The 66371-nt window shown below is 39.4% G+C and overlaps 1 protein-coding gene across 4 annotated transcripts; it reads left to right on the top strand.

Moving 5' to 3' along the window:
- Window positions 1-19057: 19057 nt before the first annotated feature.
- LOC131930297 (adhesion G protein-coupled receptor A3) lies at window positions 19058-56833 on the top strand. 4 transcript variants are annotated; one of them, XM_059286715.1, is made up of 28 exons: window positions 19058-19375; window positions 20613-20684; window positions 21336-21407; window positions 22705-22782; window positions 23246-23323; window positions 23528-23700; window positions 29965-30087; window positions 32576-32688; window positions 33282-33474; window positions 33686-33807; window positions 33983-34041; window positions 34467-34642; window positions 34925-35054; window positions 35588-35757; window positions 36013-36229; window positions 39978-40140; window positions 41214-41378; window positions 43188-43346; window positions 44464-44628; window positions 48951-49078; window positions 49450-49573; window positions 51309-51453; window positions 53711-53786; window positions 54548-54700; window positions 55097-55229; window positions 55340-55460; window positions 55855-55944; window positions 56202-56833. In XM_059286715.1, the coding sequence occupies exons 1-28, from the start codon at window positions 19119-19121 to the stop codon at window positions 56381-56383; spliced, it is 3837 nt and encodes a 1278-aa protein (XP_059142698.1). In that variant the 5' UTR covers window positions 19058-19118; the 3' UTR covers window positions 56384-56833. The 4 variants fall into 4 exon arrangements, with proteins under 4 accessions (XP_059142698.1, XP_059142697.1, XP_059142699.1 ...); XM_059286714.1 differs by having other exon boundaries at window positions 56199-56832; XM_059286716.1 differs by having other exon boundaries at window positions 41220-41378; window positions 56199-56832.
- Window positions 56834-66371: the final 9538 nt, after the last annotated feature.

The raw sequence follows: 66371 nt of genomic DNA on the forward strand, positions 1-66371 counted from the left end.
GGAATGTTATTGAACGAGACCTCCTACTTAAACAGTCTGACAGGATAGTAGACAATGCCAAGCCAACTTTTTTACTTTCTCGTATATACGAAGTATAGAGAAAGTCTTGTAATCGTGCAAAAAAAAAAATCGAGATTTTTACAAATCTCGACGTTTTACACCTCACTGATACGGAAAAACATAATTTTGCAATCTTGTCCGTATGTCTGTGTGTCTGTGTGTGTGTGTGTCTGTCTGTCTGTCTGTCCGTGTGTAAACACGATAACTTGAGTACCGTTACAGCTAGGTTGATGAAATTTCATATATAAGTATTTTATCAAAATCGTAGATCCGTATCAACTTTTGAGCGATTTCCGATAACCGGAAGTAGTACTTTTCCTACTTTGAATTTTTCAAAAGCCTATAACTTGAGTACTATTTCAGATAGATAAATGAAATTTCACATGTAAGTAAAAGATCTAATTCTCTACCTTCTGTTAAATTTTGAGTAATTTCCGTTGACTGGAAGTAGTAATTTACGCTACTTCCGATTTCTCAAAAAACTAATGTAAATTTTTAAAGTACTAATAATATTGCGCACTATTATACGCGTTTTTATTTGGCGTTCACTTGGTGTGCAATTAATCTGTCTACGAGATTTTATTCTATTTTTAAAACTTTAAGTATTTAAAATGGATTAAAAATCATTTCTATAGCCCGAGTTCCCTTCCCCTGTTATTTTATATAAGAATATTCGAGAAAGTTTAGGGGAGATCACTCCCGGTTTATTTTATGAAAAACTTTGAGGGAATCTACTCTATGTTTATGTTTTAATATCTTTACCCGAAATACCAAAATGCAAAGAGGCGTTATTAAGAGATAAAAATTTCCACTGCTTATGAACACTCAGAGCCAGATTTAAATCTGAAGAAAATAACTTCCAAAAATGCGAGTTTGCCTATTTGGCTTCTAAACTGTTATTGATATTTTAAAAAGTTATTAGTAAGTAAACAGTACATTCAGTAAATAGAATAATAAACCGGAAGTGATCGCCCCTAAACTTTCTCGAATCTATATATATATAATTCTCTTCTGTGAGCCGTTAGAAAACAAGCTGCAAGCGCGCCTTTGCAGCCCCCTCTCTTCCTCTCTATCACCATCACTACCACCCCCACCCCACCCACACATGATCTGGTGAGCTGTGGTTCACTCTAAATGTTTACAAATCGTAGAGCCGGATTTGTTGACGGCTATTAGGGGCAGATAATTTAGTTTGAAACGATTTTAAACTTACAGGAGGTAACTAAGAGGAGGCTGCTTTCACCGGGGGGGGGTGTAGGGTAGGGTTGGGCAGGGGCGTAGCGTGGGGGGGGCGGGGGGGGCGGACCGCACCGGGTGACACCATTTAGGGGGGGTGACACCAAGGCAAAAAATAGCAAAATATATAGAGAAAAACTCGAGGGGGGGGTGCAAATCGAAAGTTTGAGGGGGGGTGCAAATCGAAAACTTGAGGGGGGGGGGGGTGCAAATCGAAAGTTTGAGGGGGGGGTGCAAATCGAAAATTTGAAAGTTTGTCCCTGGGAAGGGTCTCTATGCCTCTGGGGGGGTGACACCATTAAGTGCCGCACCGGGTGACACCCGACCTCGCTACGCCACTGGGGTTGGGGGGGGGTTAGTGTTTTAAAGCAAATATTTTCAGTGGCAGCTTTGGTACTGTCGAATTCACAAATTATGAATTACTGAAAAGTAGAAAATAAAACAACTAAATAGCGGCGTATGATACGCAGCGGGTCGGCTCGTATTCTTATATAACACTTCAGAGGATTGTGACCTACTTAGGTCGAGTCATTTTTATTTTGACATTGTATAATTCCTTATATGGAATGATGGTGTAACACCTGGGGTTTTTCCATTGACTATTAAGGTGTTTGAGACATAGAAAATTTCCATTAAAATCTGATTGAATGATTCTGATCAGATGATTATCCCAACCAATGGCGACATGAGTTGAGGATAACCTCCCCTGTCACAGAAGTCTTTAATTGCCCCGCACACTCGCAACACGTGGCAGTTTATCTTGACCTGGCAGTCTACGAGGCCGTTTTACCTTAGTCAGGCAGCCGTCCATATTGTCCGGCTATAGACTCTGACCATTTGAACGTGAGAGTACTTAAGACCTGTGTGTGCTTTGCTTTCTTAAGTGATTTAATCTTCTAGTTAATATTACTTGTCGCTAAGTAAGTCTAGAAGCTACAGCAGTGTTGTGTGGCCTGTAGCTGTTCTTAGGACAGTGTAGAAATCTGTGATAGCGTTTTTTCCTACATTGTGTAAGTTGGGTTTTTGATATTATATACATTAAATATTTTATCTAGTTCATCTTTGTGTTTTGCCACATCTGAGTTCGCTGATTAAATGGTCGTATGTAGATTGGATGAGTGTTAATTACAATAGTATCACTAGCTCCCCTAGACATTAATTTCGAGCCCTAGTGGTCGTTGTGTTAAGTGTTCATCCACTTAGGCCGTAAGGCATTTGCATATGACCCCGAAAAAAGAATCCGGGGACGTTCTCCTTCTATTTGGCTGATAGAAAGGTTAACGTTACAAAGTGGGGTCTCGCCGAGATTTAATCTGTCGTTCCAGTTGTTGGTTATATCAGTTGAATACTAAGGTTAGTTGGATTTAGTTGTTTTTATATCCAGTAGCGCAGTGTTCTTACAACGCGCGCTCAGGCTAGAGTATCTAGGTCAAATAAGCAGACGTGTCACGTCCTACATTTAGAGGTCGAGTACACGGCCCAACACGGTGTGTTAATTTAAAGAATCTAGGCTTGTTGTGATTTTCAAGTAGTGTTATGGAGTCTTTTTTGGCTAATCCCACTGTTGAAGATGTAGAAAAGTTGAGTAGAAAAGTTTTGGTTAGTGTTGTTAAGGAATTGAAATTGGATTATTCTGTTACGCAGAAATCAGAGGTGTTGAGAGATAAAATTGTTGTGCATTTCATTAATGAAGGAGTATTTGACGAAAGTTTGTTAGCTAGTGTGTTGCTCCGCGAGGAGAAATCTATAGAAGAGAGGGAGCTTTTATTAAAAGAAAAGGAGTTAGAGGCTAAAATTGCTTTAGATAAGAGGAGGTTGGAATTAGAGTTTGGTCAAGTTAGTGATGTCACTTCTCCGGTAGATCCAAAAAAGTTGTCGGTAGGGCAAGTGATTGCCAAATTTGGGAAATTAGTTCCTAAATTTGATGAAACAGATTTGGTCGTTTTCTTTAACTCGTTTGAGAGTTTAGCGAAGACATGTGAATGGCCCGAAACTTCCATTACTGCTTTATTGAGCTCTGTCCTTACTGGGAAAGCTGCAAAAACATACCAGGCACTCTCTCACGACGTTCAAAATAACTATAGTTTGGTCAAGACTGCCATTTTAAAGGCCTACGCACTGACGCCCGAGGCCTATCGGACAAAATTCCGAACACTCCGCAAGTTACCCACACAATCACATGTGGAATTTCTCTTTGAAAAGGAGAAAATATTCTCAAGGTGGCTACACTCTGAGGAAGTTTCTGAGTTTGAGAAACTCAGGTCACTTATCCTAAGGGAAGAATTCCTATCGTCCCTGCCTGAAGAGATACGACTACACATACTGGATAACAAGATAACTGACATCCAGAAGGCTGCTGAGTCGGCTGACACATATATGTTGGTGCATAAGAAACCACCCGTGTCAGGAAACCGCCTCAACCCCGTGCTTCCCCTTTTTGGCAGCAATCATTCTGTTGGCCAACACGTGAAGGCATTACAGTCCAGAGAGAAACCAAGATCAACTCTCAATCGTCGAGCAGTATGCCAGTTCTGCAAAAGGCCTGGTCATCTTGTCAAGGACTGTTACAAACGTCGTCAATATAACAGAGAGGTGGTGCGTACTTCCGCGCACTATGCTCTATCCCCTCAAGCAGCCAGTTCAACTATGAACTCTAGAATTCTAAAGGACTCTAATCCTAAGTGTCCGCAAGAAGGTAGTCAAGTCTCCACACATTATGTGCAGTCACATTTTGACTGTTCTCGCCACCATCCAGTTTCTTCCGAGTATACCGATCTCGAGGGATCGAGAAAAGTTGACTTTTCATCTTTTATTGCTGAAGCCATCATTAGCAAACCAGGTGATCCGTTGTCTCAGAAGAATATCACCGTTCTAAGAGACACCGGAGCGCCACAATCACTCCTTTTGAAAAGTTCAATGGACATTTCACCAGAGACGAACACCGGAAGGATTTCCATTATCCAGGGAGTGGGGACAAAATCTACTGTCGTCCCTCTACACAAGTTTGCCTTGAAACATCATCTCGTCGAAGGTGAGGTCATTTTAGGTGTGATAGATAGTATTCCTGTCCCAGGAGTACACCTACTTCTAGGGAATGACCTTGCGGGAAGCAAAGTATACCCCTGTACGGTTTCAGACCCTTTGTCAACAGTTCCAGATGATGATAATGAACTGTATCCTGCATGTGCGGTGACAAGAAGCCAGACCAAACAATTGGCTGACACAACGTCTGAACCACATCTACCATCATCGTCAAGAAATTCGACTCCCAAACTGGAGTCTATGCTTCCAGAAAACACAAGCCTGGGCTTACCCCTGAGAATATCTCAGGAAGACATCATTAAAGCTCAACAAGTCGACGCGGAACTCCAAGCAACGGTCGAAAAATCTCTATCATCTGACGATGGAGAATATTTCTCCGAGAACGGCCTCTTCTTTCGTCGCGCTATACCGGTGAATGCCTCACCAGCCGAACCATGGTTGGGTAAAAACCAGCTGTGGATCCCTCCACCTTATCGGCACGAAATACTTAAGCTGGCACATGACCATCCAATGTCAGCGCACCCAGGTGTCACTAAAACGACGGCGAAGATCAAAGAACTGTTCTTTTGGCCCAAAATGAGAAAAGATGTGTCGCGCTACTGTAGAAGTTGCACGAACTGTCAGTTGGCCGGAAAGCCAAACCAGACAATTCCTAAGGCCCCTTTGAGTCCGATTCCTGTATTAGAAGAACCTTTTTCTAAAATCGTCATGGACTGTGTAGGTCCCTTGCCTAAAACCAAGGCGGGCAACGAGTACCTACTTACCTTTATGTGTTCAAGTACCCGTTTTCCCGAGGCGATTCCCTTACGGAACATTAAGGCAAAGACTGTAGTCAGAGCCATGACCCGGTTCTTCACTACCTTTGGATTACCTAGGATCGTGCAAACAGATCAAGGCAGCAACTTCACCAGTCACCATTTTCAGGAAGCGCTAGCCAAGCTAGGCGTTACCCACATCACCAGCTCAGCCTACCACCCTCAATCTCAAGGCGTACTTGAGAGGTTCCACCAAACCCTCAAAACCATGCTAAGGACATTCGCTAACAGTAACACCCAATGGGATGAGTCTGTTCCTTGGATTATTTTCGCCGCGAGGGACTGTGTCCAGGACTCTTTAGGCTACTCGCCTTTTCAACTTGTGTTTGGACATTCTGTCCGTGGCCCCCTGAAGCTGATACACGAACGTTGGACAGGTACCAGTGATCATCCTGTGGAAAACTTCGACGATTTTCACGTTCGACTGAAAGCCGTGTGCGAAATGGCTCACAAGAACTTAAGGAAGGCCCAAGTGAGAATGAAAGGACTGTATGATAAGAGTTCTTGTAAACGAACATTCAATCCAGGCGACAAAGTTCTTGTGCTAGTGCCTAATCTGAACAATGCGTTATCCTTGAGATATTGTGGACCCTTTACTGTGCATTCAAAATTAAGTGATTTGAACTATGTTGTCAATACGCCCGACAGAAGAAAGAAACAGACAGTGTATCATGTTAACTCACTGAAAAAATATTATGATAATTGTAACAATTTTCAATCCACAGCTAAAACTACTTTACCTGTATGTTCAAATGTTTCTGATGATGTGATACATGATAAATTGAAACTCCCAAAATTGGTAAATTCTTCCTTTTTAGATAATTTGAATGTCCACCTTATGCATTTGTCCACAGAGGAAAGCCATAGATTGTCTCAGTTATTTGAGACATTTCCCTCTATCTTTGGGGATGTCCCCAAAGAAGCGAAGGTTCCACCTCATGATGTAGACGTTGGTGACGCAAAACCCATTAAACAACACCCCTATAGAGTTAACCCGGAAAAAGCTGCTTTGATAAAAGATGAAATTGATTATATGCTCAAGAATGATATCATTGAGCCCAGTTTCAGCAACTGGAGTTCCCCATGTCTCCTAGTCCCGAAAGACGGTGGATCTTTCAGGTTTGTGACCGACTTTAGGAAGGTGAATGCGCTCACCAAAGCTGATTCCTATCCCTTACCTCGGATAGAAGACGTTATTGATAAAGTTGGTCAAGCTAAGATAATTTCCAAAATTGATTTACTTTCAGGATACTGGCAAATCCCCTTATCTGACCGTGCAAAAGAAATATCTGCTTTTGTAACCCCTAATGGTTTTTATAGATACAAACGCATGCCCTTTGGTATGCGAAATGCTGGTCAAACTTTCCAGAGGGTCATTAACTCTGTCATTGCTGACATAGACCAATGTGAGGCCTACATAGATGATATAGTTGTATTTTCTAATACTTTTGAAGAACATATTGGTCAATTGACTAACCTTTTTAGAAAATTGTCTGAAGTTAATTTTACTGTAAACTTACATAAAAGTGATTTCTGTAAAGCTTCAATTACCTATTTGGGTTATCAAGTGGGAACGAACCAAGTTCGGCCCATTGAAGCTAAAGTAGATGCTATTGTAAGGTTACCACCTCCCAAAAATTGTAAAGAGATCAAAAAGTTCCTTGGGATGGCTGGTTACTATAGACGGTTCTGTCAAAACTTTTCAGCTATTGCTGAACCTCTTACTGCATTATTGAAAAAGGGTGTTGAGTTTGAATGGTCAGATAAATGTCAAGAAGCTTTTTTAACTATTAAGTCATTTCTATCAAATGCTCCTGTTATGGCTGCGCCAGATTTCAGCAAGCCCTTTAAACTTGCCATTGATGCTAGCAACTTAGCCATTGGCTCAGTCCTATTTCAAGAAGACAACATGGGAATTGACCATCCCATTGCCTTTTTTTCCAGGAAGTTAAATGAAAACCAAAAGAATTATTCTACTATTGAAAAAGAAGCTTTAGCTTTGGTTTTATCATTACAACATTTTGAAGTCTATGTCTCTTCTTCAACCAATCCAGTCAGAGTGTTTTCTGACCATGATCCCCTGAAATTTACCTCTAAGTTAGGACAGACAAATCAAAGAATATTGAGATGGTGCTTATATTTCCAAAATTTTAATCTGGAAATTTCACACATTAAGGGTAGTGATAATGTTGTGGCTGATTGTTTGTCAAGGATGTAAAATCTGGTTACACACATTGATCATGTGACATGCTTTGTGGTTCATTAGGACCATGGACAGGTTTTGTTTGAGTGTCACTCATATGAAAATGAGTGGTGTGAGTTAGAATTTTTCAAAATTCCAATCCTGTTGAATATTTTGTTTATTTTCAGGTGAACCTTAATTAAAGGTGGTTTTTGATTAAATGTAATCTTTTATAATAATATGTCTCACATGACTCAATTGATATTGTAGCTAGTCATTGAAATAAAGGTCTTACCCTGGCGGGTTTACCACTTTTAATATTCTCATGGAAAAATTGTAATTCCCCTTTCTTGAGGAATTTTGATGTATAATTACTTTTTGAAGGGTTTCTCCCCTTTCACCAATTGTAAAAGTTGGAGTTACTTCCCTTTTATGTTCAGGGATATTTTCATCTGGTATTATGATTTTGATTGCCTACATTTGTAAAACATTTTTGTTATTTCATTGCCAGATTGGTTCCTTATGTATGTTCTTGTGGAACCTATCTGTCACTTCCAAAAAGGGAGGGGATGTGACCTACTTAGGTCGAGTCATTTTTATTTTGACATTGTATAATTCCTTATATGGAATGATGGTGTAACACCTGGGGTTTTTCCATTGACTATTAAGGTGTTTGAGACATAGAAAATTTCCATTAAAATCTGATTGAATGATTCTGATCAGATGATTATCCCAACCAATGGCGACATGAGTTGAGGATAACCTCCCCTGTCACAGAAGTCTTTAATTGCCCCGCACACTCGCAACACGTGGCAGTTTATCTTGACCTGGCAGTCTACGAGGCCGTTTTACCTTAGTCAGGCAGCCGTCCATATTGTCCGGCTATAGACTCTGACCATTTGAACGTGAGAGTACTTAAGACCTGTGTGTGCTTTGCTTTCTTAAGTGATTTAATCTTCTAGTTAATATTACTTGTCGCTAAGTAAGTCTAGAAGCTACAGCAGTGTTGTGTGGCCTGTAGCTGTTCTTAGGACAGTGTAGAAATCTGTGATAGTGTTTTTTCCTACATTGTGTAAGTTGGGTTTTTGATATTATATACATTAAATATTTTATCTAGTTCATCTTTGTGTTTTGCCACATCTGAGTTCGCTGATTAAATGGTCGTATGTAGATTGGATGAGTGTTAATTACAATAGTATCACTAGCTCCCCTAGACATTAATTTCGAGCCCTAGTGGTCGTTGTGTTAAGTGTTCATCCACTTAGGCCGTAAGGCATTTGCATATGACCCCGAAAAAAGAATCCGGGGACGTTCTCCTTCTATTTGGCTGATAGAAAGGTTAACGTTACAGGATAGCAAAATTAGCAACTCGGTATAAAGACAATATTGTTAATCCATTTTTAATTACTTAAACTTTTTATAATAGAATAGAATCTCGTAGGAAAAAGAATTGCTCAACATGTGAACGCCAAACAAAATGTGTATAACTATAATAGTGCGGGATAATATTAATAGGCCTACTTTATAAATTCTCATGCGGTTTTTTTTTTGAGAAATCGAAAATAGCGTAAACAACTACTTCTATTTAACGGAAATTACTAAAAAGTTGACAGAAGGCAGCGATTTAGATCTTTTACTTACTTGTGTAATTTCATTTATCTATCTAAAATAGTACTCAAGTTATAGGCTTTTGAAAAATTAAAAGTAGAAAAAGTTCCACTTCCGGTTATCAGAAATCGCTGAAAAGTTGATACAAATCTACCGATGTGATATAATACAGGGTGGTGTAAAACGTGGAGATTTGCAAAAATCTCGATTATTATATTTTTGCATGATCTTGAGCAAATATGTCGGAGGCCTATTTGCCGGGGGCTTAAATGTCACGAGTGAATATGACGGGGCCTTTGTGTCACTGGCGTTTTGACGATGCACACTCAATTCTGTTGGATAGACGGAGTGACGAAAGGAAGAAAGTAAGAACAAAAAGAACGAACAGAATAAACGAACGAATGAATAATTGAATGAATGAATAATTGAATAAATGTATGAGTTTAATGTAAAAAGTTCAAATCTGTTTGTATTTGGCCAACCGCGGATTCCAAAGGAATATAAGAAAATAATTGACCACATCCTCATAGTGTTATACGTCTAAAGTGCTCATCGTCTAAATTCATGATTTAGAAAATTAATATTTCAAACTTATAGTGATAATTTACGGCACGTCCATTTTTTTAAAATGTATCACCATTCACAAAAATTCTAATTGTGTCTGAAAATTATTTAGATTTAGTCTTAAGCACTCATTACGTCCCTTGGTTAATTAGGAAAACACAAATACTTCCCTTTAAAAAAAACATAACATCGGGCGGGTGGGGGGGGGGGGGGGGGAATTTACTTTTAATTACATTGTTTTGGTGTTAGGAAAAAAATGATTACATAATTAGCGTGGATTGATCAAGTCCAATGTGGTAGGTATTTTAAATACTGACTTTTATTTATTTTTTACACGGAATGTACTGTTTATTATTTTTTTAAATCAATAATAGTAAAGAAGCCAGCTCCTAAATGTCCTCTGTGTTTACTTCTTTCCGTTTGCGGATAAGCTTGGGTATTATAATTGTTCCCTAAATTGAAACTGGCGCCCTGGGCTATCCTGTGAGCGCTATGGTGCATAACATCGCTTTAAACAGTGCGATATACTATGGATAAGAAAGGTTACTATAGTCTTTAAGTAAATCAAATCCGGGCGTCCTCCGGCGTCCCGACAGGGTGCTATTTGGCGTCCCGTGCCTTCCCGTGTTTTCTATGGCGCCTACGTTTGTTTAAGAGAGTGCAAAAGTCTATGAATAAGTTGAGCTACTATAGTCGTTTACCAAGCTGAAGCAGGCGGTTCCGCCAGCGCCCCGGGCTAGACTTTTAGCGCTTTGACTTTGCGTTTATACTTGCGTTTGTTTTCTTTGTGTTTGGGTTGGGTTTGCGGTTGCGATTGGGCTTGTGTTTGCGTTTGGATTTGGTTTTGTTTTCGTTTGCTTTTTGTTTGCGTTTGTTTTCTCTGTTTGGTTTGTGGTTGGGTTTCTGTTTGCGTTTGTGTTTGTGTTTTCGTTTGTGTTTGTGTTATGTTGGCGGGTTTTTTTTTTTTTTTTTTTTTTTTGTTTTAGTTGGTTGCGGTTAGAGTGGGCAATGCCGGGTATATGCTGATTGCTTAATACACATGACATTGTCCTTTACAGATAGGTTTTTCACAGAGGCCAGTGCTGAGCCTGGCCGGGGCGGTTAGTGAATAATATAATCGATAAATGAATGGACGATAGAATTAACGAATGAATACATGAACTAAAGACTAAAGAATGAATGAATGGGTGAAGAAATGAACAGATGAAGGAAGAAAATGACGGATTCAAGCGATCGCGATTTTTATGTTAACGAACATGCCTGAAGTGTATACATACGCACTTTCTGGGCTTTTATTCTGGGCTTTTATTCTGTTTTGTAAATATTTATACTTTGTCATCGCTGATAGCCACATCTTTCTGCTGCTTGCTACATCCTGCTGCTTGCTACATCCTGCTGCTTGCTACATCCTGCTGCTTGCTACATCCTGCTGCTTGCTACATCCTGCTGCTTGCTACATCCTGCTGCTTGCTACATCATGCTGCTTGCTACATCCTGCTGCTTGCTACATCCTGCTGCTTGCTACATCCTGCTGCTTGCTACATCCTGCTGCTTGCTACACCCTGCCTGCTGCTTGCTACATCCTGTTGCTTGCTACATCCTGTTGCTTGCTACATCCTGCTGCTTGCTACATCCTGCTGCTTGCTACATCCTGCTGCTTGCTACATCCTGCTGCTTGCTACATCCTGCTGCTTGCTACATCCTGTTGCTTGCTACATCCTGTTGCTTGCTACATCCTGTTGCTTGCTACATCCTGCTGCTTGCTACATCCTGCTGCTTGCTACAACCTATTATTAGCCACGCCCTATTGCTGACCCAAAATAAATCGATGTGAGCCAGAATAAACATAACAAAACTTTTCTCAATTGTTGAAGGCTAACTAAACTCTCTCACCCGTTATGTTGAATATGTTAAAGGCTAACTAAACTCTGTCATCCCTTATCAACCAAATCACAACCTAAACATTCATAAAAATCTATTTACTATTGAATAAATATGTGAAATTTATTGATTTAATTAAATGTTCCCGTTTCATAGAAAACTAGCACCATCTTAACACGAACCGTTTTTTTTTAAAGTTATTTTCGTCAAGCTTTGTTATTTTCCGTTGTGTAGCCTGACGCCCCTTGAAATGAACTCTTCCTTGACAGTCCTTCGAGTCAAAACGACGCTGTCAGCCTGTAGATAACATGTTGCACACGAACAGTCCACTGATGAACTTGGGTACACTACTTTATCACTCAACGATCAACTGGCTTTGATTACAGCAATGTAACAACACAGTCAAGCAGGAAACTGCATTTGATCTAGGACGAAATTTCCCAGAACGTGTGTGTGCTTGAATAGTCCATTCTAATGGGAGTAGAATGTACAGGTAGGTGTGCCAGTTTTGTTAAGATAGGATCAACTTGACGTTGTGAGTTATATTATTTCTTTGATTTGAATGACTTGCGTGATTTGAATGACTTGCGTGATTTGAATGACTTGCGTGATTTGAATGACTTGCGTGATTTGAATGACTTGAGTGAATTGTAAAGATTGTGTGTAGTGTGTACTGTTTATTGTTTGTCGTGTGTAGGTGAATGTGACGCCTGTCTGAGTTTGGTCAACTAAATATAAACTTGTTCCCAGTTGATCAATGTTCAAATCTCTGCTGGTCTGATTGGGACCTTTAACACGGAAAGGAAAAAAGTTGTTCGCTAGATCACCCATCTAGTTAAAATGTTGATCATTAGTTCGTTTTATAATTTCATTTAACTTGACGTAGGCTAAACGTATCTGTTAAGGGATTCAACGGATTACTAATGTATTTATCTGTTATTGGAATTTCTGTTGTTGTTTAACCGGAAGTATTTATGTCAGCCCTGTAGATAGAGATAAGTTCTCCATAGAGATAACCGTGTCATTATTACACTCGTTGTAGATTTGTTGTATTGACGGTATCCTTACTATCTTCTTTAAGTGCTGTTCACGGTCCGTAGGTTACATGACACATGTCACGCTGACTTAAGGGCTAGTTTTCGCGTTACACAGTGGCATTTATTAACAAGTTATGTACAACATAATAATAAGCCTCCACGCCTTGCTTTTCGGCTAAGCGTTTTATTATTTTATCTTTGCAGTTGTTTTTTTAAACAGGCCTACGATTTTAGCGTTATGCCGAACATGCCTACGTTTTTAGAATTATACCGAAAAGGTCAACACTGAGACCCGTGTCCTAAAGACTCGCTACAAGGTGGCATCAGATCCCTGACATTATGTTTTAACTCCACATAAAACATCTAGCTTCAAACATGCTAGACCCCCACATAGCTAGAACATCTAGCTCCAAACATGCTAGGCCCCCACATAGATAGAAAATCTAGCTTCAAAAATGCTAGGCCCCCACATAGCTAGAAAATCTAGCTTTAAACATGCTGGACCACTAAAAGGTAAAACATCAGCCCTCGAACATGCTAGACCCCACATAGATAGAGCCTCTATTATTTGCCCGAATGGACATTTGTCACTTTTTAGAATAAACCGAGAGTGATCTCCCCTAAACTTTCTCGAATATTCTTATATAACTTGGAATATAGACATGATTTTTAATTACTTAAACTTTTTAAAATAGAATAGAATCTCATAGAGAAAAAGAATTGCGCACCAAGCAAACGCCAAAACAAATGTGCATAATAGTGCGCAATATTATTAGTACTTTATAAATTTACATGCGTTTTTTGAGAAATCGGAAATAGTGTAAATTAGTACTTCCGGTCAATGGAAATTACTCAAAATTTGATAGAAAGTAGAGAATTAGATCTTTTACTTTCATGTGAAATTTCATTTATCTGTCTGAAATAGTACTTAAGTTATAGGCTTTTGAAAAATTCAAAGTAGAAAAAGTACATTTTCCGTTTATCGGAAATCGCTCAAAAGTTGATACGGATCTACAATTTTGATAAAATACTTATATATGAAATTTCATTAACCTAGCTTTAACGGTACTCAAGTTATCTTGTTTACACACACACACACAGACACACAGACATACAGACAAGATTGCAAAATTATGTTTTTCCGTATCAGTGAGGTGTAAAACGTCGAGATTTGTAAAAATCTAGATTTTTTTTTTTGCACTATTACAATACTTTCTCTATACTTCGTATATACGAGTAAGTAAAAAAGGTCCAGTCAGAAAAATGGCCCTCATACAAACGACTCGTGGCGTGTATCTTGTATCTTGTATCTTGTATCTGGTTTCTATAGCAGTGTGTATGGGGAGGCATTGAATGGACACCGCTAATTGTAAGATACAAAACAATCTCGATCAGGCATCTCTTCGGGGGGGGCAAAGCCCCCCCCCCCCCCGAAATTTTTTTACCGCCTCCCCCCCCCCCCCCGAACGAAATTAAATTATATATAAGTTATATAGAAAATAAATACTTTTAACAGTGTCCGCCCCCCCCCCCCGAAGAAAGTCTACCGCCCCCCCCCCCCCCCCGAAAATTTCAAGTGCCCCACCCCCCCCCCCCCCCCCCGAAGAAAAAAGTCTGGAAGAAACACTGGTCACTGATCATCCATTAGATTTTCACAACTAAAATCTAGATGGCGTTAGGTTCGAATTGTCCACGTTACGTTAAATAGACTTGTTTGTCGTCACTGTATTAATATCCAATGATTCAATTTAGAAACTGTGTCTAGCTAACTGCCGTAAGATCAAATATCTGTTACTAGCTAAGACATAAATCAAAGATCTGGGACTAGTTCGCATCTTGACACCGTTTTGACATGCGATGTTAATAGATGAGAACAGGTCCGCTATTATCGGATGCACGTTCGAATTTTTTTTATTTTCTTTTTAAAAAAACTTGAGCAAAAAAAAAATCGTGTGTGTAACTTGTAATTCCGTTTCATCTTATACAAATAATTTTACTCGATGTCAAATATTTGTGCACTCTTTGTATAATTATACGCACATCTATTGTTGGAACTTTCAATGTTTATAATTAATTAAGTAATTGGGCAAGAAAGGATATTTTAAATTTGACCTACATAGGTCGCCTACAGAGCACAGTGAATTAATATGAAAAATGTGTGTGCTTGGAGGACGGTCTTTACAAACCTTTCTCCCTGCGTAAATTCGGTGAAAATATCCGAGCCCACGTCTGTCACACTGACAGCTATAACTTTCATCAGAAAACTCTCGGCTGTCAGGTTTTCTATTAGAAATTCAAATTATGGGAAAACACAGGCCCATTTATACCACTGACTTAATAAACAGACACAAACAATGGTGGTTTAATTAAGGGGTGTTGGGAGGGGTTTTGGGAGGGTGTTGGGAGGGGTGTTGGGAGGAGGAGGGCCTTCTTTGTTTCTTAGTAAAGTGATCGTCCTTCCGTATCAATTGCTTCCCAGAAGAAAAAAATACATTTTTTTGTTTAGTTTGTTTTCAGTTGGAAATAAATTATCTAAATAGCATGGCTTGAGAAAATGCAATGTGGCAGGTAAAACACAGGTATTTGTGCTTTTGTTTGCGTTACGTTTGCGTTTGAGTTTGCATTTGTGATTCTGTTAACGTTTGTGTTTGCGTTTGTGTTTGCGTTACGTTTGCATTTTTATTTGCGTTTTTGATTGCGTTTGCGTTTGGGTTTGTGTTTCTGCTTGCGTTACTTTTGTGATTAAGTTTTTGGTTGTGTTTGTGTTTGCGTTTATGTTTGCGTTTAGGTATGTGTTTTGCATTTTTGTTTGCGTTTATTTTTGCGTTTGTGATAAGTTTGCGTTTGTGTTTTAGTTTTGATTGTGGTAAGCTGTAGTTAGACTTAGGTTTAGGGTTTTTGTGTTACTTTTCTCAAACGTCCATAAAACGTCGAGATTTGAGAAAATCACGCTCTCGATTTTTTCCACGATTACAATAGTTGCTCTATAGTTCGTATATGAGAAAGTAATAAACCGGGAGTGATCTCCCCTAAACTTTCTCGAATATTCTTATGTAAAATAACAGGGGATGGGAACTCGGGCTATAGACATGATTTTTAATCCATTTTAAATACTTAAAGTTTAAAAAATAGAATAAAATCTCGTAGACAAATTAATTGCACACCAAGAGAACGCCAAATAAAAAAAGTGCATAATAGTGCGCAATATTATTAGTACTTTTAAAATTTACATTAGTTTTTTGAGAAATCGGAAGTAGCGTAAATTACTACTTCCGGTCAACGGAAATTACTCAAAATTTAACAGAAGGTAGAGAATTAGATCTTTTACTTACATGTGAAATTTCATTTATCTATCTGAAATAGTACTCAAGTTATAGGCTTTTGAAAAATTCAAAGTAGGAAAAGTACCACTTCCGGTTATCGGAAATCGCTCAAAAGTTGATACGGATCTACGATTTGATAAAATACTTATATATGAAATTTCATCAACCTAGCTGTAACGGTACTCAAGTTATCGTGTTTACACACGGACACACACACAGACAGACAGACAGACAGACAGACACACAGACATACGGACAAGATTGCAAAATTATGTTTTTCCGTATCAGTGAGGTGTAAAACGTCGAGATTCGTAAAAATCTCGATTTTTTTTTTTGCACGATTACAAGACTTTCTCTATACTTCGTATATACGAGAAATTAAAAATGACTAGCTAGTGTTAGGCAATAAACGATATCGCTAAAACCTAAAATGTATAGAACAATGTAAAGACGTGCTGGTCCGGCTTTCTCCGCCGTGTGAAAACACTTTTCTAAAAGGTAAAAACAATATTTCGGACGAGTCTGATTTGAACAACAGATCGGATAATAACGACTAAAAGCAGAACCTAAACACCATTTACAAGCAGCAATGACATACTGTGGTTTATTTTAAGAGTGTAGAAAATGATGGTGTAGGGCCTAAGTTCGTTGACAGTGGTGGGCTAGAGGCCGAACGGGAGATCACCGAAGTATAAGAGTTCCCATATTTTCATTTATAAACAGTGATAAAAATAATAGTCCTGGGGATATTATTTTCTACAATCTAAATGATTTGTTTTTGCTAAGTTTACCAACAGAAAAATCTGACTTGTGTCCCATGAAAATGTACTATTCTTCTTAAGTCGGACACAAACACACAAGCTCCACAAATTACAGATGTCATCACTTCATGTCAAAGTTTATTTAAAGTGAGCGCTCCCTGATAAAATGTGTTCCGCTACCCGGAAATAAATGTTATTTGATTGATCTCACAAACCACAACAAGTGAGTAAATCACATCAGACTAGCCTATTTTTAGATCTGTATTTGTTACGTGGCCTGATCACACAAACAAATCCTAAACACAAACATAATACATAGGTTACATTCGTGACCTATCTATATACAGGGTCTACATAGGTTACATTCGTGACCTATCTATATACAGGGTCTACATAGGTTACATTCGTGACATATCTATATACAGGGTCTACATAGGTTACATTCGTGACCTATCTATATACAGGGTCTTCATAGGTTACATTCGTGACCTATCTATATACAGGGTCTACATAAGTTACATTCGTGACCTATCTACAGGGTCTACATAGGTTACATTCGTGACATATCTATATACAGGGTCTTCCAATGGATATAGGCTAGCAGCACTGTTACTCTGTATGAAGCGAATTTTCAACATTTGAACTTAATTTTCAAAAAAGGCTTGGTTATATATTACCGTTTTTCTTAAATAAATCACAAAAGATAGGTTATTACATAACTTTTGAAAGGCTATTGTAAATGCAATAAAGACCGATTCAATTTAACTTTCTTCCCTTCTTTTACTGTAGGGGTTTGTTTTAAATGATTATAGCTATTGATAATTTAATATCTACTTGGTCGTGTCATTGGTATCACAAGTACTTTGATCCGACATCGCAGGGTAGGCCTCCACTCTTTTGTCAATTTGAACTTCAACCTGATTTCTGCGTCATGTTTGTAATCGGCAAAGTTGACCAAACAAAACTTACGAATTAATGTCGCCGAGCGATTTGTCAGCTACTTACCGCCTATTACTTTCTTGCATACGAAGTATAGAGGAAGTATTGTAGTCGTGCAGAAAGATAATAGAGACACCTCCCTGAGTCGAAAAAACATAGTTTTGCAATTTGTCCGTATGTCTGTGTGTGTCTGTGGACACAATGCCGTGAGTACCGTTACAGCTAGGTTGATAAAATGTCATACATAAGTATTATATCAATTTTGTGGTTCTGTATAAACTTTTCAGCTCTTCTTCTTCTTCTTCGTTCTTAATTTTAAGAAAAATTAACTTTTCAGCGATTTCCGGTTACCGGAAGTGGAACTTATTCTACTTTCACTTTTTCAGACAAATGAAATTTCACATGTTAGTAAAAGATCTAATTCTCTACCAAATTTTGAGTAATTTCTGTTGACCTGAAGGGGTAATTTACACTATTTCTGATTTCTCAAAAAACGCATGTGAATTTCTAAAGTCCTAATTATAAAGTCCTCGATTATACACATATTGTTTGGCCTTCTATGGGTGCGCAATTATTTTTTTCTACGAGATTCTGTTCTATTTTAAAAAGTGTAAGTAATTAAAAATGGATTAACAATATTGTCTTTATCCCGAGTTGCCATCCCCCGTAGTGTTATATAAGAATATTCGAGAAAGTTTAGGGGAGATCACTCCCGGTTTATTAAAAATTTTGATCGATGCCACTATTTTTTTGTCGGAGTTTATAATCCAGAATAATTTCAAAGTGTTACCGCGATCGGTCAGGTTAGCGAAATGATGGTGGTACGGATCGCTAACCTTTACCCTACATAACATATTCGACCCCCCACCCCCCAAGATAAAAAGATTAAACTTAAACCTTACGACTGAAATATTTATCTTCTTATTTTATTTGAAGTTCACAGCTTCAATCTTGTGATGTTGGAATCGACTCAATACATTGCAACACAGCATCCAAGCATATTGTTTCATGTTCGCCACATGTCGTATGACACCCCCACCAAGTCACCTGACACCCCCACCAAGTCACCTGACACCCCCACCAAGTCACCTGACACCCCCACCAAGTCACCTGACACCCCCACCAAGTCACCTGACACCCCCACCAAGTCACCTGACACCCCCACCAAGTCACCTGACACCCCCACCAAGTCACCTGACACCCCCACCAAGTCACCTGACACCCCCACCAAGTCACCTGACACCCCCACCAAGTCACCTGACACCCCCACCAAGTCACCTGACACCCCCACCAAGTCACCTGACACCCCCACCAAGTCACCTGACACCCCCACCAAGTCACCTGACACCCCCACCAAGTCACCTGACACCCCCACCAAGTCACCTGACACCCCCACTAAGTCACCTGACACCCCCACCAAGTCACCTGACACCCCCACCAAGTCACCTGACACCCCCACCAAGTCACCTGACACCCCCACCAAGTCACCTGACACCCCCACCAAGTCACCTGACACCCCCACCAAGTCACCTGACACCCCCACCAAGTCACCTGACACCCCCACCAAGTCACCTGACACCCCCACCAAGTCATCTGACACCCCCACCAAGTCATCTGACACCCCCACCAAGTCACCTGACACCCCCACCAAGTCACCTGACACCCGCAACATGACGTGTACTGGACACACTGGCTCCGTCCGCCATCTTGCTCTGCTCATTATGCTGCTGGCCGCCTGCCGGCCGCTGGATGCCGTCTCGGACAACCGTAGCGTCAAAGCCTCCAGGAGCAGACTAGCCTGTGACCTGAGTTCCGGCACCCCGCGACCCCAGGAGTGTCATTGTTCAAACGATGAGGTCACGTGTAGCGGTCTGCCCACCCCTCTCCTGAGGGTACCGTCTAACCTCGGCAGCTGGGTACGAACCCTGTAAGTTTATTTTGTTATCTCTCACACACAAAAAGAGAAACATGGGAGAACAGCTATGGGTCTGTTTGACAGGGAAGAATGTATGATTATAATGTGTCTCATTTTTGTCTACATATTATCCATGCTGCCTATAATATTTATAATATTATTCTCCTTTGATCTCAAATTTACATAAGCATGGCAAGATAAACTGACGCTGTAAATTACATGTCTGAGGTAATTAAGAGAAAAAATGGATCTCTTACATATTTAAGCGACCAAAGCTTTTATTTTAGAAAGCAAGTTTGTTTTATTTTCTAATATTTAGCGTATTTGAAAGCTTGTTGTTTTTATTAATAAACTGTTTTTTAAATTTTAAAAAATATATGGCAAACGATACATTTATAGTTACATTTTAAAAAATTAAAGCCGTTTGGGAACTATCGATTACATTTATTTATATAAGCCGTTTGGGAACTATCGATTACATTTATTTATATAAGCCGTTCGGGAACTATCGATTACATTTATTTATATAAGCCGTTCGGGAACTATCGATTACATTTATTTATATAAGCCGTTCGGGAACTATCGATTAGATTTATTTATATATTTTGTGTTGAAAAGCCATTAGAATTATTTCAGTAATTCAAAAACGTTAAAAAAACACCCTCAACCCCTCCGTGTAGTCAAACGGAATGGCCAGGGAGAGTAAAACAACGAAAGTCAGAACAATTGTTTTCCATGATAAAATACACAATACTGGTCCATGATGTATAGCGAAGTAGCTCATTTATATTAGATAATATAACATTTATATTAGATAATATAACATTTATATTAGATAATATAACATCCCCTATCACCACAGTACCCTGTCTCCACTAACCCAAATTAAAAATAAAAGTGTTCGCTAAATTACTACTATATCACTAGTAATGATTTGTTTGAATATTATCTAGCCTTAGTAAAACCGGTTATTTTGCACTTATTCTAAACTGTTATAAAATATTCAATTTTGGTTGAAAAATAAAATTTGCTTTCTGGCAACAACCATTCGTAACCAGTGGAACCAGCTTTTCAAGCCTAATACGTTTTATTCGCTCCGGAACTGTGGGCGTTATTCGTCAACTCGCTGCTTTCATGGACATGTATTCCAAGTTTTATCACACTTCACATCTTTTCATCGGATACGTCCACAGAGCCTATCGAACCCTTCATTTCTCACACTGACTCAATCGATGCCACTGATTTTCAGAGACCTATCCAGCAACAAGCTCACATTTATTGATGCCAATAATTTTGTGGCCATGGAATCGCTCCAAAAATTGTAAGTAAAATAGAAATGGTTGATAACGTTTTCAGACATTCAATATCAACTATAACTTAGACATCTAAATGACAACTGTATCTTTCACAGATATGTAAATAACATCTTCCATAGTTATCTAAATGTAACTATATCTTACACAGACATTTAAATGACATCTAAATGACAACTATATCTTCCACATATAACTAAATGACTACTATATCTTCCACAGATATCTAAATGACAACTATATTTTCCATAGATATCTAAATGACAACTATATATTCCAAAGACATATAAATGACATCTAAATGACAACTGTATCTTTCACAGATATGTAAATAACATCTTCCATAGTTATCTAAATGTAACTATATCTTACACAGACATTTAAATGACATCTAAATGACAACTATATCTTCCACATATAACTAAATGACTACTATATCTTCCACAGATATCTAAATGACAACTATATTTTCCATAGATATCTAAATGACAACCATATCTTCCACAGACATATAAATGACATCTAAATAACAACTATATATTCCAAAGACATATAAATGAAATGTAAATGACAACTATATCTTCCAAAGACATAGAAATGACATTTAATGACAACTATATCTACTACAGATATTTAAATGACAACTATATCTTCCACAGATATCTAAATGACAATCACATTTTCCAGATTCACCCCGCAGCGTTCAGAAACCTTTACCGGCTGCAGGAGTTGTAAGTTTGAATCACACAGCTCTCCAGCTCAATCACACAAGTTCTCGAACTAAATCACACAATCTCTAAGACAACTCAATCACACAAGTTCTCTAACTAAATCACACAATCTCTAAGACAACTCAATCACACAAGTTCTCTAACTAAATCACACAATCTCTAAGACAACTCAATCAAACAGCAAACTAAAACAATCAATCATGCATCTCACTAACAGCTCACTCACACAACTTTCTGACAGCACACTCACACATCTCACTAACAGCTCACTCACACAACTTTCTGACAGCACACTCACACATCTCACTAACAGCTCACTCACACAACTTTCTGACAGCACACTCACACATCTCACTAACAGCTCACTCACACAACTTTCTGACAGCACACTCACACAACTCACTAACAGCACACTCACACATCTCACTAACAGCTCACTCACACAACTTTCTGACAGCTCACTCACACATCTCACTAACAGCTCACTCACACAACTTTCTGACAGCACAATGTATTTTACAAACTCTGTAAATCTTGGTGAGTGGCTGGGGTGGTAAGGTTAGGGTTAGAGTTAGGTTTGGTGTAGGTTTAGGTTTAGGATTAGGGTTGGCATTAGAGTTAGGGTTGAGTTTAGGTTTAGGGTTGGTATTAGAGTTAGGATTAGGGTTGGGGTTCGGTTAGTGTTGGAATTATAGTTAATGTTATATTTGGTGATAGGCTTAGGTTTAGCGTTAGTGGTTTCAGTTTTGACGCGTTTCCTAATCAGGATTTGATTCAAACTCTCCACATCCGTTAATTTGCGATGAAAATAATATCTTCCTCTAAAATGGAATACACATTCCAAGATATTTATTTTTAGAATGTGGGTGGAGCCAGTTACTGGCTTGTGTTTACAGATCTTTTGACTCCTGGCTCGCAGAATATGGTCAAATATTCATTATGTATCACTAAAGTTAACTTTATTCATACCAAGTACACTTATTGTTAACTAATGTTAACTTGATTTATACCAAGTACAATATATTGTTAACTAATGTTAACTTGATTTATACCAAGTACAATATATTGTTTACTAATGTTAACTTGATTTATACCAAGTACAATATATTGTTTACTAATGTTAACTTGATTCATACCAAGTACACTTATTGTTTACTAATATTAACTTGATTTATACCAAGTACACCTATTGTTTACTAATATTAACTTGATTTATACCAAGTACACTTATTGTTTACTAATATTAACTTGATTTATACCAAGTACACAATATTGTTTACTAATGGATCGTCTCCAGAAATTTAACTGGAAATCTGCTGATGCGTATGGGACTCAACAATTTTAACATTCAACATTTGTCATCCCTGAAGATTGTGTAAGTCGTGTAATAGAACAAGATTGTGTAAGTTGTGTAATTGTAATTGTTGTGTAATTGAGTAAGTTGTGTAATCGTGTAAGTTGTGTAATTTGTGTAATTGTGTAAGACGTGTAATTGTGTAAGTTGTTTAATAGTGTAAGTTGTGTAAGCAGTGTAATTGTTTAAGTTGTATAATTGTTTAATTGTGTAAGTTGTGTAAGCAGTGTAATTGTTTAAGTTGTATAATTGTGTAAGTTGTGTGATTGTGTAAGTTGTGTAATTATGTAAGTTGTGTAATTGTGTAAGTTGTATACGTTGTGCACTTAGTTGTGTAATAGAACTATATGGCCAAGTCCTTATATAAGGAAGACATAGACGAAAACTTGACATGTCATGCATAAAATGACAAGAGCCTCATGAAAAGGCATATGACATGACCAACATGACATGAATGTCAATAATGTTTACAATACTTTTTCAGAGATTTGAGCAACAACCAAATCAGTTTCATCAACAAGTTCACATTTCTTACAGCTGTCTCCACTTTTCATCTAGATGTGTAAGTCAATTTTTTTTTCCCCAACAGCCTGTTATCATTTCTAAACAAGGGACTATGTGCACTGTATACTTACAGCTTTTATTTATATCCAATTTGTTTATAGAATCTTTAGAAATCTGTAGAATCTAACGGTTTAGCATATCGCTTTCAATGGGACTAAACACAATCAAGAGGATTTCTAAAATACTGCGATTTTTTTTCCAGAGATTTCCGGAACAATCCAGTTGAGTGCAACTGTGACGTGCTGGCCATAAGGAACTGGCGGTCCAACATGTCTGCCAGGTTCAAGGTCAGCCTTAGGAATCTGCTGTGTGCAAACGATGAGCAGCACAGGTCATATGACCAAGTGGCAAGGCGCGTGTTCGGGTCGTGTACAGGTCAGTGTCATGTCAGTGTCGTCATGTCAGTGTCATGTCAGTGTCATGTCAGTGTCGTCGTGTCAGTGTTATGTCAGTGTCGTCATGTCAGTGTCATGTCAGTGTCGTCATGTCAGTGTCATATCAGTGTCATATCAGTGTCATGTCAGTGTCATGTCAGTGTCATGTCAGTGTCATGTCAGCGTCATGTCAGTGTCATGGCAGTGTCATGGCAGTGTCATGGCAGTGTCATGGCAGTGTCATGGCAGTGTCATGGCAGTGTCATGTCATGTCAGTGTCATGGCAGTGTCATGGCAGTGTCATGGCAGTGTCATGTCATGTCAGTGTCATGGCAGTGTCATGGCAGTGTCATGACAGTGTCATGTCAGTGTGATGTCAGTGTCATGGCAGTGTCATGGCAGTGTCATGTCATGTTAGTGTCATGGCAGTGTCATGTCATGTTAGTGTCATGGCAGTGTCATGGCAGAGTCATGTCATGTCAGTGTCATGGCAGTGTCATGGCAGTGTCATGACAGTGTCATGGCAGTGTCATGTCACGTCAGTGTCATGGCAGTGTCATGTCATGACATTGTCATGGCAGTGTCATTGCAGTGTCATGGCAGTGTCATGGCAGTGTCATGTCAAGTCAGTGTCGTGTCAGTGTCGTCATGTCAGTGTCATGTCAGTGTCGTCAAGTCTGTCTCGTTATGTCAGTCTTGTCATGTCAGTGTCGTGTCAGTGTCATGTCAGTCTCGTCATGTCAGTGTCGTGTCAGTGTCATGTCAGTGTCGTCATGTCAGTGTCGTCATGTCAGTGTCGTCATGTCAGTGTCATGTCAGTGTCATGTCAGTCTCGTCATGTCAGTGTCGTGTCAGTGTCATGTCAGTGTCGTCATGTCAGTGTCGTCATGTCAGTGTCGTCATGTCAGTGTCATGTCAGTGTCATGTCGGTGTCATGTCAGTGTCATGTCAGTGCCATGTCAGTGTCATGTCAGTGTCGTCATGTCAGTGTCGTCATGTCAGTGTCGTCATGTCAGTGTCATGTCAGTGCCATGTCAGTGTCATGTCAGTGTCATGTAAGTGTCGTCATGTCAGTGTCATGTCAGTGTCATGTCAGTGTCATGTCAGTGTCGTCATGTCAGTGTAGTCATGTCAGTGTCGTCATGTTAGTGTCATGTCAGTGTCATGTCTGTGTCGTCGTGTCATTGTCATATGCATGCTTATTAAACTTCTACATTTGCTTGCTTAATTAACTTCTACATTTGCGAACTAATTAAACTATATTTGCATGGTGATTTAACGACTACATTTGCATGCTAATTAAATATCTGCACTAAACTCAGAACTTCTGATATTAACTCATTAAATTAACTAATTAAATGATAGCTAACAGTCATGTCTTGGGCACACTAGCAGGCTAGTCAGGTAGCACACAAGCAGGCTCCATGTCTGTCTGAAAGTTCCATGTGTCGCTGTCACATGATACACTAGGCTGATAGAATTTTCTTCAGTAGCAGAACTAGAAAAAATAAGGCCCCCACGCAAAGTAAAAATTTAGCCGTCGGTACCCATTACACTTGAATTATAGGCCTATATATCTTTAATATTTAAACATGTTTGAGAAAAATATTTTATAAAATAGTTATTGGTCAAAACGCAATTTGCTCTACTACACGTTGTACAATATTAGTGACAAAACAAATAAATAACCAAATAGCTAAAAATCCCACACATTTAAAATAACATAGACTAACAATACCTATTAGAAAAACCAATTCCCAAAACCCGGCTGTTCAACAGTATCTATATATATAATTCTCTTCTGGGAGCCGCTAGAAAACAAGCTGCAAACGCGCCTAGAAAACAAGCTGTAAACGCGATCCCTACCTCCCCACCCCTACATGATCTTAGTGAGCTGTGTTCACTCTAAATGTTTACAAGCAGAGCCAACGATTTTAAACGTAAGGGGGGAAGGAAGGGGGGGGGGGGGGTTATGGTCCTTAACGAGCTACTTATAGTATTTTTTTAAAGAAATATTTTCAGTGGCAGCGTTGGTACTGTCGAATTCACAAATTATGAATTACTGAGAAAAGTAGAAAATAAAGCAACTAAATAGCGGCGTATGTTATGCCGCGGGCCGGCTCGTTCATTTTATTTTAAAAATTTGTATTACTTATGGCCGAGAAAATTGTATACATTTCATAGCGTACGTCTCGATAATCTTGATCTTAATCAAATTTGAATGAAATAATTCATTCTTTGATATTCTAAAATTGGAAGATGTCGTCATTAGTTTTGTGTTCTTTCCGTTGTTTAAACAAGCGGCATGTGACGTCATTGATTATTGCGTTCTAGTCAAACTATAAACACGTTTTCTCTTGCATAGTAAAAATGTTTTTCTACATTCGAATATTGTGTTATTTTTATTTAATTTTTCTTAAAATAAAATTTAGATTATACATTTAAAACATCCAACTTATTACTTTAAAAAAAAAAGTCCGTATCTTTAAATTCTCCATATATCGCTGAACATACTGATCGTATATCCTCAAAAATGTTGCGGACAGAGAGAGAGAGAGAGAGAGAGAGAGAGAGAGAGAGAGAGAGAGAAGTGCGCACATGTGCTTTTATATATTAGGATATATATATATATATATATATATATATATATATATATATATATATATATATATATATATATATATATATATATATATATATATATACTAGCTGCATACCCGTGCTCCGCCACGGTAAATCTATTTTAAATGCACCAACTTAGGAACAGAACAAAACTTAACACAAACAAAAACACAAACTCAACTCAACACAAACACAAACACAAAAGAAAACACAAACGAAAACACAAACACAAAAGAAAAAACTCACGCAAATAAAAACACAAATGAAAACACAAACACAACGCAAACATAAATGCAAAAAAAAACACAAACGAAAACACAAACACAACATTTATAACTTAAGCACAACTTAAATGCAAACATAAACGCATAGTGCTCACAGTGTAGCCCGTGGCGCGCTACGCACTCTGGCGGACGCGCCGGATTCAATTAGGTGAACGAATATTTAAAAAACCCTGCTTGTCCGTAAATCTAAAGATAGTAACAATAATTAGTAAACAGTTCGTTCAGTGTATAAAATAAATAAAAGATTGCCTTTTAGCAATCCATGCTAATTATAATATTCTAATAATAATGTCCTCTTAAACATCCGCATAATTTGCATTCACATTTTGCTAATTATATTATTTCAACAATAATTCCTTCTTCGAGGTCTGCAGATTTTGCATTCACATTTATTTTATTAGCGTGAGTTGAATTTATTTTTTAAATTACCTCCCTTGGAAAATTACAAAACAGTTTAATTCATTAGTTTTTCGACCCTATTATTATCAAAATGTATCCACTTTTTCTAGGAATCTAACCAAAAATAATGTTTGACATTGATCCGTTTGATATGTATTAGCAATGTGCGTGTAGGCTATTTAATATTTTCTTTACGTTATGCAAAAGAGTAAAAACAGTGGCAAATTTAAAATAAATTTAAGTCGTTATATAAACAAACCCATCTCTATTACTTATAATAAGACGCCTCGATGCAAGTAAAAAGCACGACATGTGATGAGTTTACTATTTTTGTTCCAAAATCTATAGTGATGACGGTCTGACACACTACCAGCCCGCTAATATTATAGATAGCCTATACATGGGTGACTGTCTCCCTATATTTTAAACTACACCATTTCCTAATTTATTTTGTACTTTTAACCTTTTTCATTGCTAAGGATATCCATCGTAAATGGGTTCAAACTCATTTTTGGCCTAAAAAACAATAGAGTTTCAAAAATGTCTTTGTCTCATTTATGCCCGACAAATATTGTGAAAAGTGTAACTTTGTATATGGCAAGTCTGTCAAAAGAATATGAACCACGGAATCTTGATATGAATAACGGTTTCCCGTCTTTGTTCATTCTTATGTTTTGTTCGCTTTTTTTGCATTTTTATTTTTAATTTTGAATACATTATTTTTACAGCTATGTCGTTATATAGTAGGCCTTATTTTAATAATAATTAATAGAAGAAATAGTGTAACGGACACCTATCTACCAGCCAGATAGATGGTGAACGCTCCCGGATTCTTTCTTGGGGTTATATGCAAATGACCTAAAGCCTAAATGAATGAACTCTAACTCAACAACTCACTAGGGCTCGATTTCGAGGTCTAGGGAAAACTAGTGAAACTATTGAAGTTAACAACTCATTCAATCTGCATACAACCTTTAATAAGTGAACAAAGTTGTGGCAGAACACTAGGTTAAACAAGATAAAATATTTAGTTTAGAAATAACAAAACCCAACTTACAAAGCGTAAGAATAAATACTATCACAGATTCTAACACTTTATAAAAATAGCCACAGGTCACATAACACTGCTATAGCATCAAGAATCACTTGGCCACAAGTAATATAATACTAGGATACTTAAACAACTTAATAATACATAGCACACTCAGGACTTAAGCTCTCTCACGTTCAACTGGCCAAAATGGACTGCCTGGTCAAAATGGACTGCCTGGTCAAAAATGGACTGCCTCGAGATACCTGTGGGCGATCTATTTATAGACTTGGGTAATAGGGAAGGTCCCCTTCAACTCATAAGACCATTGGTTGGTGTGGTCATCTGGTCTGAAACAATCAATCATCTCTCGATGGAATATTACTGAGTCTAAGACTCTCTTAGTAAGACAGCGGAAAAAAACCGGTGGTTGCACCACAAACCATATATGGTATTATAACAATGTCAAACTAAAAATAAAACATTACTAGACCTAAGTAGGTCACAATAGCCTATTAATTTGCTTAATACAAAACTATTAAAATGAGCTTCATGAGCACCCCTATTAAAACATTTAAAGAACAGAGGTAAGTCATGGATGTGGTTTGAAGGTATGCCTATCTTTGACACTACAGCTCATGTAGTTGCTTCTTTCTGCTTAACATTTTTAGCGCAATTACCTTACAGGAATTGCGATTATTAACTCGTCATTTCTGGATGGATGGATGGATGTGTGTCCGCAATGGATGGATGTGTGTCCGCAGCTTTAAGTCGTATCTCCTCCTCAACGAAGCAATATCGAGGACTAGTTCCAAAAGCAAATATGTTAAGCAATTTCCGAGGATGATTGTGGGCCAAAAAAAAATTCCCGGAATTCCTTCCTGGATTTCCCGGAAAAGCCGAAAAACCTCGAAAAAATGGTGTTTTTGGCCCATATCTCGGCAACCAGACCACTTAGCGACTTGAAACATTTACCAATCGATTCCTGCCATAATTTAGAACAATATTGCCGAAGAAAGTTTTCAAAAATATCCTTTCGTTCGGTCACAACAGTTTTTTTTAAATTACATTATACATAATACATTACAGTACTATATAGCAAAATCGGCAGTGGAAGGCGAAGGAGGACGAGGGTAAATCATATGACCTGGCTGGCTTAGCAGCGAGCCGCAAGCGAAGGAGGAGGAGCTAGTTTAAAAAGAAACTTGATCACTATCTATTTTTAGACTATTATTTGAACATAAGGAAATTGCGCTTAAATTGTCACTAGACTTTTTATTAACTTGTTTTTATAACAGTAGAACAATCACTGATGTAGTAGACATGTATTTAATACAAAACCGCTAGTCTATTAAGGTGTAAAAAAACATTAGTTTGTTATACATTTTTTAGCTGAGACCCCTAAATGGACTGCGGGGTCTGGCAGTATAGTAGTTCCACTCCTGATTTTGTTCAAACTTCATACCATTTTGTGACACATGTTCAAACTTGATACCATTTTGTGACACATGTTCAAACTTGATACCATTTTGTGACACATGTTCAAACTTGACACCATTTTGTGACACATGTTCAAACTTGACACCATTTTGTGACACATGTTCAAACTTGACACCATTTTGTGACACATGTTCAAACTTGATACCATTTTGTGACACATGTTCAAACTGGATACCATTTTGTGACACATGTTCAAACTTGATACCATTTTGTGACACATGTTCAAACTGGATACCATTTTGTGACACATGTTCAAACTTGATACCATTTTGTGACACATGTTCAAACTGGATACCATTTTGTGACACATGTTCAAACTTGATACCATTTTGTGACACATGTTCAAACTGGATACCATTTTGTGACACATGTTCAAACTTGATACCATTTTGTGACACATGTTCAAACTTGACACCATTTTGTGACACAGCTTTTGAACGCGTGAGACGACGTGACACAGCTGTTGACCGCGTGAGACGACATGACGCATCTGCCACAGGCCACGACTACACCAACGCCAACGTTGCTGAACAGGTGGAGACCCAGAACTACGGTAAATCTAGCCACCCCCACCCCGACATCCCCACCCCGACATCCCCACCCCGGCATTCCCTATCTTCAACTCTTCATTAAACCTGATTTTTGTATTTGGTTCAAACAGCAGGACTATATGCTATTTCTAGATGTCCAATTTGCCCCCCCCCCCCCCCCCCCACCCTTGTGTATTGTGTGAAAACCTTTAACCTACGGTAATTGTCCTGGTGCTGTTTGACCTTCCAGTTCTACCCGTGACCTACCCGTGACCTTGTGCCGCGAGAAAACACGAAGCACCAAACCACACACTACCGCCGTTCACCTCCCCTCAATATTTAAAAAAAAAATCAGGCAAAAAATGTGCTAGTGTATTCAACAGTTTCCCAAAGCTACATGGAGAGCGTAATGTGTAAATGACACAAAGAGTGTGTAGTAATGCTTACATCACAGACATACATTGATTTATATACACAGCGAGAGATGAATGGATGTTAGTTTTTTTTCCATCAGTTTTATGCGGAGATAATGGCTTCTAATTACAAATCTTTATAATATTTATTTTTATAAAAAGTATGAATAAAATATTCGCAATAGCAAAAAATCAAACGGCAAAAAGAAAAAATAACATAATAACGCAAAGGCAGAATAAATAAATTTGGAAAATTAAAGATATTTAAATAAATAGGTACAAACAAGACAAATTTCATAAAATATATTTAAAATATAAAAAAGTAAACGCTTATTACTTATTATTTGTGTTTGCGTTTATATTTGAATTTGTATTGTTTTGCATTTGTGTTTGCCTTTGTGTTTGCGTTTTTGTTTATGTTTATGTTTGTTTTTGTGTTTTGTTTTGGTTTTGGTTCTAGTTGGTTGTGGTTAGGTTTAAGTTTAGAATTAGATTTAGAATTATATTTGGTTTTCTCAAACGCCGATATTTGCATTCAGACATTTAATTGCAGTAGCCTATATCCTATACTTGGGCAATGAGGGGTGTCTCAATAAACGTCATGGTCCTTTACAGAGACCAGGGTCTGTCCGGCTAGTTTAACTATATCTATATAATAATTCTCTACTTGGAGACGCTAGAAAACAAGCTGTAAGCGCGCTCCCTGCCACCCCACCCCTATATGGTCTGGTGAGCTGTGGTTCACGCTAAATGTTTACAATTTTAGAGCCGGGTTTAGTGACGGCTATTAGGGGCAGATAATTTAGTTTGAAACGATTTTAAACTTAGGGGAGGTAACTAAGAGGAGGCTGCTTTCACGGGGGGGGGGGGGGGGGGGGTGTAGGGTAGAGGTTGGGGTTGGCGGAAAGGAGAGTGGGGATAGTATCGTTCTTAACGACTTACTGATAGTGTTTTAAAGCAAATATTTTCAGTGACAGCAGTGGTACTGTCGAATTCACAAATTATGAATTACTGAAAAGTAGAAAATAAAACAACTAAATAGCGACGTATGGTCGGCTCGTTTATATTGATGCACATTGTATGCTTAATACGTGTCAAATTTACACAAATTGATTTAGTAGAAGTATGTCAAATTTCGTTCGCAAGCTTCGACCCACGCTAAACGAAAGCCTGCTCAAAGTTTTCAACGAAATATTTCTAGCAAGTGAAGATTAATTAAAACCTCTGTTTGAATTTGCTTGCTTTTTCGGAAATATTATTTTAATATTGACTTACTTCACTGTCACAGCCCTTTTGTATGACTGGGTTCACGATATAAACTAAAAGGAAATACCAACCACATTACTGGAGATTTCACAATTTTATTAATATTAGATCTACATATTCAGAATGATATTCAGCAGCTACACTACTCAACAAACACGACTTTCAATTTCGTCATCTTTCTTGTTCTCCCGCCTTCTACCTCTCGCTTCCTTTCCTTTCGCGCATGCGCCCACACACACTATATTTTATATTTTATCTCGCCTTTTTAATACACACACTCGCAACATACATTCATATACATTTAACTGTTATATTCACATTTCATACAAACGACTTTATTAATAATTGCTTTTGCTCTCGTTTTAACATTTGCTTCAAGTTGGCAACAATACACCGCTACTAACTTGAACTTGAAATTGTTGTCTATCATGATGTTTTGTTGTATTTAAATGATTCATTGTTAATTTTTGCCTGATAACATATGCGTACTTTTATCTTTTAAAACAACATTCCCTAGTCAAATGTGTACTTTTATCTTTTAAAACAATATTCCCTAGTCAAATGTGTACTAGCTGTTGTAGATGTTCCAGTTGATGTGTACTTTTATCTTTTAAAACAATATTCCCTAGTCAAATGTGTACTAGCTGTTGTAGATGTTCCAGTTGATGTGTACTTTTATCTTTTAAAACAACATTCCCTAGTCAAATGTGTACTAGCTGTTGTAGATGTTCCAGTTGATGTGTACTTTTATCTTTTAAAACAATATTCCCTAGTCAAATGTGTACTAGCTGTTGTAGATGTTCCAGTTGATGTCGTTCTCTTGTCTTGACAGCCAATGACGTGAATGTCTTCAGTCAGGAGAGACTCACGTGTGGAGCATGCAGGAACGTGAGCACAAATTTCGCCTGCAAACAGTCTGGTCACGTGCTGTGTACATCTAATCAGGTGAGTGACGCAACGATCTTGTGGGTGACGTCACGGTCAAGTCGGTGACGTCACGGGCAGAAATAACGTGACCTATAGCTTTACTTTTTGTACCTAACTATATCCCAGCAGTATCCTTGCTACACTATCAAAGAGAAAATATCATAGCTGCCCTATGTGGTGATGTAATGTGTATGAAAGGTGAATACGTGGAACGGATCACTGAGTGTGTGTATGTAGCATGTAGTGAGACGTGAGACCGGGTGTGTTGACGTGTATGTTGTTGTACTGAGTGAACGAGGGTACAAGGGAAGCGACTGGTCGGGTGACAGTGGCTGTGTTGTGAGCGGGAGAAAGGTGGTGTGTAGGAATGAATGCGGAGGACAGTTGAAAGTTGGAGTGAAAGCAGACAGGTTGATGTGGGACTGGGTGGCGCGTTTTGAAGAGAAATAAAGGAGACTGTGATACCTAGCCTCAATCGTGTTGGTTGTGAATTCTTTGAGATCCTGACACCCTCACACCCTATTCCACAGTACCTGTCCTACACGATCAAAGAGAAAATATCATAGCTGCCCTATTGTACAAAACCCGCTCCCATCTCCTCTTGTTTGCAGACGATGTGCTACACGCAGCTGTCCTGGGACCAACAGGTCAAGGTCATGTCCATCTCTGGCGGGTGCCAGACGTTTGAGAGCTGCCTGGTGATGGAGGCCACAAATGCTGAGCACTGCAGCGTGGGTCACTCGCTCAACGTCCAGTGCCACTTTTGTTGTCGCGGTCCCACATGCTCAAGCGATACAATCGGAGGTAACTGCAGCACCACGTACATGAAGGATTCTCCTACCACACATACATGTTTCTTTTATCCTTACGTGTAGGTAACTACTAGCCATACTTGAAGGTAACCCCTACCCTCTCCCATGAAGGTAACTTGTTCCCTCTCCCATGAAGGTAACTTGTTCCCTCTCCCATGAAGGTAACTCCTACCCTCTCCCATGAAGGTAACTTCTTCCCTCAGGTAGGACCAGAGATGACGAGTTTCTTGTGACCTTCATCAAGCAAGACTCCCCGCTCCAGCCCGCCCTGACAGTCAAAGACTCGGACACTTTTCGTCTAGAGCAGGCCCGATATGCGGCAGCTGTAAGAATTTTTCTTTCTAAAACTTTTGGTTCATGCTAATGTTTCGGATTCGATTTCCAGATGAAATCAATGTCAACCCTCTCTGATTTGATTTCCAGATGAATTCAATGTCAACCCTCTCTGATTCGATTTCCAGATGAATTCAATGTCAAACTCTCTCTGATTCGATCCACAGGTGAAGTCTCTGTTGACCGACGTGAGTGGAGGACTGGACGTGTTTACACTGCGATACGAGTGAGTCACCACAGTGGAGGTTTTGTTTGATTTGTCCGCGAAACGTTAATCGACAGCATTGATACATGACAAGCTATCACGCTCTGGTTGACTAGCGAATCTTCACGTTTGTTTAAGCTAATAAGAACTGCAAATGCTTGACATCTTGTCTTTTATTATATGTCAGATGTGATCTAAAAAGTTTCAAGATTTTAAAAAAATCAAATTGGCGGTCGCTTAAGACATGTCAGATACTGGTTAGCGCTTTAAGTATTGTAAGTGTATGGATGGATGTCTACTTCCTGTTGCCGGTGTACGGTTAGAAATGTTTTATTTTGTGTATGAATTCCATGTAAAGGTGTTCCGCATTTTTAGTGCATAATTTTCTCTAGAGGTACTTTTATGTTTTACAATTACCAGACGAGACACTCATTTTTCTTCCTCAGCAATATTTCAACAAACAGTTATCGTGTAGTCCTTGAACTTCGAGTGACCTCTCTCAGCATTTTCTCCCGAGAAGACATTGAGCACGCCATACAGCTTGGCATCGCTTCCAACAGGAGCCTCGCTTTTTACAAGCAGGAAAATATCGACTCAAACTCAGTCTACTTGTCTAGTGCAGGTCAGTCCTGTTCTACAGTGTATATGTGTCTGACAAGTTCCCCACCGTGTCTGACAAGTTCCCCACCGTGTCTGACAAGTTCCCCACCGTGTCTGACAAGCTCCCCACCGTGTCTGACAAGTTCCCCACCGTGTCTGACAAGTTCCCCACCGTGTCTGACAAGTTCCCCACCGTGTCTGACAAGTTCCCCACCGTGTCTGACAAGTTCCCCACCGTGTCTGACAAGTTCCCCACCGTGTCTGACAAGTTCCCCACCGTGTCTGACAAGCTTGTAGTTTGTAGTTTCAGATCTGAAAACGTGCCCCCAGTCAACGAGCAGCTCCGGCCAGTGGTCGCTGCACTGGGAAGAGGCTATGGCTGGAGAGACCAAATACAATTCCGTGGGGGACAAAAACTGTTTCTCTAGGCATTGGTAGGCAGATCGGCTACACGAGTCACAGACACATCGTGCAACAGACACACTAGAACACACAGACACATATTTTCTATATATAGACACACCATACAACACACAGACACACCATATAACACAAGGATACACCGTATAGTACAAATACACACCATCAAAGACATATACACAACACCGCACAGACTTCACACCACACACACTTCGCACCACACCACACAAACCACACAGCCACATAACATCTCATTTGTGTTTATGACATCACTGTTCATTGAAGGCTTCTGACTTCACATGATATTTGTCATCACATGATATTTGTCATCACATGATATTTGTCATCACATGATATTTGTCATCACATGATATTTGACATAATATGACATTTGACATCACATGATATTTGTCATCACATGATATTTGTCATCACATGACATTTGACGTAATATGACATTTGACATCATGCGACAGTTGATACCCTCTGATATTTGATACAGCATGACCTTTGACGTTTGACCTTTGACCTCTTATTATATCTACAGTCTCCTGGTTGATGGAGTGACGAAATGGGGTCAAGTTGTTTCTGTTGAATGTCAGGTGATGTCAACAACTTCTCACACGTCAGCACCTGTCACATCAGTGTCACCAGTGGCTGTCACATCCCCACTTGACATGGCAACATCCCCACTTGACATGGCAACATCTGTCAAAAGTTTGTTGAAATTATTTTATCAATGTGAACTTGCTGATTGTACAAATGGCATACACATCTTGACCAACTGACTTTATCGACCAACTGCCCTAACTGACCAAATGCCCTAACTGACCAACTGACCAAACGTGCGTATTGACCTAATTGACCAACTGCCCTAATTGACCAACTAACCTAACGGACCTATTGACCTAATTGACCAACTGACCTAACGGACCTATTGACCTAATTGACTAACTGACCTGTCTATTGAAGGTCTTTCCATTGACCTCCTGAATGACATCACGGCCACAGAGAACTTCTCCCCGGCTGTTCTGCACGGCTTCATCCTGCGACTGGAGGAGCTGAGCACAGAGTCGAGTCTGGCAGTGGCTGACGTACCGGACACCGTCATGACCTGCATCTCTCGCTTGCTGGACATCAGCCACCAGCTGCTGCAGACGTCGGAGCGTGAGTTCTCCACCTCCCACAGGTAAATCATCACGTGACATGCACAGCACCGAAGCTTAAAGACCATCTCGTAGATAGAAAAGAGCAGTAGCATTTACAATGTTAGTGAAAACAAAATATAATAACATACCGGTTGTAGGTGGGCTATATGTCACAGATACATGTTAGAACGTAGCTGTCACAGATACATGTTAGAACGTAGCTGTCACAGATACATGTTAGAACGTAGCTGTCATAGATACATGTTAGAACGTAGCTGTCACAGATACATGTTAGAACGTAGCTGTCACAGATACATGTTAGAACGTAGCTGTCACAGATACATGTTAGAACGTAGCTGTCACAGGTACATGTTAGAACGTAGCTGTCACAGATACATGTTAGAACGTAGCTGTCACAGATACATGTTAGAACGTAGCTGTCACAGATACATGTTAGAACGTAGTTGTCACAGATACATGTTAGAACGTAGCTGTCACAGATACACGCAGCTGTCACAGATACATGTTAGAACGTAGCTGTCACAGATACATGTTAGAACGTAGCTGTCACAGATACATGTTAGAACGTAGCTGTCACAGGTACATGTTAGAACGTAGCTGTCGCAGATACATGTTAGAACGTAGCTGTCGCAGATACATGTTAGAACGTAGCTGTCACAGATACATGTTAGAACGTAGCTGTCACAGATACATGTTAGAACGTAGCTGTCACAGATACCTGTTAGAACGTAGCTGTCACAGATACATGTTAGAACGTAGCTGTCACAGATACACGTAGCTGTCACAGATACATGTTAGAACGTAGCTGTCACAGATACATGTTAGAACGTAGCTGTCACAGGTACATGTTAGAACGTAGCTGTCACAGATACATGTTAGAACGTAGCTGTCACAGATACATGTTAGAACGTAGCTGTCACAGATACATGTTAGAACGTAGCTGTCACAGATACACGTAGCTGTCACAGATACATGTTAGAACGTAGCTGTCACAGATACACGTAGCTGTCACAGATACATGTTAGAACGTAGCTGTCACAGATACCTGTTAGAACGTAGCTGTCACGGATACATGTTAGAACGTAGCTGTGACAGATACATGTTAGAACGTAGCTGTCACAGGTACATGTTAGAACGTAGCTGTCACAGATACACGTAGCTGTCACAGATACATGTTAGAACGTAGCTGTCACAGATACACGTAGCTGTCACAGATACCTGTTAGAACGTAGCTGTCACAGATACATGTTAGAACGTAGCTGTCACAGATACATGTTAGAACGTAGCTGTCACAGGTACATGTTAGAACGTAGCTGTCACAGATACACGTAGCTGTCACAGTTACATGTTAGAACGTAGCTGTCGCAGATACACGTAGCTGTCACAGATACATGTTAGAACGTAGCTGTCACAGATACATGTTAGAACGTAGCTGTCACAGGTACCTGTTAGAACGTAGCTGTCACAGATACACGTAGCTGTCACAGATACATTTTAGAACGTAGCTGTCACAGATACATGTTAGAACGTAGCTGTCACAGATACATGTTAGAACTTAGCTGTCACAAATACATGTTAGAACGTAGCTGTCACAGATACATGTTAGAACGTAGCTGTCGCAGATACATGTTAGAACGTAGCTGTCACAGATACATGTTAGAACGTAGTTGTCGCAGATACACGTAGCTGTCATAGATACATGTTAGAACGTAGCTGTCACAGATACATGTTAGAACGTAGCTGTCACAGGTACCTGTTAGAACGTAGCTGTCACAGATACATGTTAGAATGTAGCTGTCACAGATACATGTTAGAATGTAGCTGTCACAGATACATGTTAGAACGTAGCTGTCACAGATACATGTTAGAACGTAGTTGTCGCAGATACACGTAGCTGTCACAGATACATGTTAGAACGTAGCTGTCACAGATACATGTTAGAACGTAGCTGTCACAGATACACGTAGCTGTCACAGATACATGTTAGAACGTAGCTGTCACAGATACACGTAGCTGTCACAGATACATGTTAGAACGTAGCTGTCACAGATACCTGTTAGAACGTAGCTGTCACGGATACATGTTAGAACGTAGCTGTGACAGATACATGTTAGAACGTAGCTGTCACAGGTACATGTTAGAACGTAGCTGTCACAGATACACGTAGCTGTCACAGATACATGTTAGAACGTAGCTGTCACAGATACACGTAGCTGTCACAGATACCTGTTAGAACGTAGCTGTCACAGATACATGTTAGAACGTAGCTGTCACAGATACATGTTAGAACGTAGCTGTCACAGGTACATGTTAGAACGTAGCTGTCACAGATACACGTAGCTGTCACAGTTACATGTTAGAACGTAGCTGTCGCAGATACACGTAGCTGTCACAGATACATGTTAGAACGTAGCTGTCACAGATACATGTTAGAACGTAGCTGTCACAGGTACCTGTTAGAACGTAGCTGTCACAGATACACGTAGCTGTCACAGATACATTTTAGAACGTAGCTGTCACAGATACATGTTAGAACGTAGCTGTCACAGATACATGTTAGAACTTAGCTGTCACAAATACATGTTAGAACGTAGCTGTCACAGATACATGTTAGAACGTAGCTGTCGCAGATACATGTTAGAACGTAGCTGTCACAGATACATGTTAGAACGTAGCTGTCACAGATACATGTTAGAACGTAGTTGTCGCAGATACACGTAGCTGTCACAGATACATGTTAGAACGTAGCTGTCACAGATACATGTTAGAACGTAGCTGTCACAGATACACGTAGCTGTCACAGATACATGTTAGAACGTAGCTGTCACAGATACATGTTAGAACGTAGCTGTCACAGATACATGTTAGAACGTAGCTGTCACAGATACTTGTTAGACCATAGTTGTCACAGATACATGTTAGAACGTAGCTGTCACAGATACATGTTAGAACGTAGTTGTCACAGATACATGTTAGAACGTAGCTGTCACAGATACACGTAGCTGTCACAGATACATGTTAGAACGTAGCTGTCACAGATAATGTTATAACGTAGCTGTCACAGATACATGTTAGAACGTAGCTGTCACAGATACATGTTAGAACGTAGCTGTCACAGATACATGTTAGAACGTAGTTGTCACAGATACATGTTACAACGTAGCTGTCACAGATACATGTTAGAACGTAGCTGTCACAGATACACGTAGCTGTCACAGATACATGTTAGAACGTAGCTGTCACAGATACATGTTAGAACGTAGTTGTCACAGATACATGTTAGATACCCTTCACGTCAAGGACATTCGTGAGTCAACCGCCCAGATGTTAAGGGAGCCACTGGTTACACTACCGCACTGGTGCAACTCCTGGTTTAGTCATTGAATGTAGTGGCCCAACGTGTCAGTAGTGTAGAATGCCCTTTTTGAAACGAACTTAGGCGCCATAGTACTCGTGTATAGTCACTCGACCAACAGATAGCCGTTGACGAGCTACGGACACCAAATTAGACCCTGCCCTTCCGATATATCTAATTTACCCCCCCCCCCCCCCCCCCGAAACCTTCCCAGGAGAATTCTGAACAACTTCCTTAACTGTTATGGCGATCGGATGAAAGGTGTAATAATGTATACACATCGACAAAAATACATGAAGACAGAAAAGTTATATATATATATATATATATATATATATATATATATATATATATATATATATATATATATATATATATATATATATATATATATATATACTTTGACCTTGCAGGCTGCTTGCTGTGATTGAACACTTGCCAGAAAGAGCACCGTTGACTGCAGGCAGGCTGCACCTCGTCAAGTCAAACCTGGCTGTGGCAGGTATAGCCCTACACGCAGGTGAGACCAGGAATCTGCAAATGTCGCTTGGACAGTCAGGCTCCTGGGATGAACAGGTGAAACTCAGTTGCATTCCTCTCAGTTACCTCCCTCTCTATGTCTCATTGCCCTCGTTTGTATCAGTGTTTCTTCCAGACTTTTTTTCTCCGGGGGGGGGGGGGGGCACTTGAAATTTTCGGGGGGAGGGGGGGGGGAACGGTAGACTTTCTTCGGGGGGGGGGGGGGGCGGACATTGTTAAAAGTATATATTTTCTATATCAATTATATAAATTTCATTTCGTTCGGGGGGGGGCGGTAAAAATTTTTCGGGGGGCTTCGAAGAGATGCCTGGAAGAAACTCTGTTTTGTATCACATTGTATCTCCCCGCTTGTATATTTGCATACTTCCACCACGTATACTTCTGTGTAAGTCAAGATAGCGTTAGACTACTCTAATGACAGCCTGGTATCTGTGTAGGTCCAGATAGCGTTAGACTACTCTAATGACAGCCTGGTATCTGTGTAGGTCCAGATAGCGTTAGACTACTCTAATGACAGCCTGGTATCTGTGTAGGTCCAGATAGCGTTAGACTACTCTAATGACAGCCTGGTATCTGTGTAGGTCCAGATAGCGTTAGACTACTCTAATGACAGCCTGGTATCTGTGTAGGTCCAGATAGCGTTAGACTACTCTAATGACAGCCTGGTATCTGTGTAGGTCCAGATAGCGTTAGACTACTCTAATGACAGCCTGGTATCTGTGTAGGTCCAGATAGCGTTAGACTACTCTAATGACAGCCTGGTATCTGTGTAGGTCCAGATAGCGTTAGACTACTCTAATGACAGCCTGGTATCTGTGTAGGTCCAGATAGCGTTAGACTACTCTAATGACAGCCAGGTATCTGTGTAGGTCCAGATAGCGTTAGACTACTCTAATGACAGCCTGGTATCTGTGTAGGTCCAGATAGCGTTAGACTACTCTAATGACAGCCTGGTATCTGTGTAGGTCCAGATAGCGTTAGACTACTCTAATGACAGCCTGGTATCTGTGTAGGTCCAGATAGCGTTAGACTGCTCTAATGACAGCCTGGTATCTGTGTAGGTCCAGATAGCGTTAGACTACTCTAATGACAGCCTGGTATCTGTGTAGGTCCAGATAGCGTTAGACTACTCTAATGACAGCCAGCAGTGGACAGACCAGCAATCTTCTGTGGTCATCCCAACTGAGGCAGTGGTCAGCTCACTAAGCCCTGACCAGAAGGCCCAACTCTCACGAGTGACGTATGTTGTCCATCAGACAGACAAACTCTTCTCAGTAAGAATTCTATTTTCTCTTATTTGTTCTTTTTCTACCATTTTGAAAGGTGTGAAATTTGATAACGATCAGAATATTTTCTCAAAAAGTAACCAGTGTTTGCAAAACTCTGTTAACGTCATTTACAAATGTAAAAACTATCCAAAAACATTTACAAATGTAAAAACTATCCAAAGACATTTACAAATCTAAAAACTATCCAAAGACATTTACAAATGTAAAAACTATCCAAAGACATTTACAAATGTAAAAACTATCCAAAGACATTTACAAATGTAAAAACTATCCAAAGATATTTACAAATGTAAAAACTATCCAAAGACATTTACAAATGTAAAAACTATCCAAAGACATTTACAAAAGTAAAAACTATCCAAAGACATTTACAAATGTAAAAACTATCCAAAGACATTTACAAAAGTAAAAACTATCCAAAGACATTTACAAATGCAAAAACTATCCAAAGACATTATTTACAAATGTAAAAACTATCCAAAGACATTTACAAATGTAAAAACTATCCAAAAACATTTACAAATGTAAAAACTATCCAAAGACATTTACAAATGTAAAAACTATCCAAAGACATTTACAAATGTAAAAACTATCCAAAGACATTTACAAATGTAAAAACTATCCAAAGACATTTACAAATGTAAAAACTATCCAAAGACATTATTTACAAATGTAAAAACTATCCAAAGACATTATTTACAAATGTAAAAACTATCCAAAGACATTTACAAATATAAAAACTATCCAAAAACATTTACAAATGTAAAAACTATCCAAAGACATTTACAAATGTAAAAACTATCCAAAGACATTTACAAATGTAAAAACTATCCAAAGACATTTACAAATGTAAAAACTATCCAAAGACATTTACAAATGTAAAAACTATCCAAAGACATTTACAAATGTAAAAACTATCCGAAGACATTTACAAATGTAAAAACTATCCAAAGACATTTACAAAAGTAAAAACTATCCAAAGACATTTACAAATGTAAAAACTATCCAAAGACATTTACAAATGTAAAAACTATCCAAAGACATTTACAAATATAAAAACTATCCAAAGACATTTACAAATGTAAAAACTATCCAAAGACATTTACAAATGTAAAAACTATCCAAAGACATTTACAAATGTAAAACCAAACCAAAGACATTTACAAATGTAAAAACTATCCAAAGACATTTACAAAAGTAAAAACTATCCAAAGACATTTACAAATGTAAAAACTATCCAAAGACATTTACAAAAGTAAAAACTATCCAAAGACATTTACAAATGTAAAAACTATCCAAAGACATTTACAAAAGTAAAAACTATCCAAAGACATTTACAAATGTAAAAACTATCCAAAGACATTTACAAATGTAAAAACTATCCAAAGACATTTACAAATGTAAAGACTATCCAAAGACATTTACAAATATAAAAACTATCCAAAGACATTTACAAATGTAAAAACTATCCAAAGACATTTACAAATGTAAAAACTATCCAAAGACATTTACAAATGTAAAACCAAACCAAAGACATTTACAAATGTAAAAACTATCCAAAGACATTTACAAAAGTAAAAACTATCCAAAGACATTTACAAATGTAAAAACTATCCAAAGACATTTACAAAAGTAAAAACTATCCAAAGACATTTACAAATGTAAAAACTATCCAAAGACATTTACAAAAGTAAAAACTATCCAAAGACATTTACAAAAGTAAAAACTATCCAAATACATTTACAAATGTAAAAACTATCCAAAGACATTTACAAATGTAAAAACTATCCAAAGACGCTAGAGACAGCCATTGAGACGCCCAGCGAGTCTGGCAGCAACAGGACCATGGTCAACCTACAGGTCAACAGCTACGTCATCTCAGCCAGCATCCTGCACGTGCACATCTCAGATCTCCAGGAGACCGTCAACATCACCTTCAGACACGTACACACGGTGAGTACAGTTAGGCACACGTCGTTAGGCACACGTTGTTAGGCACACGTCATGTGGTTCATGTGTGTATGTAAAATCTCTTAATCTATCACGCATTATTTCTATCTCATCATCTAATTCTCTCATTACTTTTCCATGAGCTAGTCTGGGTTGTTCTGTTTCTTCGTCTCATGCTTCTTTTGCTTCTTCTATGTCTCTTTCAAGTCGATTGGTTGCCCAGGCTATCTGCTTCTTCATCGTCTTAATGCCTTGCGCCCTCGCTAGTGCTAGATATTCTTCAAAACTTGACATTTTGATCTGTTATATTTATGACATAAAATGTAAAGTCATATAATATTAGTTAAAAATATGTATGTGTTAATTAATTTAACAATGCCCTTTCTTGGTTTCTGGCTTGTCAGTTGATATCAGACATCTTATAATCCATGAAAAGTTCAAAGTACATATATACGTCCAAAAATAGTAACGTTCACTTTGTTAATAAATTCCAAATAGTTAAAGAATGTTTCAAAATAGTTCCAGTAGCCTTTTTCAGAGTAGAAATTTGTCCAGTTTTAGATAAGACAGCTTTAGTAACAGTTTAGGAACAGTTATAAATAATAAACTTGATCTGCTAATCCACAGTAGAAAAAACACTAATACTTGATCTGCTAATCCAGATAGAAAACACATTTGTAGGTGTAACAATAACCTGTTACAGACGATATATATATATATATATATATATATATATATATATATATATATATATATATATGAGCGAATAATAATCGGGATCCTCATGCTGCTGCCTACTCAGCCCCTGAACCCCCCACCCCTAATTAAGCAACTGTTTAAGGAAAAATCCGGTCTTTAATAATCTTAAGCTAATCCAAATGTGTAACTTATTCATTTAATTCTTTGACTTCGTAAAATCTTAAGCTAATCCAAAGGTGTAATTTATTCATTTAAATCTTTAACCTCGTAAAATCTTAAGCTAATCCAAAGGTGTAACTTATTCATTTAAATCTTTGACCTTGTAAAATCTTAAACTAATCTTAAGATGATCTTTGATCTTGTGAAATCTTTAACTAATCTTAAGATGATCTTTGATCTTGTGAAATCTTTAACTTACCAGAATGCGTCGCTTCCGCGGTGTGTTTACTGGAGACAGTCAACCAATGGGAGCCTCAGAAACTGGTCACGTGATGGCTGGTCACGTGACGGCTGTGACGTGTTACTGGCAACAGAGACAGTGACCACGTGTGGCTGTAACCACTTAACCAATTTCGCTCTTCTCATGGTACGACTTTTTTTTTTTACATTGGGGAGAAAACTCAGGCAAATCACGTGACGGTCTAGTGTATGAAACCTCAGGCAAATCACGTGACGGTCTAGTGTATGAAACCTCAGGCAAATCACGTGACGGTCTAGTGTATGTAACCTCAGGCAAATCACGTTTTAGACGGTCTAGTGTATGTAACCTCAGACAAATCACGTTTTAGACGGTCTAGTGTATGTGACCTCAGGCAAATCACGTTTTAGACGGTCTAGTGTATGGAACCTCAGGCAAATCACGTGACGGTCTAGTGTATGAAACCTCAGGCAAATCACGTGACGGTCTAGTGTATGTAACCTCAGGCAAATCACGTTTTAGACGGTCTAGTGTATGTAACCTCAGACAAATCACGTTTTAGACGGTCTAGTGTATGTGACCTCAGGCAAATCACGTTTTAGACGGTCTAGTGTATGTGACCTCAGGCAAATCACGTTTTAGACGGTCTAGTGTATGTGACCTCAGGCAAATCACGTTTTAGACGGTCTAGTGTATGAAACCTCAGGCAAATCACGTTTTAGACGGTCTAGTGTATGAAACCTCAGGCAAATCACGTTTTAGACGGTCTAGTGTATGTAACCTCAGGCAAATCACGTTTTAGACGGTCTAGTGTATGTGACCTCAGGCAAATCACGTGACGGTCTAGTGTATGTAACCTCAGGCAAATCACGTTTTAGACGGTCTAGTGTATGTGACCTCAGGCAAATCACGTTTTAGACGGTCTAGTGTATGTGATGTGCTCTAAAGGTCGGCTACTTGTCCAGAATGTTAGTGTAAGACATGATGGTCTAGTGTATGTGATGTGTTCTAAAGGTCAACTTAGTTACTTACTTACTTAATCCTCATCACTTCCTGTGGAGTATAGGGCAACAACAAATCTCCGCCATTCCACCCTGTCCTGGGCGAGCCACTTTAGTTCATGCAAGGTTTTGCCAGTAGCCTGTACTTCTTCTTCCATCTCCCTCCTCCATTTTCCCAGTGGTCTTCCTCTACTTCTCTTTCCGGGTCAACTACTTGTCCAGAATGTTAGTGTAAGACATGATGGTCTAGTGTATGTGATGTGCTCTAAAGGTCAACTACTTGCCCAGAATGTTAGTGTAAGACATGATGGTCTAGTGTATGTGATGTGCTCTAAAGGTCAACTACTTGTCTAGGATGTTAGGGTTAGGGTAAGACATGAAGGTCTAGTGTATGTGATGTGCTCTAAAGGTCAACTACTTGTCTAGGATGTTAAGGTAAGACATGATGGTCTAGTGTATGTGATGTGCTCTAAAGGTCAACTACTTGTCTAGGATGTTAGGGTAAGACATGATGGTCTAGTGTATGTGATGTGCTCTAAAGGTCAACTACTTGCCCAGAATGTTAGTGTAAGACATGATGGTCTAGTGTATGTGATGTGCTCTAAAGGTCAACTACTTGCCCAGAATGTTAGTGTAAGACATGATGGTCTAGTGTATGTGATGTGCTCTAAAGGTCAACTACTTGTCTAGGATGTTAGGGATAGGGTAAGACATGACGGTCTAGTGTATGTGATGTGCTCTAAAGGTCAACTACTTGTCCAGAATGTTAGTGTAAGACATGATGGTCTAGTGTATGTGATGTGCTCTAAAGGTCAACTACTTGTCTAGGATGTTAGGGTTAGTGTAAGACATGATGGTCTAGTGTATGTGATGTGCTCTAAAGGTCAACTACTTGCCCAGAATGTTAGTGTAAGACATGATGGTCTAGTGTATGTGATGTGCTCTAAAGGTCAACTACTTGTCTAGGATGTTAGGGTTAGGGTAAGACATGACGGTCTAGTGTATGTGATGTGCTCTAAAGGTCAACTACTTGTCTAGGATGTTAGGGTAAGACATGATGGTCTAGTGTATGTGATGTGCTCTAAAGGTCAGCTACTTGCCCAGAATGTTAGGGTAAGACATGATGGTCTAGTGTATGTGATGTGCTCTAAAGGTCAGCTACTTGTCTAGGATGTTAGGGTAAGACATGATGGTCTAGTGTATGTGATGTGCTCTAAAGATCAACTACTTGTCTAGGATGTTAGGGTAAGACATGATGGTCTAGTGTATGTGATGTGCTCTAAAGGTCAACTACTTGCCCAGAATGTTAGTGTAAGACATGATGGTCTAGTGTATGTGATGTGCTCTAAAGGTCAGCTACTTGTCTAGGATGTTAGGGTAAGACATGATGGTCTAGTGTATGTGATGTGCTCTAAAGGTCAGCTACTTGTCTAGGATGTTAGGGTAAGACATGATGGTCTAGTGTATGTGATGTGCTCTAAAGGTCAGCTACTTGTCTAGGATGTTAGGGTAAGACATGATGGTCTAGTGTATGTGATGTGCTCTAAAGATCAACTACTTGTCTAGGATGTTATGGTAAGACATGATGGTCTAGTGTATGTGATGTGCTCTAAAGGTCAGCTACTTGTCTAGGATGTTAGGGTAAGACATGATGGTCTAGTGTATGTGATGTGCTCTAAAGGTCAACTACTTGCCCAGAATGTTAGTGTAAGACATGATGGTCTAGTGTATGTGATGTGCTCTAAAGGTCAACTACTTGTCTAGGATGTTATGGTAAGACATGAAGGTCTAGTGTATGTGATGTGCTCTAAAGGTCAACTACTTGTCTAGGATGTTATGGTAAGACATGATGGTCTAGTGTATGTGATGTGCTCTAAAGGTCAACTACTTGTCTAGGATGTTAGGGTAAGACATGATGGTCTAGTGTATGTGATGTGCTCTAAAGATCAACTACTTGTCTAGGATGTTATGGTAAGACATGATGGTCTAGTGTATGTGATGTGCTCTAAAGGTCAGCTACTTGTCCAGAATGTTAGGGTTAGTGTAAGACATGATGGTCTAGTGCAGGGGTCTCCAAACTACGGCCCGCGGGCCGCATGCGGCCCGCGAAGTCCTCTCATCCGGCCCGCGGAGATCTTTTTGTCAAAAGAAAAATAGTTTGTTGGTGATAGATGAGGAACTTTGGCCAGAAAAACCAAAGACATACCTGGAAGAAACTGGCCCCCGAAATTAAATGTGATAGTTAATGCGGCCCTCGGATTGAAAAGTTTGGAGACCCCTGGTCTAGTGTATGTGATGTGCTCTAAAGGTCAACTACTTGTCTAGGATGTTAGGGTAAGACATGAAGGTCTAGTGTATGTGATGTGCTCTAAAGGTCAACTACTTGTCTAGGATGTTAGGGTAAGACATGATGGTCTAGTGTATGTGATGTGCTCTAAAGATCAACTACTTGTCTAGGATGTTAGGGTTAGTGTAAGACATGATGGTCTAGTGTATGTGATGTGCTCTAAAGGTCAACTACTTGTCTAGGATGTTAGGGTTAGGGTAAGACATGATGGTCTAGTGTATGTGATGTGCTCTAAAGGTCAACTACTTGTCTAGGATGTTAGGGTAAGACATGATGGTCTAGTGTATGTGATGTGCTCTAAAGGTCAACTACTTGTCTAGGATGTTAGGGTAAGACATGATGGTCTAGTGTATGTGATGTGCTCTAATGGTCAGCTACTTGTCTAGGATGTTAGGGTTAGTGTAAGACATGATGGTCTAGTGTATGTGATGTGCTCTAAAGGTCAACTACTTGTCTAGGATGTTAGGGTTAGTGTAAGACATGATGGTCTAGTGTATGTGATGTGCTCTAAAGGTCAACTACTTGTCTAGGATGTTAGGGTAAGACATGATGGTCTAGTGTATGTGATGTGCTCTAAAGGTCAACTACTTGTCTAGGATGTTAGGGTTAGGGTAAGACATGATGGTCTAGTGTATGTGATGTGCTCTAAAGGTCAACTACTTGTCTAGGATGTTAGGGTAAGACATGACGGTCTAGTGTATGTGATGTGCTCTAAAGGTCAACTACTTGTCTAGGATGTTATGGTAAGACATGATGGTCTAGTGTATGTGATGTGCTCTAAAGGTCAACTACTTGTCTAGGATGTTAGGGTAAGACATGATGGTCTAGTGTATGTGATGTGCTCTAAAGGTCAACTACTTGTCTAGGATGTTAGGGTAAGACATGATGGTCTAGTGTATGTGATGTGCTCTAAAGGTCAGCTACTTGTCTAGGATGTTAGGGTTAGTGTAAGACATGATGGTCTAGTGTATGTGATGTGCTCTAATGGTCAGCTACTTGTCTAGGATGTTAGGGATAGGGTAAGACATGATGGTCTAGTGTATGTGATGTGCTCTAAAGGTCAACTACTTGTCTAGGATGTTAGGGTAAGACATGACGGTCTAGTGTATGTGATGTGCTCTAAAGGTCAACTACTTGTCTAGGATGTCTACATGTCAGGCGACTCTGTGAGCAGCATGGATGGCACGGTGCTGTCCTACATATCGTACATTGGGTGTGGCCTCTCACTCGTGGCTCTCATCTTCACTCTGCTCACCTACACGATATTCAGGTGCGTGCTTCATGCTTCTCATCTATAGAGCTCTATATTCAGGTACATATTTGTCTTTGTCAATATGAGATTCTTTAGCAAATACATTTTATTTGTATGTTCGTGTTCAGCGTTTGCGAAAAATTGTGAATAGCTACCCAGCTTAAAGCGTTTTGATGTTTATCACAAGAAAACAAAATGTGTTCTTTTATTCTTTTAATTGTTAATTTTTTTCGTTACTACAAAATAAAATATAAAAAACCTACCATCAAACTCATTATAACCAGCAAGAGGAGTTACCCATATGATTGAATTGATAAATTGTGAAATGATAAGATTCATATATTTTTAAATAATTACATTTGATGGATTTTTAAATGATTGTGTTTAAGTAAACTAAGAGGAGACAATCCATCCAAGATACTTTTCAACCTGTGTCTGGCCTTGACCTTGTCAAACGGTTTGTTCCTGGTCGGCATGAGAGATTACACCTTTCACAACACACTTGCGTGCAAGGTGAGACAATTGGTATGAGAGATTACACCTTTCACAACACACTTGCGTGCAAGGTGAGACAATTGGCATGAGAGATTACACCTTTCACAACACACTTGCATGCAAGGTAAGACAATTGGTATGAGATATTACACCTTTAACAACACACTTGCATGCAAGGTGAGACAATTGGTATGAGAGATTACACCTTTCACAACACACTTGCGTGCAAGGTAAGACAATTGGCATGAGAGATTACACCTTTCACAACACGCTTGCATGCAAGGTAAGACAATTGGCATGAGAGATTACACCTTTCACAACACACTTGCATGCAAGGTAAGACAATTGGTATGAGAGATTACACCTTTCACAACACACTTGCGTGCAAGGTAAGACAATTGGTATGAGAGATTACACCTTTCACAACACGCTTGCATGCAAGGTGAGACAATTGGCATGAGAGATTACACCTTTCACAACACACTTGCGTGCAAGGTAAGACAATCGGCATGAGAGATTACACCTTTCACAACACACTTGCATGCAAGGTAAGACAATTGGTATGAGATTACACCTTTCACAACACACTTGCATGCAAGGTAAGACAATTGGTATGAGAGATTACACCTTTCACAACACACTAGCATGCAAGGTGAGACAATTGGTATGAGAGATTACACCTTTCACAACACACTAGCATGCAAGTTGAGACAATTGGCATGAGAGATTACACCTTTCACAACACACTTGCATACAAGGTGAGACAATTGGTATTAGAGATTACACCTTTCACAACACACTTGCATGCAAGGTAAGACAATTTGCATGAGAGATTACACCTTTCACAACACACTTGGGGAAAAACTGTTGGCTTTTTTAAAACCCTAAATTATAGAAAATAAACCAAAACTCAACCTAACGTATGACAATGCACCGTTGGGGATCTTCCATAAATGACTTTATTTCACCAATAGCTTGCTAGCGCCACCTCTCCTATTGTTATACATCGTCACAACACACACACACACACACACACAAAACACACACAAAACACAAAAACTCAGACACCTCCGAAAATGACTTCATCCAACTGCAAATTTTATCTTACGAAACAGAATTTTTAAAGTATTCACAATGGGTCAATAGGTAGAGTAGCTTGTTACAAATTATAAAAATATTTTTTTCTATTCCAATTTACTATTAAGTTCAATAAAAAGCAACAATTTAAATAATCAAAAATGGTGGCATCGTTGCTCCCCCCCTTCCCCCTTTATACTCACCCTTTGCCCTAGAGATCAACCCATCCCAAACTACTCCATCCTCTGTAGCGTAATGACATTTATGTACGACTTTTTAAAAACATTAAGAATATTAAAATAATTTTTTACCTACCACACTGCAAAGGTTTTGACAGGTTATTTAGTGTATTACCTTGTAAGTGAATTCTTCACGTATGTCATTGTTAAGTTTTTGACAGGTTGTGACAGGTTCCAATAGGTTGGGACAGGTTCTAATAGGTTGTGACAGGTTCTAATAGGTTGTGATAGGTTGGGACAGGTTGGGACAGGTTCTAATAGGTTGTGACAGGTTCTAATAGGTTGTGATAGGTTGTGACCGGTTGGGACAGGTTCTAATAGGTTGGGACATGTTGCGACAGGTTGGGACAGGTTGGGACAGGTTCTAATAGGTTGGGACAGGTTGCCACAGGTTGCGACAGGTTGCGACAGGTTCTGTATTGCCATGATTATTTCAGGTTGTGGCTGCCTCGCTCCATTATTTCCTCCTTGCCTCTCTGACGTGGATGGCTGTTGAAGCTTTCTACATGTACGTGGCCCTGATTCGTATCTTCAACACGTACTTCTCCCACTTTCTGCTCAAGTGCTGCCTCGTAGGATGGGGTAAGCGCTCATTTGATTTGTGTGGTTAGCAGAAGATTAACTGGTAGATTAGCAAATGTTTAACTGGTAGATTAGCAAATGGCCGAAATTGTTGGATGTTAAAACTGAGGCCACGGCTGATGTTAGTGAGTTATCCTCTACATGGACTGGGACAGACCGTTATTCTAAAGAAAGACATTAGTGTCACACATCGCTGGCACGGTCGACTCGCTATTGTCCTGAGGTGACTGTAGATGGCGGTCACGAATTAGCCCCCGACCTGACATGGGAGGTAAAATCGGGAAAACACGTAAAGAGATACCCTATTGTATGCGGACCGTTGAAGACGTTTTTTTTAGTGAGCAGGCGGGGGTGCCTGTAGTAAACAGTCAGTGACCTGATGATGGCTTGCAGAGGAGAAAGGGGGGGGGGAGAGCGGATGGGGACATGCTTCGGAAATCCAGAGTATTTATCCCTAAAATCATAATTTATACACTGTATGGGCATCTTTTGTGTAAGTAAGCTTATTCACCACGATACGTTTGATAGGCATCCATACAGTAATTATGTTCATATTCATTTTTTTTATTGTCAGGTCATCTTTAAATACATTTTACTTGTATTTTTTTTTATATTTTTGAAGGGAATTTATAAAGTAATTATGTCCATTTTCAGTTTGGTAAACTTTAACGGTATTCGTAAAGTGATTAAGCACATGTTAATTTTAATTAATTGTAGGGATATTCAGTATAATAGTTAAGGCCATAGTGATTCTTGTTTTAATATAGTGTAGGCATACTAAACAAATTATAAAGTCTATACTGTTTGATACATCGGACCGAGACTGTTTTATGGTAAAGTTCTCCTGATTTCTAAAACGTCTAAATTACCGGCAGTCCGAGCATGCCGTCGAGAAACTCATAAATAAGGTGAAGCTGGCTGTCACATGGTTCACTTTCTAATTATAGACACGAACCTTCTCTTGTGAGAACGCGGTCTTAACCTGTAATTTAATACGTGGACGCTCTATAAACACGCACCTTCTCTTGAATGGCTGCGGTCAGAGATCCAGTAACGTAGAACCCGAACTGATTTTTTTTATGGTTTGGCATCCCATAGATTTAAATGTACAGTTATCCTTTACCTCACCCCACCAACTGTCACCCACCCCAGTGTTCCACCCTACTGAGCGTCCATGATTACATTTGAGAGTCATTGATTTGGATATCTGTAGCTGTAAAAAGTGTGTTTTCATGATTCGAGCTGATTCCAAAATCTATTAATGTTTTGCTATTTTCCCCGGCATCCACACACTTTGAATGCCTTAACACTCGATAAATTGAGAAAATATCGATACTATCACCCGCCACTGTGGAACTATTTAACACCATGGCTTCAAGAGACAGAGATAGATTTCGCAAGTATGAATCAGGTGCATCAAAAGCGAGGAAACGCAATTTAAGAGAAGAATTTGATAAAACACAAGCAGGCGCTTTGGACAAGTACATACACTATCCAAAGAAAGTTAAACAACAAAAGCTTTTTGATTTGGTTGTGGATTTCAATGTCGCAAATGTGGAACGTAACAAAAAGGACTACAATGAGAGTACTACCATTTGTGGTGATGACGGTAATAATGAATCACCGAGTCATTTATGTCCCAAGACAGACTCTGCGGCCTGTCGATTCTGTCAATAGAAAAAGACATAGCCTCCAATTTGGACTATGATAATATAATCATGGAATTTTCCTCACGAAAGGCAAGAAAAGTAGATCTTTGTGAACGTACTGGTAAGATTTTCATAAATAAACATTAATGTAAAAAAATCAGGTTTGAAGCTGACGTTCATCGTCTCTTTAATGCGTGTCTCAAACTTATATCTGTTTTATTTTTTACTTTTCAAACAAAAAGCCTTAACAGAAACAAGCAACGTTTCAAAGCACTTCTAAGAAAACAAATTATTTGTTAATCAGTATCTTTATGTTAATACGACATTGATAAGCAGGTTTAAAAATACCATATATATCGTTATAAATATTAATGCGCGTTGAGAAGAAGAAAAAAAAATGCCTCACTGTACATGATTTAAACACCAATGGAAAAATATAAGGCCCCGCGCGGATGGTTGGCCATAAACCCCGCGTACCCCTAACGCCGGCTCTGGGTATTCCTTTAATAAACAGTGTATTCATCGGGTTAGGGTATTGCTTTAACAAACATTGTATTCCTTTAACAAACAGTGTATTCCTTTAACAAACAGTGTATTCCTTTGACTAGGCCTCCCGTTTGTTATTGTGGCGGCAACTTTAGGTGTCAACAAGACCGACAACTACGCTCTCATCGCCAGTGGAATGTGAGTGAACTTTAAGTGGTGGTTGTATGGTGGTTGTATGGTGGTTGTATGTTGGTTGTATGTTGGTTGTATGTTGGTTGTATGTTGATTGTATGTTGGTTGTATGTTGGTTGTATGTTGGTTGTATGTTGGTTGTATGTTGGTTGTATGTTGGTTGTATGTTGGTTGTATGTTGGTTGTATGGTGGTTGTATGGTGGTTGTATGTTGGTTGTATGTTGGTTGTATGTTGGTTGTATGTTGGTTGTATGTTGGTTGTATGTTTGTTGTATGGGGGTTGTATGGTGGTTGTATGTTGTTTGTATGTTGGTTGTATGTTGGTTGTATGTTGGTTGTATGTTGGTTGTATGTTGGTTGTATGTTTGTTGTATGTTTGTTGTATGGGGGTTGTATGGTTTTTGTATTGTGGTCGTATGGTGGTTCTATGTTGGTTGTATGGTCACATTAGACGTATGTAACATTTGTTTGATGTATGTAACATTTGTTTGATGTCTATAACATTTGATGTCTATAACATTTGTTTGATGCCTGTAACACTTGATGTCTATAACATTTGTTTGGTGTCTATAACATTTGATGTCTATAACATTTGTTTGATGTCTATAACATTTGTTTGATGTCTATAACATTTGTTTGATGTATGTAACATTTGTTTGATGTCTATAACATTAGTTTGATGTCTATAACATTTGTTTGATGTCTATAACATTTGTTTGATGCCTATAACATTTGTCTCATGCCTGTAACATTTGTTTGAACTCAGATGTTGGCTACGAACCGAAGCTTTCTATGGTGCTTTTGTCGGTCCTGTCTGTCTCATTCTTGTCATCAACTGTCTCGCGTTTTTGATGGTCCTGCATAAGCTGGCGACAATGTCAAAGGCAACTAGCAAGTTAAAGAGAACAGACAAAAACAGGTGACAAGTTTTTTTTTTAAACTTGTCGAGTCAAAACTTGGCACGTCTGTGTGTTTCTTTTCGTGTCAGAGTGTGTCTAAGTGTTCTGTAATTCTGGGTGTGTTTGTGTGTGTGTGTGTGTGTGTGTGTGTCTGCCTTATTGTTGATGTGCTCTGATGTTTGTGACATCAAATTGTGACATCAAATTGTGACATCAAATTGTACTATCAAATTTTGACATCAAATTGTGACATCAAATTGTGACATCAAATTTTGACATCAAATTATGACACCAAATTGTGACATCAAATTATGACACCAAGTTGTGACATCAAATTGTGACATCAAATTGTGACACCAAATTGTGACACCAAATTGTGACACCAAATTGTGACACCAAATTGTGACATGTTTTAGAACGGTGCAGCAGCTCCGTGCTGCCATTGGTGTGTTGATCCTGCTGGGTCTGACTTGGCTGTTCGCCATCTTTGCTGTTGGACAAGCTAGCACTGTGTTTCATTACTTGTTCGCCATTTTTAATTCATTTCAAGTAAGTTAAATTCCAATTTTCAAATTTTCAGCTAAGTTACATGGATACGTCCCCTTTATGTGTATCTAATGTTTTTTTCTTATAATTTTTTTTTCCTATTTGACCATCAGGGGCTGTTCATCTTCCTGTTTTATTGTATGTTTAAAAAAGAAGCTGTCAAAGCTTGGAAAAGTTGTTGCCCTTGTTTCAGCGATTACTATAGTCATTCTAGAACTTCGACAACAAGCAGAGGTAACTGGAACGGTGAGGGGGTGCCGGAGGGCGGGAAGGGGGGTTGGAAATAAGACGTATATATATATATATATATATATATATATATATATATATATATATATATATATATATATATATATATATATATATATACATAAATGGGGGTGCGGCAAATTAAAAGTTTGTCTCGGGCGCCAGAAGGAGTCGCTACGCCTCTGAAGATGAACTCAATCAATTCCTTCAGTTAACACTATTGGTTAATTCGCTCATTAAACTCATTTAGTGAGATAATTTAACTCAATAAATTCCTTCAGTTAACACTATTGGTTAATTCGCTCATTAAACTTATTTGTTGAGATAATTTAACTCAATCAATTCCTTCAATTAACTCTGTTAAAAATATGTTGTTCAGATTTGGCATTGAGCAGAAGAAAGTCGACCCGTCCATCGCTGTCTACTCTAGACACTTCCATATTTTCATCTTCAGTTAGACCAAAGCAAGGTGGGTACTGTCAAAGTACTTTAGTTAGACCAAAGCAAGGTGGGTACTGTCAAAGTACTTTAGTTAGACCAAAGCAAGGTGGGTACTGTCAAAGTAATTTAGTTAGACCAAAGCAAGGTGGGTACTGTCAAAGTACTTTAGTCTGCTGTCTGTAGTTTCATATTCTTATTTTAATGATAATGCTTTCTTTATGTATTAGAATGTTAGGCTATTTGATAAGTTGCTTTGAGTATTATCGAAAACAATTACCACAGAAGCACAGACCACAGATGTACTGACCACAGATATACAGACCACAGATGTACAGACCACAGAGACCACAGATGTACAGACCACAGAGACCACAGATGTACAGTCCACAGAGACCACAGATGTACAGACCACAGATGTACAGACCACAAATGTACATATCACACACAAGAGAGTTAGCTTTTCTTGAAACTTTTTAACATTCACGTACATTTTTACAAGCTTTTATTTAACTCACTTCCTCTGTCAGTCGCCAGTCGTAAGTCTAGATAGAAACGTAGGAGTGAAAATTCGGACAGTTCTACTTGACCGATACGATTCACACTTGGCACGTGGGTCAAGACATGAAGACAATGCAATCTGAAACTAAATTTGACTTAATTGGATGCCTAATTAATTTTTTTATGAATTAATTAAAATTTGGACCGAATCAATAGGCATGTCTATCCAACCACACCACACGCGTCATCACGTTCAATAGCTGCGCCATCACCTTCAGTAGGCGCGCCATCACGTTCAATAGACGCGCAATGGTTTTTAGTCATGTCACACTATTGTAAATAAAACATGTAAAGTACTGAAAAAAAAATTCATAAAAAACGTTTTAATAACAAGCTTTTATGTAATGATGCACTAAAAAGTAGAAAATAAATTATACACTACTATTTAAATTACTATAAAGAAAAGCGTGGGTCTCTTCTCAAATATTAGTAAAGGTATCCAATTGGTACTAAATTACTAAAGTGACCCACGCTTTTCTTTATAGCAATTTAAAAAGTAGTGTATAATTTATTTTCTACTTTTTAGTGCATTAGTACATAAAAGCTTGTTATTAAAACGTTTTTTTATGAATTTTTTTACAAGCTTTTATTTAACTCACTTCCTCTGCCGTCAGTCGACAGTCTGTCTAGATCGAAACGCAGGAGTGAAAATTCGGACAGTTCTACTTGACCGATACGATTTACATTTGACACGTGGGTCAAGACATGAAGACAATGCAATCTGAAATTAAATTTGACTTAATTGGATGCCTAATTAATTTTTTTATGAATTAATTAAAATTTGGACCGAATCAATAGGCATGTCTATCCAACCACACCACACGCATCATCACGTTCAATAGCTGCGCCATCACCTTCAGTAGGCGCGCCATCACGTTCAATAGACGCGCAATGGTTTTTAGTCATGTCACACTATTGTAAATAAAACATGTAAATTACTGAAAAAAAAATTCATAAAAAAACGTTTTAATAACAAGCTTTTATGTAATAATGCACTAAAAAGTAGAAAATAAATTATCGATTACTATTTAAATAACTATAAAGAAAAGCGTGGGTGTCTTCCTTAACATTAGTAAAGGTATCCAACAGATACTAAAGTGACCCACTCTTTTCTTTATAGTTATAATAAACATTAGGGTTGGACTTAAGGTTGGAGTTTTTCCCAGAATGTTTTTTAAATCACTATAGAAGGTGACGTTATGAATATGTCATTTATTAAGTCCAGAAATACTTCATCAATTGCATGCAAGTAACCTTTATTTAACCTAATTGAGAGATAATTTTAATCAGTGAAAATAAAACAAATTACACGAATCCTTTCTAGACAAATCTAACCTGCTTAACTTTGAGCTCTAAACTACTTTAAACAGCACTCTACCAGAATAAAAATTAAGAGTAGACCTACTAAGTTATTTGAATTTATAAACTTGCTTTAATCAAATCTAGATAAGCTCCCACCGCTTCCAACCCCTCCCTGTACGTTGAACTACAGCCCAATCTACCGACGGACTGAATAGATGGATTCACGAGATTCAAAACGTTATTTCAAGCACATTTTTTCCTTTCTCAAACTTGAATGTTTTCTTATTTAGAATTCAATCATGTGGTGTTTTTAAAGGTAGATAATTTGATTTTCTCGATAGTACTTCTTGATTAGAGGATGAGTAAAACATCCCAACTTTAACATTTTCGAACACACAAATACCTGGTAATGTGGAAAATAGATCAAAAGAACATAAATAAAATTGTCATTGATGAAATTGGTTTAAACTAGGTTGTAAAAATATATGATAATTTATCTATACATACATATATATATATGTTATATATATATATATATATATATATATATATATATATATATATATATATATATATATATATATATATATATATATATATATATATATATTTATTTATTTATATTTATATTTATATATATATACATTTTTATACATTGTTACATACCTGTTTAAATCATCTGATTTCTAGAGCTTAGTGGCCTACATTTTAAAAATAGGGAGGACAACGTCTACGTAACAACTGAGCGGTTTTAAAAATAATAATTTCATGGTTAATTCCCTTAGATTACAATTTCGAACATTTTAGCCTTTTTACTTTCTCGTATATACGATGTATAGAGAAAGTATTGTAATCGTGCAAAAAAAATCGAGATTTTTACAGATCTCGACGTTTTACACCTCACTGATACGGAAAAACATAATTTTGCAATCTTGTCCGTATGTCTGTGTGTCTGTCTGTCTGTCTGTTTGTGTGTAAACACGATTACTTGAGTACCGTTACAGCTAGGTTGATGAAATTTCATATATAAGTATTTTATCAAAATCGTAGATCCGTATCAACTTTTGAGCGATATCCGATAACCGGAAGTGGTACTTTTCCTACTTTGAACTTTTCAAAAGCCTATAACTTGAGTACTATTTCATATAGATAAATAAAAATTCACAAGTAAGTAAAAAATCTAATTCTCTACCGTCTATCAAATTTTGAGTAATTTCCGTTGACCGGAAGTACTAATTTACGCTATTTCCGATTCCTCAAAAAACGCATGTAAATTTATAAAGTACTAATAATATTGCGCACTATTATGCACATTTTGTTTTGGCGTTCGCTTGATGCGCAATTCTTTTTTCTATGAGATTCTATTCTATTTTTAAAAGTTTAAGTAATTAAAAATCATGTCTAAATTCCAAGTTATATAAGAATACTAGCCGTCCCGGCATCACTGGCATCTCTGAAAAACGTATCTGTAAAGGACCATAACTTGTGTGTTTAGTAATCAGCATTTATCAGGCATTGCCCACCCTAACCACAACCAACCAAAACACACAAAAAACGCAAACATAACACTAACACAAAACAAACACAAACGAAAACACAAAAACAAACGCAAAGACAAACCCAACCACAAACACAAAGAAAACACAAACACTAACGCAAACAAAAAAGCAAGCGAAAACAAATCCAAACGCAAACACAAACCCAACCACAACCAAACAAAACCAAAACACACCACAAAAAAAAACAACGCAAACATAACACAAACGCAAATACAAACACAAACGAAAACAAACACAATCACAAACACAAAGAAAACACAACGCAAAGAAAAAAAGCAAACGAAAACAAACCCAAATCCAAACGCAAACACAACTACAAACGCAAACCCAAACTCAAAGAAAACACAAACGCAAAGATAAACTCAAAGTGTCCACAGTCTAGCCCGGGGCGCCAAATCGCACCATGACGGCGTGCGGCGTAACCGCCTGATTCAACTTAATAAACAACTATAGTACCCAACTTATTCATAGTCTTTTTAACTCACTTACGCGAACGTAGGTACCATAGCGTACACGGGAAGGCCCAGGGCGCCAAATAGCACCCTGTCGGAGTGCCGGAGGACGCCCGGATTTGATTCACTTAAAGACTACAGTAACCTTTCTTATCCATAGTCTATCGCACTGTTTAAAACAAAATTATGCAGCATAGCGCTCACATGATAGCCCAGGGCGCCAAATCGAATCTCGCAGGGGCGCCGGCGGACGCGCCTGTTTCAATTTAGTGAACAAAATGATAATACTCCAAGCTTTTCCGTAAATGGAAAGAAATAAACATATAGGATTTGTAGGACCTGGCTTGTTAAATGTTATTGATTTAAAAAAATAATTAGTGAACAGTATGTTCAGTGTATAGAATAAATAAAAGGCAGTATTAAAAATACCAACGACATTGCACCTAATCGATCCCCGCTAATTATGTAATTATTTTTTTTCTTAACACCAAAACAAAGTAATAAAAAGTAAATTCTTTCTTCCCCCGATTTTAAATGATTTTTTAAAGGGAAGTAACTGTGTAGTCAATAAATTTCAGACACAATTTTAGAAATTTTATAAACGTTGATACACTTTTTAAAAATGTTATGCAATGTTCATAATTGAAAATTATTATTCTAACTATATAAAATAAAAATTGTTTTTAAAGACTTTCAATAGTAATTTTTTAACTCAAAATTTAGACCATGAGCACTATAATAATCTAACACTTATTGTGGTTAACAAAAAGGATATTTGCCCTCTACTCAAAAGGCGCCCTCCAACCATAAAGCGCCTTCCACCCAAAGTGCGCCTTCCACCCAAAGTGCGCCTTCCACCCAAAGTGCGCCCACATAAACTGCCCTTCCTTTTGATCATTTACAATGTGTTGTTCCCCCCCCCCCCCCACGTGACTGTAAAAATCTGTGATGTCTGCACCAGCCCCTTAGGATCTAAATTGTTTGAAACGTGAGTTATAGTGTGAATCTGATGGTAAACCTGATGGTAACTCTGGACTTTGTATCGTGTACTAGTCATGGAATACCAGTCGGGACACATAATCTAATGTAGCCAATTGTACAACTCAGTCCCGCTTCTAATGGAGCCATTTTCATCAATTCGACTCCGAAAACAACGCTAAAATCCGACCAAATTTTTTCACTTTCCCCTTGACAGACTGAGGTATGACGTCATTTTAGGGGGGGTGTATCCGGCTTTTTGTGACGATGTGTGACGGAGGGGAGGGGGATGTGAAAATCGTCAAAGAAGCGTGACGTCATTTATCGGTGACCCGATATGTAGAAGATAACATTTTGAATTGCTCTATTTTTGTATGGTTTACAGTCAGACATGACGTAGTAAATGGACTGGAGTCAGTCTCGACGCAGTACTTAAACTTGAGTCAGTCCTGACGCAGTATTTACTTTAGAGGCATGCATGAAGCAGTAATTACTTCAGAGTCATGCATAACGCAGTATGAGTCAGTCCTGACGCAGTATTTCCTTGAAAGTCTGTGCTTACAAACTAAGTAGTTCCTGTACTTGTAACTTACTGGTATATTTTAAAGCAGCACAAGAAATGGGTTAGTAGGTCAAAATGGTGGGCGGAGAAATAGGTCAAATAGAGAACACGAAGATGATGGAGGGGTGGGAGAGGGGTGGGAATTAAGAAGGAGATGGTAAATGGGGATGTAGGACCTGTTGTCAGTTACCATCGAACAATACACACACCCCTTTTTTTACACCACAGATGTATACCCCCCCCCCTTTTTACTGGTTTAACCCCCCCCCCCCCACTTGACGTGTGACGTAGCCTAAATTGTGTAGACAAGGAATAAAACAAAGTGTTGGATCAAATATTTCAGCCATCAACTACTTGTGCTATCCCTTCCCAAACATGTATTATTACATTTTAAAACGAAAGGGATAAGGTAAATGGTAAATGATGCTAAAGGATGTGAAATCACGCGGCTAATCGAAAGGTAACAGGGAGGGATGGGAGGTAAATAGTTCCTGGTGAGCTAGACAATAGTTCCTAGTGAGCTAGACAATAGTTCTTGATGAACTAGACAATAGTTCCTAATTATTGCACATTTGAGAATCACTGCCAAACAGTTGAATATGTGACCTATTTTCGCTCGTTTGCCAAAAAGTACTGCGGCGTTGTATTGCTGTAGCTAAGTATAGTGCAACCCCCTCCCCACCCCCTCTGACCGCATTCCAAACGCCCCCACACAGCATCTCCGATTTAGCAGGCAAATTTCAGCAGGCAAATTTCAGCAGGCAAATTTCAGCAGGCAAATTTTAGCAGGCAAATTTCAGCAGGCAAATTTCAGCAGGCAAATTTTAGCAGGCAAATTTTAGCAGCCAAATTTCAGCAGGCTCATTTTAGCAAGCAAGTTTTCTGATGCAGAAACTAAACTAATTGAATCAAATTAGAATTTAAAAACTATTTTAAAGAAAGTTTTTAAATCTTAAAAACAAAAGTTTGGGCAAAATAAATAGGGAAAAAATGAAATAGAGAAAACTAAATTTAAAAATGAAATAGAGAAAATGAAATAAAAAAAACTAAATTTAAAAATGAAATACAGAAAATGAAAAAAAAAACTAAATTTAAAAATGAAATAGAGAAAACTAAATTTAAAAATAATTTTTTTTAAAAATGTTGAAAAGACACACAACAGACAAATCGCTTCAACACATCACAACACGTCACAACACATCACAACACATCACAACACATCACAATCCGTCACAACACATCACAACACAACACATCACAACACATCACAACACATCATAGCACGTCATAAACACACCAAAGTACAACACAGGGGCGTGTAACCTTTTAGCTGACATTAAAGTCAGCACCACTTGTAGCCCAACCAGCTGACAGTAAAGTCAGCACCACTTGTAGCCCAACCAGCTGACATTAAAGTCAGCACCACTTGTAGCCCAACCAGAAACTTTGAGAAGTTATTCTTGTTGCCCTCTTCATAGATTTTGATTGACCCCCCCCCCCCCACACACACACACACATGAACACCAAGCTCCCCTCCCCCCCCCACACACACATGAACACCAAGCTCCCCCCCCACACACACACATGAACACCAAGCTCCCCCCCCACACACACATGAACACCAAGCTCCCCCCCCCCCCCCCACACACATGAACACCAAGCTCCCCCCCCCCACACACACATGAACACCAAGCTCCCCCCCCCCACACACATGAACACCAAGCTCCCCCCCCCACACACATGAACACCAAGCTCCCCCCCCCCACACACATGAACACCAAGCTCCCCCCCCCCCCACACACATGAACACCAAGCTCCCCTCCCCCCCCACACACACACATGAACACCAAGCTCCCCCCCCCACACACATGAACACCAAGCTCCCCCCCACACACATGAACACCAAGCTCCCCCCCCCCACACACATGAACACCAAGCTCCCCCCCCCACACACATGAACACCAAGCTCCCCTCCCCCCCACACACACACATGAACACCAAGCTCCCCCCCCCCCCCACACACATGAACACCAAGCTCCCCCCCCCACACACATGAACACCAAGCTCCCCCCCCCACACACATGAACACCAAGCTCCCCCCACACACACACATGAACACCAAGCTCCCCTCCACCACACACATGAACACCAAGCTCCCCCCCCCCCCCACACACATGAACACCAAGCTCCCCCCCACACACATGAACACCAAGCTCCCCCCCACACACACACATGAACACCAAGCTCCCCTCCCCCACACACATGAACACCAAGCCCCCCCCCACACACATGAACACCAAGCTCCCCCCCCACACACATGAACACCAAGCTCCCCCCCCACACACACACATGAACACCAAGCTCCCCCCCCACACACACACACATGAACACCAAGCTCCCCCCCCCCACACACATGAACACCAAGCTCCCCCCCACACACACACATGAACACCAAGCTCCCCCCCCCCCACACACATGAACACCAAGCTCCCCCCCACACACATGAACACCAAGCTCCCCCCCCCACACACACATGAACACCAAGCTCCCCTCCCCCCCCCCCCCCACACACACACACATGAACACCAAGCTCCCCCCCCCACACACATGAACACCAAGCTCCCCCACACACACACATGAACACCAAGCTCCCCCCCCCACACACATGAACACCAAGCTCCCCCCCCCCCCACACACATACATGAACACCAAGCTCCCCCCCCCCCACACACATACATGAACACCAAGCTCCCCCCCACACACACACATGAACACCAAGCTCCCCCCCCCACACACATGAACACCAAGCTCCCCCCCCACACACACACATGAACACCAAGCTCCCCCCCCCCCACACACACACATGAACACCAAGCTCCCCCCCCCCCACACACACACACATGAACACCAAGCTCCCCTCCCTCCCTCTATTTTATCTCAAACTTTACTACAGATCTAGAGACGGGACTGAACTCTATTTTTATCGACCAATCAACGGTAAGCATCAGTTGTTGACTGACTTCTATGAATGGACTAAAGACAGGAGGAATGGTGTGTGATTCAGGCGGAAAGGGGTGGGTGGGGTGGAGGTTGGTTGATATGGGGTGGGTGAGGTGGAGGTGGGTTGATATGGGGTGGGGTGGAGGTGGGTTGATATGGGGTGGAGTGTAGGTGGGTTGATATGGGGTGGGTTGGGGCAGAGGTGGGTTGATATGGGGTGGAGGTGGGTTGATATGGGGTGGAGGTGGGTTGATATGGGGTGGAGGTGGGTTGATATGGGGTGGAGGTGGGTTGATATGGGGTGGAGGTGGGTTGATATGGGGTGGGTTGGGGCAGAGGTGGGTTGATATGGGGTGGAGGTGGGTTGATATGGGGTGGAGGTGGGTTGATATGGGGTGGAGGTGGGTTGATATGGGGTGGGGTGTAGGTGGGTTGATATGGGGTGGAGGTGGGTTGATATGGGGTGGAGGTGGGTTGATATGGGGTGAAGGTGGGTTGATATGGGGTGGGGTGTAGGTGGGTTGATATGGGGTGGAGGTGGGTTGATATGGGGTGGAGGTGGGTTGATATGGGGTGGAGGTGGGTTGATATGGGGCGGAGGTGGGTTGATATGGGGCGGGGCTGGGTTGATATGGGGTGGGTTGGGGAGGTATAGAGAGGTTTAGAGAGGGGGTATAGAGAGGGGGAGGTATAGAGAGGGGGAGGTATAGAGTGGGGGAGGTATAGAGAGGTTTAGAGAGGGGGTATAGAGAGGGGGAGGTATAGAGAGGGGGAGGTATAGAGAGGTTTAGAGAGGGGGAGGTATAGAGAGGGGGAGGTATAGAGAGGGGGAGGTATAGAGAGGGGGAGGTATAGAGAGGGGGAGGTATAGAGAGGGGGAGGTATAGAGAGGGGGAGGTATAGAGAGGGGGAGGTATAGAGAGGGGGAGGTATAGAGAGGGGGAGGTATAGAGAGGGGGAGGTATAGAGAGGTTTAGAGAGGGGGTATAGAGAGGGGGAGGTATAGAGAGGGGGAGGTATAGAGAGGGGGAGGTATAGAGTGGGGGAGGTATAGAGAGGTTTAGAGAGGGGGTATAGAGTGAGGGAGGTATAGAGAGGGGGAATGTCGATAGAGAAGCATTCTCTGAAAACTTCCTGACTAAGGCTGACAGGCGCATGTTATCAGGCCTGTGATTGGCGCTGCACATATTGATCGGCGCAATCGAACGTCGTGCAGGCCAGATGTGAGAAACAAAGGCGTGACGATTGCGGCCAGCGACCAATCAGACAGCAACACATTGGCACAGTCGCGACAGTCGGCTCACTCTGTATGTCTGTCGCATGATTTTTCTGCTGTGTGGAGTTCGGCCTAAGTAATATTTAGTAATTTTTATAACAACCGAAAAATACTTACAACTAGCGTACCCTTCTCCGCGCGTTGCCGCGGGAATAAAAGAATGTCTGATGAAATACATAAGAAGGGTTTCATCCATGCGTTACCAATGCCATATTCTTAGACTCGTGACCTTGTTTTCTATACGTGAGTTATTTAAATGTAAACAATGCCTGTGCTGGATCAGAAATATCGGGACACGGGTTTACCAACACCACCGAATGAAAACCTTGAGTGTACGTTTATCACTCAACGAAATAATGAGGCAGAACACACTTTGGTGACCGCCCATGTGTCATTGACGTAGAAGGGAGCTCTCGGGAGTCCCCCGATTACGCTACGGCATAGGCGCCACGTACGGCCCCTGGCTCCTTTAAACTAACATAGGCAACATAGTGCTCACATGATAACCCAGTGCGCCACATAGCATCCTGAAACAATGATGCAGATTGCGTCATTTGCTAAAGTTACACAAATCAACAGGGTTTTTTTTTTATTAAAAGCTTTTATTTAACTCACTTCCTCTGTCTGTCGTCAGTCTGTCGTCAGTCTAGATCGAAACGCAGGAGTGAAAATTCGGACACTTCTACTTGACCGATACGATTCACAGTTGGCACGTAAGTCAAGACATGAAGACAATGCATAGTGACATTAAATTTGACTTAATTGGAT

The sequence above is a fragment of the Physella acuta genome, unplaced genomic scaffold (genome assembly GCF_028476545.2).
Source record: "Physella acuta isolate Inbredline_101_S28 unplaced genomic scaffold, ASM2847654v3 ptg001754l, whole genome shotgun sequence".
NCBI classification, from domain to species: Eukaryota; Metazoa; Mollusca; class Gastropoda; family Physidae; genus Physella; species Physella acuta.

What these genes read in the sequence shown, in the direction of transcription:
- LOC131930297 (XM_059286714.1), top strand. Translation starts at nt 19,119, where the DNA reads ATGACGTGTACTGGACACACTGGCTCCGTCCGCCATCTTGCTCTGCTC. An exon ending in AGTCTACTTGTCTAGTGCAG is followed by an intron (nt 34,643 to 34,924) that starts GTCAGTCCTGTT and finishes TGTAGTTTGTAG; the next exon opens with TTTCAGATCTGAAAACGTGC. An exon ending in CAGGCTCCTGGGATGAACAG is followed by an intron (nt 40,141 to 41,213) that starts GTGAAACTCAGT and finishes GTATCTGTGTAG; the next exon opens with GTCCAGATAGCGTTAGACTA.